This window comes from Primulina tabacum, chromosome 3 (assembly GCF_025594145.1).
Source record: "Primulina tabacum isolate GXHZ01 chromosome 3, ASM2559414v2, whole genome shotgun sequence".
NCBI lineage: Eukaryota > Viridiplantae > Streptophyta > Magnoliopsida > Lamiales > Gesneriaceae > Primulina > Primulina tabacum.
The window spans coordinates 42,890,873-42,962,961 of NC_134552.1; the positions used below are offsets into that span (position 1 = coordinate 42,890,873).

The 72,089-nt window shown below is 37.2% G+C and overlaps 2 protein-coding genes and 1 long non-coding RNA gene across 4 annotated transcripts; all 3 read left to right on the top strand.

The window, feature by feature from the left end:
* Window positions 1–8,282: 8,282 nt before the first annotated feature.
* LOC142539139 (beta-glucuronosyltransferase GlcAT14A-like) lies at window positions 8,283–10,316 on the top strand. Of its 2 annotated transcripts, none has more exons than XM_075644418.1 (4): window positions 8,283–9,101; window positions 9,279–9,357; window positions 9,470–9,588; window positions 9,666–10,316. In XM_075644418.1, exons 1-4 carry the CDS (start codon window positions 8,561–8,563, stop codon window positions 10,151–10,153), a joined length of 1,227 nt encoding a protein of 408 aa, XP_075500533.1. In that variant the 5' UTR covers window positions 8,283–8,560; the 3' UTR covers window positions 10,154–10,316. The 2 variants fall into 2 exon arrangements, with proteins under 2 accessions (XP_075500533.1, XP_075500534.1); XM_075644419.1 differs by having other exon boundaries at window positions 8,285–9,101; window positions 9,473–9,588.
* Window positions 10,317–18,272: 7,956 nt separating this feature from the next.
* Window positions 18,273–19,193, top strand: LOC142538729 (uncharacterized). Its single transcript, XM_075644026.1, has one exon. The coding sequence runs from the start codon at window positions 18,273–18,275 to the stop codon at window positions 19,191–19,193; it is 921 nt and encodes a 306-aa protein (XP_075500141.1).
* A 3,054-nt stretch (window positions 19,194–22,247) lies between these two features.
* Window positions 22,248–23,551, top strand: LOC142539140 (uncharacterized). Its single transcript, XR_012818835.1, has 3 exons — window positions 22,248–22,308; window positions 22,388–22,856; window positions 22,957–23,551. It is a non-coding gene; the product is annotated as an uncharacterized LOC142539140 (long non-coding RNA).
* The last annotated feature ends 48,538 nt before the right edge of the window (window positions 23,552–72,089 follow it).

Sequence of the window (72,089 nt, forward strand, 5' to 3'; positions counted from 1 at the left end):
TCACCTTTACCGATGACTGTTGCGTGTTTTCTTGATTGCTCGCAAGCGCACGACGTCAAGTTATAGTAAAATGTATTTTCGAGTACAAGTGTCGATCTCACGAGGATTGTGTATATAAATGTATATTAGTACTTGTGATTAAAATAGTCTCGACTTTATTTAGAATAATCAATTAAAAGATTTGTTTGCAAGAATAACTAAATTGAAAATGGATTTAAATGTAACATCAATTTATAACAATTAACAATGGAATAAAAGATCTAGAGATCCGATTTCACGCAACTGTCCACCATGTGTAATTTCTTATAACTACGTTATGAAAATCCTTCTTATTCATTAGACAAGAATCCTATACTTATCTACTCCCTCTCCCGAGTGTTAAGTAGATATTAGTTATCTAAAAATAGATTGAAACGTTCCCATCAACAGTCTACAATTAAATAACACATCAAGTACTAGATTCTCTATGGGTTTCGATAGCATTATAGGAACTCCCGAACTCTATAAATACCATTGATGTATTTTTCCACTTTCTTGTTTATAATTTCTTCTTCCGAGTGATAAATTGTAAACATATAAATCATTCAAATTATGGCCAATAAATTGAAAGCAGTAAGATTAGAAAAATACAAATGAACAATATGAAGAACTTAAATAGATTAACTCATAAATTCTAACACATGGTTTCTAGTTTTGTTCTATCTTTCCTCTAGAAATAAAAATTAGTTCATAATAACACAAGTAAAACAACAAAACATACTTCTAAAACAAAACATATCAAATGAAAAATAAAAGAATGAAGAACTTAGAACAAGAGTTTGAAGTGCTGATTCCGTCCCCGGAGTTGTGCAGCAGATTTCCCAAAAGAACTTGATGAACTTGAGTCTTCAATCTTCTAGCAGCAGCCTGCACTCTTCCCTTGACTCCCCAATACCCTAGATGGTAAGTAAATGATGTCTTTTTATAGTCCAGACAAGCCTCAATTCGTAGCACACCAATGTCTTGTATTTTCATGCGCAACACACAAAAATACAGATTTTCCGGATCCTGTTTTTGCAAGGAGCGCGGGTGCGGTCAAGAGGACACCGCGGGTGCAGTGTTGGTTCTGGTGTGCCAGCGCATGTGCGGTATGGATTTTAGCGCGGGTGCATTGCTTCACCGCGGGTGCGGTGTATGTATAAGCGCGGGTGCGCTGCAGCTTCTGTAATTTTGATCTTTTGCACTTTACAATTCAACACTTTACTACTTCAAACTCTTATTCTAAGCTAACCAAACTACAACAACAAAAACAATAACAAATCACATAAAACCTGCTCAAGAATCATAAAATTCTAAGTTAAAAACAAGTAATAAAAATGCAATAAATTGCACTTATCAATGACCATTCGAGGTTTGGATATGTGTATTTAATGAAATACAAGTCTGAAGCCTTTGAAAAGTTTAAAGAATTCAGAGAAAAAGTAGAGAAACAGTTAGGAAAGAATATTAAAATACTACGATTAGATCGAGGTGGATATTACTTGAGTACTGAGTTTCAATACAACCTTAAAGATAATAGGATTCTCTCACAGTGGACTCCGCCTGCCACACCGCAGTTGAATGGTGTATCAGAATGTCGTAATCGGACATTGATGGATATGGTCCGATCTATGATGGGATTCACTGAGTTGCAGCCATCCCGTTGGGGATATGCGCTTGAAACAACGGCAAGGTTGTTGAATCAAGTCCATACAAAGACAGTGGATAAAACTTCATATGAGATATGGATGAGAAAGCCGCCCAAATATTCTTGCTTAAGAATATGAGGATGCCCTGCTTACGTGAAACATGCAGTGGATACAAATAGGATAGTAGAGCCAATTTGTGCTACTTTGTTGAATATCCAAAGAGCTCTGTTGGATATTACTTCTATTATCCTAGTGAAACAAATGTGTTTGTTTCAAGGAATGCCAACTTCTCAGAGAAGGAGTTTCTATTGGATAGAAAAGACGGGATGATAGAACTCGATGAGATTCGAGAACCTCCTACTACACAACTAGTAGAACCCACACCCCAACATCCAATAAAAGAAACACAAGCTATTAGAAGATCCGAAAGGATCTTAAGGCCGCCTAATAGGTTGAGCCTGCTTCTTGAAGAGGGCCAAGGTGAGCCCATTCCTGGATGTGATCCAAGAAATTTCAAGGAAGTATTGTCTGATGTCGATTCATCTAGATGGCTTGAATCCATGCAGTCCGAGATGGACTCCATGTATTTGAACCAAGTATGGTCCTTATTAGATCCACCTGAGGGAATTGTTCCCATAGGATGCAAATGGATTTACAAAAAGAAACTTGGTGCGGATGGGAAGGTGGTGATCTTCAAAGCTAGACTGGTAGCAAGAGAATATACTCAAAGGCAAGATGTTGACTATGAGGAACTTTTTTTCCAGTCACAATGTTCAAGTCCATTAGGATACTGATAGCCATAGCAGCATGGTATGACTATGAGATATGGCAGATGGATGTGAAGATATCGTTCCTTAATGGGGAGATTAAGGAAGAGATTTACATTCCTCAACCTGAAGGATTGACATCAGTAGCAAGTGAGCATAAATTATGCAAACTTCAGATATCCATTTATGGACTCAAACAGGCATCAAGGAGCTGGAACCTCAGATTTGACAACACTATCAAAGAGTTTGATTTCGCCAAAAATCCTGATGAACCTTGTGTATACAAGAAGGTTAGTGGGAGTGCAGTGACATTCCTAGTACTTTATGTTGATGACATACTACTCATTGGGAATGATGTAGGGATGTTGCAGTCAACTAAAGTATGGCTAGCTAGTAAGTTCTCTGTTAAGGATATGGGTGAAGTATCATATGTATTAGGAATACAGATCTATAGGGATAGTTCAAAAAGGATGCTAGAGCTCACCCAATCTACATATATCGATACCATACTGAGGAGATTCTCTAAGGAGGAGTCAAGGAGAGGATATCTCCCAATGTCTCATGGTCCGAATCTATCCAAGTCTATGTGCCCTAAGACTGATGAAGAGATGGAAACCATGAGCCGCATTCAGTATTATGTATGGTATGATATCTACTCGACCTGATATTGCATATCCACTGAGTGTTGCAAGCCAATATCAGTAGAATCTCGATCCACTGCATTGGAAAGCAGTGAAGGACATTCTTAAGTACTTGAGAAGAACTAAGAATTTGTTCTTGGTATACGAGAGTAGAGAACTAAAATTAGAAGACTACACTAATTCTAGTTTCCAATCAGATGTGGATGATTCGAAATTAACCTCTGGATTTGTATTCAAGCTCAATGGTGATGTTGTCTCTTGGAAGAGTTCCAATCAAGACACCACATCGGATTCAACCAGTGAGACCGAATACATAGCTGCATCGGCTATAGCAAAGGAGGGTGTTTGAATTAGAAATTTCATCCAAGAGTTGAGTGTCATTCCTCAAACAGTTGATCAAGTCCCGATCTACTGTGACAACACCGGTGCTGTTGTGCAAGCAAAGGAATCGAGGTCTCATCAGCAATCTAAACATATACTGAGAAAGTTCCACATAATCCGGGAGATTGTGGGAAGAGGAGATTTTTTCGGTAGAGAGAGTTGCCTCCGCAGATAACGTTGCTGATCCACTGACGAAGCCCCTGCCAGAACCATTGTTTGAGAAGCATCGCGAAGCAATGGGCCTAAGATCTATGGGTAGTTGGCTATAGGGCAAGTGTGAGATTGTTAGAGTAGGTGCTCGGCAAGCCAACATGTGGCTAGTGCTTTTATTGACTCTAATGTAAAACAATCTTTATTTTAATATTATTTTACGATTTTATTAGATTATGTCATTATACTTGTATACCCATGCAAGCTGCATAGATACAGTCCTTGAATATACATTAGGTACCATGAGGTATGCGTCACAACGTAAGATAATGAAACTCATTAGGAAGTGTACCGTATATTCTAAACAGGTTTCTAGTCAAATCAGCCGCCTAAAACAAGGATAAAGGTTGCTCGAGCTTGAGACTAGCATCTGTGGTGTAAACGCCATGTTTCATTGGCAAGGGCATAGAGATGTCCATTCACACAGATGGGTGATCATGTGATGATGCACTGAACAACCCTTCATCGGACTATCCAAGTGGTTCCCAATTATCGAGTGGAATAGTCCGCAGTTATGGTTGTACACCATTAGTCATTTGACCCGGGACAATGTAGGGGCTATACGTACTAGCATGCACTTTGATCCGTTTACCGACTTCATCGAGGGTCATCAACTGACGAGGTTGGGTGTAGTTTCAAAATACGTAGGAGCAAATGCATTGTAGTCGGAGATTCACCGTTTGCTTACGGGTGAAGATATCCTATGTGATCTGATAAGTTAATAGTGCAAGGAGTCTCTGGCCATAGCAAGAAATGTGCTTTAGGGAAAGTTGTTTTCCTAGTTGCACATGCCATGCGACTATTAGTACTCAAAGATAGATCACATCGTTATCGAATTCATATGCAACTCTCGATATACCAATGATTACAGATTCAATCGGGATATATGTATTGAAGGGACCGTACTATATGCTAACTATGACTAAAGGTTCTTGCAGGCACTATCAGTGATACCTAGGAGATCATGGGACGATGCTACTAGACGCTCTTACCATGATCCGATGGGTGCGATCAGAAATGAGTTCTGACATTCTTGATCAAAGAGTTGATTAAAAGAATGAGGTTAACTAGGGTAAACTCGAATAAGAATAAATGTTATTCTGAATCACATGAAGATGTGAATCCACGGCTAGCTGTATCCCTGAACCATTGAGGGTCACACAAGTATCGGATCTTGTGTTCCCATTGAGATAGTCAAATTTCAAGGAGTTGGAATTTGACGACTATAGTTTGATGGAGATCAAACAGGAAGCTTATAAAGGAGTTTACGTGCTGATTCGATAGGATGATAGAAATGGAAGTTGGCATGATTGCTAAATAAGGAAGGAGAGTGGTACTGCCTGTTTTGTGAAGGAGTTCACTAAAACTGGTAGCTGTCAAATATGGTAACTGCCATATATGGTAAGTTCTAAATTTGGTAAGTGAAAATTTTGATTTTCGAAATTTTTGATTTTCATTATATGAACAAAATTTGTATCCTTGATACATCGACGTTTTCGGATCGTCGATCTAGGTTATAATGAGTTCAGAATCATTTTTTTAGTGAATTTAGAATTTACTAATTAAATTATTGTGCTACTAGCGGTGACTACTAAAATACACAAATTCCCATAAATAGTCTAGATGAGTCTAGAATTTAAATTAATCAATGAGTTAGTTTATAAATTAAATAATTGTTATTTAATTTAATTTACATATACATGTATATATTTTATATGGTGATATAAAATATGAGTATATAATATTATTATATCATGTATTATTAAAGGTTAATAAATACATTATATATTAAATATATGAGAGTTTAAATGTAATGAAATTATTAGAGTCCTTGTGAGAGAGGAACTCCTAATTAATTTAGGAGTCTCACTCTATAAATATATCATTAGGGCTCAATGTCAGATGATGAAAAAATAACACAAATACTCACTTTTCTCCTTCAAAACCCACGGCCACCTCTTGAAACATTGGAAGAAATTTGCAACAAAAAGCAAATTGTTTTTGCTTAATTATTTATTAACAATAATTAATATTTGTTAAAGATAGATTAAGAACCAATTAAGAAAAAATCTATGGTTATGAATCATGGAACTCACGGCCACTTTACAAATTGTTTGTGAAAGTTTCGGCCACTTCCCTTGTTCCATCGCCGCGCTACACAGTCTCCGGATTTTGAAAATTCGAAGGTTACAGTCTCAACGCATAAATTGTTTGGATTTTCTAGTGCAAACCAAGCGAGGAAGACAGTCTTCGATCGTGGACCTAATTAGACGATCAGAGAAAGGACGTTCGTATGGAATTACAAGAAGGGCTATATCCACCTCAAACCGGAATAGTTTGGAGTCTAGCGTCTAAAACACAAAGGTATATTCCTAAACGCCCTATGAATGTTAAACACATGACGCACAAGAACAAAATTTTTAAACTTCCGCTGCGTCTTGGGTGCGAGAATACGATGTCCCAACAGCCAAGACGTTTCTTTTCTTTATGACAATCGTGTACCGATAAAATTACGTCCCGACGTATAAAATCACCTCAGAACTCCTTATTTTAAAAAATAATAATACGCATCGCCCTTGTTTTAAATATATGAAAACAATAATTTAATAAAAACATTTTTTATTTTTCAACCCTCGGTTACCGTTCCTCGATCGCAACTCGAATAACCTTTTAAAAATATAGTTTAATGCAACTATGTAGAGAAGTATATTTTAAACTGTCAATATGCACAAATAATTAATTTATGCAATTAAAACAATTAATTGAAATACCCAAAGAATTTAATAACTTGCATGCATGTGGTTCCCGTGGATCTTCGAATTTTCATGATGTTACAAGTATATTAATTCAAAGAATCTAATTTGGATGATGTTATTAATGAAGAATAACAAGTATATTAGATGAGATTTTAACAAATTATGTGTTATCTCATAAATTTTGGGACCAAAACGATGTTACTATTGATGATTATTTTTCTCTCAATGCGTATTTTGCTATTATGCAAAATAATGAGTATTCAGAACTACAATTTGGAGTTATTGTCAATAAAAATAATTGAAAAATGATATGTGACATATGAGCACATTTTATCTCAAAGCTTCTAACCCAAAGTCGGTTATAAAAAATAATTTCATTTGTTGTTAATGTGTTGAATTGAATGTGATATATATAGATAATCTTCTAATGATTTGAAGTATCAAACAGAATTATATTGAACATTCAAAACTATCATTTCAATAGAATATGTAACTATACGAATTAAAATGATCATAGTACATGTGATATATTCCGCTTAACACTCTCGAAGAGTTTACTAAAATGATCAAGTATTTGAAATATAAATCTGGGATGAAATACTTGGAAAAGACAAAATTATATCTACGATTATGGATTGAACTTTTGTTCATAAGTCATAGTACAAAGAAAATATATGAAAATAATTTTGTAAGTTACAATCATTTGTGGTTGTTTGATCATTTGATGCTCAAAGTATACTTTTCCCCAACATGAAGATGAAGAAAAGACAGTGACAACCAGAAAGACACATGCTTCGTTTTCTTCGCAATCTCAAACAGATTATCGATTTACATAAAAAGATAAGTAACAACTGAAGATAATATTACCGATATTTTTATAAAGTTATCACCTGCATCAACTTTTGGCAAATAAATGTACAAGATATGAATACGAAGTTAATAATTTCAAGTGATGCTTACAATAAGGAGAGCAGTCAAAGTTGTACTCTTTTTTTCTTGTTTATGATTTTTTCATATTTTTTTCATAATAAGGTTTTTAATGAGATAATTAACAAGCAACGAGAGATTTCATGCTCTTTTTCCTTCACAAGGATTTTGTCACATTGGATTTTTCTGTTAAAGTTTTAATGAGACACATCATCGTTGGGAGGACATCAAAAGTGTATTTATCGTTGTGCTGTTTGTATTTCTCTCAAATTTTTCCCACGTGATTTTTTCTCTTATGGTTTTAACGAGCCAACATTTGAGTCTCGATGAATTTACCAAGCATCACCTTGACAAATGGAGATTTTGACGATTCGATTGTGGTGCAAAAAATCATCTATGAGGGAGTGTTGTAAAATAATTTTTTTGTAATATATGATTATAGATTTGTAATCAAGATAAGTATGACAAAATAATATCTGTAAAGATTTGTATTCTCCTATTTTTTTTATAAATAGGGTGATTGAGTTCAATGAAATTACACTCAAGCATTAAATTATTCTCTCCACCCATATCTCTATTCTTTTATTATTCTCGTTTATAACAAATTTTAGTATTTTTATTCATGAAGAAACTACTGTATATTATAAGTGCATGTGTGTTACGATATCATGAAGTCAATACGTTTATACTATCCAAAATGTTTTACAAAAATATTACTTAAGGAAATAATATCAAAAATATATTAAATTCTTTATATTACATTTTAAAGCAATATTCTAGAAAATATGTTTTCCAAAAAAATTGTTAACCAATTAAGTACATAGTACTCTTGTATGACTATAAAACAAGGGTGAGATGCATTGGTGGTTTGCTACATAGCAAAACATACGATTGATGACAAAAAGATGCCCGCAAAGTGAATTAGAAGGCGACACACCATGTTTCGTTCCCATCTAAACATTATAGTCTTCTTTAATTTTAAATAATACAAGGGCGGCCGTCACAATGGATTTTCTTGGTCTTTCTTTGAATGGAACATACTCTCTTTCAATTCTATGATTGCTCTAATGTCAAGTTTAGATTTCTTCAAACCATTAGCTTCAGTTAGGTAGTCTAACAATCTACTTTGATATGATCTTTCGCATTTATGATCAAACATCAAATTCTTGAGCTTTATCTTAGCACATAGTGTATTAGGTATATGTTATCCAATGAACCTTGTCCCGCGACCTCGTGATCGTCTATGGCTTCTGAGCATTGCGGTTGCTCTGATGCTTCTCCTTCTCCTACTACTATTGTCTCAACGCTCGAATACACCCAACTTTTCAGACACTACAGATTATGATCATCGTCCACTTGCGAGGAGGAGGACGAGTATGGCTTCGAAAGGGTCGACTAAGTCCCCACCAATCTTGGCTTATTTGATTCTAGGCACCCGAGGGAAAGAGAACAAGAGGATGTTGAGGCTGCTACAATCAATATATCATCCGAGAAATCAGTACCTTTTGTATTTTGACTCGTCTTCATCGCGCAAGGAAAGGATGGAGTTGGCCCTTCTGATCCATTCTCAGGCCATTTTTCAAGAGTTCGATAATGTCGATGTTGTTGGTAAAACTTATGCTGTCAACCAAATGGGAGCCTCAGGGCTTGCTGCTGTGCTCCACGCCGCCGCGGTGCTTCTCAAAATCAGTACAGATTGGGATTGGTTCATTCCATTAAGCATTTCGGATTATCCGCTTCTTACACAGGATGGTACCCAATATTTTTGCATCTTTCAGGTTTTCAAGTAAAAATAATAGTAATTGTATTGGCAGTTATTCGTACACATTTTTACAAGATTCTGAAAATTCCAGCATCTTAATAAAAAATTCGACACCTAAATATACGTATACTAGGTGATTATAGTCCTGTTTGTACATCTTTGTGCAGATATCCTCTATGCTTTTACATCGCTGCCTAGGGATATAAATTTTGTTGGTTATACAAATGACACCTTCCAGCTCAAGAAGTAAGCACAACCCACCATTTCTTGAATCATTTTCTCGATTTTTCATGGTACGATAGATGCAACAATTGAATTAGAATCCAGTCTGCTAAGAAGAACCCAATTGTGGATGTAGCAGGAAGCAAAATTTGAGTGAGATTGCCATCGACCCTAGTCTGTACCTCGCAAGAAAGGAGCCCCTTTTCTATGCCGCAGAAAGTAGAGAAAAACCGGATGCTTTCCGCGTATTTGGAGGTTGGTTAAACGGATCACTTACACAATTTGAGTAAGATTCATATGCATGTATGTATGTTGAATGGTGGGTGGTGCAGGTTCAAGGTGGATGATTCTAAGCAGAAGTTTGATGGAGCATTGTGTGAATGGATGGGACAATCTTCCAAGAAAGTTGCTTATGTACTTCAACAATGTGGCATATCCACTTGAATCATACTTCCACACTATACTCTGCAACACACCCGAGTTTCGAAACACAACCGTGATCGTGAAGAAGGATGATGATGACTACAACAAGCACAACACCTATCATGATACAAACATAGCAATGTTCGGTGGTGCATTCGAAGAAAATGATCGTCTGCTGCGAGAAATAGACGAGCAAGTCCTGAATCGAGGTACGGACAGAGTCGTGGCCGGAAAATGGTGCAAGAAAACGAATGATACACAAGATTTCTGTTCGGTGGTAGAAGATATCGATGGAGTGGAGGAAGGGCATAGAGGAATTGAGCTCCAAAAATCGTTGTCAAGAGCCATTCAAGCTAGCAAATCAGGGGCTTGTGGCAACATACTTATGCATACATAGTTCAGCCGATGATGATAAAATTTTCGAACATATTTTTAAGCACCTATCTAGCTATACACGTAGTTGTGAAGAAAGACCCAACTACACAATTACTCATAAGTAATTAAAATCGCATTAATTAATTTATTTAATGTAATAAATGTTGTCTTGGACCATTTGAGATTTTTTTATCCTTAAGTTCCACGAAATTGTACTATCTGGCGAGGCATTAACTCAAAATTAATAAAGATCACTAACTAATCTTGTAAAGTCCCGAAAATTTAAAGGTCCACGTGAACCACATGCATGCAATTATTAAATTCTTTGTGTATTTTAATTAATTGTTTTAATTGCATTAATTAATTATATTGTGCATATTGACATGTTTAAAATATATTTTTCTACATGGTTTCATTAAAATATATTTTTAAAAGTTATTCGAGTTGCGATCGAGGAACGGAGACCGAGGGCTGAAAAATAGAAAATATTTTTATTAAATAATTATTTTTAATCGTTTAAAATATGATTGATGGTTTTTCATATTTTTGAAAATAAGGAATTTTGAGGTGATTTTATACACATGGACGTAATTTTTATCAGGGTCGATTTTTCTACAAAAATACGAACTTTTTGGCAACCCGGCTAATAAAATCACAAATTTATTTAAACAAAAATATTATAATATTTTAATTAATTCCTAATCAAGCACTAGTGAGCCTAATTTGGGGGCTTAATGGGCTTAAACTTAATTAAGAAATTAATTAGTATATAATATGCAATTAACCCACCCACCCCAAACCCTCACTTTTACACGTCACTTTCAGCAATTCTCTCCCCATGATTCACGACACACACACACCAAGTTTTAAGAGGAGAAAGTCGAAGCATCAAGGAAATTTCAGCCTATTCTCCGCATCGTCGTTCTTCGCATCGCCATCGAATATTCGTGCGTTAATAACGCAAAGGCACGCCATATTCTCCTTTTACTCATCATCGCACCATATTACATAATTGTTTATGAAATTGCATGAAAATAAGTCACACAATTCACAATTTTCGTAACTATGCATATGCTTGTGTTTAACCCTTGATATTGGATTCAAAAACATGTTTATATGGCTGCTAAAAGGGCTGTCATGGCTAGGATATGATTAAGGATGATTTACACAAGTTTTAAAGTCATAAAAATCAACCAAAAACGTTGTGCAATGGAATAACAGAAGCTGAAACAGAAAGTGGGTTGTGTGTGTGTCAAGGGCTCAATTTCATGGGTTATGGGACTTGGCTTTCTTAGGGCTGGGACTAGGGCTAGCTATGGTTCGTTAGGGGTCAAGGAAAGAGTTTTAGCCACGCTAGGACTCGAGATAAAAGGCTGGGGAGGATGATGAAACTTAAAATTAATAATTTATTATATGTTAAAACCTGTATTTTAAAATTTAAGTTTCATTAAAATTATAAAATTATGTTATTTTAGTATTATTTGTTTATATTTAATTGTCTTACTAAATATGTTTTATTTTCAGGTTTTCTACGTGTTGGTAAAATAATGATAACTCAAGCTAGAAAATTCAAATGGAGTTGACTCAAACATGTTTGGAATCTTTGAGAAATTATCTACAACTTTGCAGAAGACATGATTGCCTAAAAAGTTCATTAAGATGATCAAATTGTGCAAATATCAAAAGAAGGACAAATTTACTTTTACTCTGACCAGCATATAGTAAAAAAATCATAACTATTTCAATATTTAACCAAATGAGGTGAACCAAGTGGCCAAATTCATCTACAGACAATTCCCCACATGTTTACCGTTTTGAGCAGAGTCAAATTCGATGATTAAAGTCGTGGAACAAAACATTGAAAGAAGGGACATGGAATTGAACTTGGAGGAGACAAAGAATACTATTGCAACTACATGGCATTAATAAAAATTTTGACCCTTTCTCTCATTTGGCCAATAAATAGAGGCCTTGTGCTAGCTTGAGAATCATTCTATCTCATTGTAAAATATAGTGTGAGTGTGTATCAAAGTTCTAAGTTCCAATATATTTTCTTTCATGTTCTCAACTATGAGTGATATTTTAGTGTTGATCAAAAGTAAGCTTATAGCAAGCTAAATCTATTATGTCAAGGTGAAGATGATGCATTCTTGGTGAAGTAAGATTGTTTATATTTTGTATATTCTTTCTTTATTTCTTTTCATTTAGCTAACTTATTTTTATTGTAGATATAAAAATGAATTATTTGTTGTTATCAATTTACATCAAATGCTTGATACCATTAAAGTGGTTATCTTGATTTGTTGTTTAATTTTGATACAATAAATATTTCATCACTTATTATTATATATATATATATATATTTATATATAATAATATCATAATATTTCATTTAGACGATAGCGTGGCTCTGCCGGTTGTTCTAAATGAAATATGATGATTTAATACTAACATCTAACAATCTAACATTTACTTTATCGCAACTAACTTTTACTTTTCCGCAACTAACATTTACTTTATCGCAACTAACTTTTACTTTACCGCAACTAACTTATTAAATCAATATATTTCATTTAGGCAATAGCGTGGCTCTGCCGGTTGTTCTAAATGAAATATAATGATTTAATTTAACATTTACTTTTTGCAATTATTTATTTATATAGTTATAATTATAATCATAGGTACCATATATAAAATATCGGTTAATTCGGTATTTTCTATAGTGGGAACTATATTATATTATGTGTGTGTTTAATTTTCTTGGAACCATTATTTATGGTGGTTTCTTTTGTTTTACTTTTAGTTAAACAATATTACATAAACCAAGAATAAATCCTCAAGCCTTGACAAAATTTATAATTTGTAAACTTCATTCTTGCATTTGGTAATCTATAAATTAAGAAATTTAAACTCAAAATAACATCTCTGAGGATCGATCTCGTACTTACGAAATATATTACTTGCAGACAACCTACACTTGGGTGAATTATTATTTAAGTAGTAGCAGAGGAGTCCTAGCAAGCTAGGACTACACCCGAGAGCATGCCTAGGAAGCCGCGCAGATGTGCAGCAACTTGTGTAGGGTCTGTGACTCGGCCAGGGGCTTTGGGGCTGGGCTAGGTTAGGTCCTTAGGGTCCTAAGAGGGTGCACAAGGGTTTGGGCAGGGGCTGGTGCGGCCTGGTTGGTTGCTGGTCGAGTAGGAACACGATGAAGCATGGATAGCATGTACGCGCGAGGATGCTGCCACTGGTTCAGTGGTTTGCTGCTCACGTCCAGGGGCTTGGGTTGGTCTGGGTATGGTCTGGCGTGGTCCAGGGAAGGTTAGGGTCAGGTGGGCTCGGTGGTGGCTCGGCTGTCCTAGTTGGGTTAGGAGTCCTAGATATACAAGGAAGCAAACACACACACATGCAGAAACATGGGACGAGTCCCAGCAAGTTTTTGAGCGGTCCAGGGCTGGGTTTTTGGACTGAGCTTGGTCAGTAGGGTCTTTAGGTGGGTTTGCTAAGTTTTGGATCGAAATGGCTCGGGCGTGGCTCGTGTAAACTGGAAGATGGCTCGGTGGGTTCGTTAGTGTGTCAAAAACAAGAATTAAAGAACAAAAATTGAATCCATGGGTCCGCGGGTGTGACTCATGACTTGGAGGGGTAGAATAAATCATAAAAATGTTATGTTTAAAGTTTGGGGATCAAAATAACGAGTTTTGGAATTATCCGGGATTTAATCGCCGCATGAAACGTTAATTAACGAATTAATTGAAATGCCTATTTTTATGCGGAATAAAACTATGGAAAATTATATTTAAGCTTAAATAATTATTATAAGTCTAAGTTTTTAATTTGGAAATTTTATATTAAGGTTTGGTTTAATTCGGGATTAAAACGCAGTAATACGTCTTATTTAAAGATTAAATTAAAATTTCTCGATTTAAGCTAAATAAAATTATGAAATAATTATTTGGGACATGTTAGAGTCAATGAAATTAATAAAATGTCAAAAACGTGAAATTTTACGTCCAAGGGTAAAACGATCATTTTACACCTAGAAATTAGTAAACGTGGTGGCAGTGCCCAGAATGCTGTTTTATGTACTGATATGATTATTTTCAATGGTTATGGATGTTTATGAATTTTTATATGATAAAATATGTATTTTTAATGTTTATGAATTTAATATGTCAAAATGTTTATTTTAAATGTTTATGATGTTCAAATGTTGATTTTAAAACGTTTATGACTTTTTATATCTTAAAACGTTTATTTTAAAGGTTTATGGATTTTTATGATCTAATATGGACATTTAAAAGACATGTTGCATGCTTGGTTTAAAAGAAAAACGTTATGTGCATGTTTAAATTTTATAAAGTGATGAGAATATGAAACATTGAAGGAAGTGAAGTAATTGTGACAATACGATGATATGTTGGAGATATCGTGAGGGTTATGGTCCCAGTGGTAGCCCGACGATCGTGTTTCCTTGGATACAGATATGTAGATGCATATGATGACATGTACGTAAGGCCAGGGCCCAGTTGATCGGTGAGAGTGTTGCTGGTGTCTCCCGCCGCCCAGTACTGTGGTTACATGTAGATGGATCCATCGTCCAACACGTAGACGTAGACGTAGATGAACACGAAATTCACAATTAACGATCTGAATTCAACGAAAGAAAAAAAGAAATACGTATATGTTGATGATAATATGAATACGAATATGTTGAGGATGACATGAATATGTTTATGAAAATGTTTATGAAAAAAGATTATGAAAATGTTTTTAAAGTTTATGCATCATGAAAATGTTTACAAAAAGGTTCATGTTTGAAATTTATGCATCTTCATGAAACGGTATTTTAAGTACAAGTATTCTTACTGTTGTATGTGATTTTTATACGTATTATTTGGTAGCTAGAATATGATGTGTTGAGTCTTTAGACTCACTAGGTGTGATTGATGCAGGTGATTATGATAATAATGTTAATGAAGGTCTTGATGTTTGACTTTGCTGGACTGAAGGTGCACATGCATAACCCGAGGACCGACGCTAGTTTTCCACACTAGTTATGATTTATGATTTTAAGTTATGTTAAAGATATTTTTACGACGATTTATTTATGAGTGCTTTTTGAGATGTTATAGTATGGGCTATACTTTTCAAATAATGTTTTTCGGTTGATAAAATAGTTAGTTGTTTTACTTTTAAAATGGTTCCAAAATATTTTATGATTCGGCCGAACGCTATGTGAGGTTTGAAAAAAAAATTTAGCACGTTTTAAGAAAACGATTAGCAGACGTCTCAAATGTCGTCACTACTACCCTAAGAACCAGTTTAGTAATAATCTTATGCAACACTCAGAGAAACAATCACTATAAAAGAAACGTAGATTTGTAACCGACTTAGAGATCGACAGTAATTTCGGTCTCTAATTTGAGACCGCAATTAATAATAACGGTCGCTACAATTATTTTCAAATTTAATATTATTTTTATTGCTCGATTTTTTATTCTACGCACAAATTGGAGACCGAATTTATATTTAGGTCTCAAAGTTGAGACCGATTATTATGTCGGTCGCTAATTTGAGACAGAAATATGAAAGTGGTCTCTAATTTGAGACCGAAATTACTAATATCGGTCGCTAAATTTATTTTCAGATTTAATATTAATTTTGTAGCTAGATTTTTTATTCTACTCACAAATTGGAGACCGAATTTATATTTGTGAGAACCCGGATTTTTCGAAGCAAAGCACCTCAAAAAGCTCGGAAAGTAGCTCAAAAAAAAGCCGAGGCAATGCAAAACCTTGAGAATTGAGGGTACGTTCCTCGGAAGAGGAAACCCTCAGCTCACAAGCTAAAACCCTCAGCTCAAGGAAGCTCGAAGATTCTTGGAAAAGAAACTCTCAGCTCAAAAGCTAAAACCCTCAGCTTAAGGAAGTTCATTCATTCTTGGGGAGAAAACCCCTAGCTTATGAGCTCGATCTTTCAGCTCAAAGAAGCTCAATCATGCTTGTCCTAAAAAGGCCAAAAAAAAAAAAAGAGATAAAAGAGGAGCTAAAGGTTTGGACAAACTTAGTATGCAAGAAATGACCATTGAGATAACCAATGAAGGAGCTAAGAGAGGAGCTAAGAGGCTAGGACTTATTGATGATGCAGAAAATGACCCTTTAGAAAATCAAGATGACATTTAAGGAATGCATGAGATTTTGAGCCACATTCATGACTAATCTAGAACTTGAAGAATGCATGGGATTTTGGATTTTCATGCATGAAACTTTGTACCTACATTATGAGCACCATTACTCAAATCTTGAGGACCAAGAAATCGGCCATGAGGAGAATGAAAGGACCAAAAATCACCTATAAATAGGACATTATGGTTGATAGAAAAACACACTCAAAAAGCCTTAAAATTCGGCTCCCTCTCCCCCACCATAAAACCTCTCGGCCAATTCAACAAGAAGGAAGTGCTACTCGTGCGGTTCAGGTGCTAAAGAACGATGTCGAAGTGCTGCTGAAATAAAGACGTCATCTGTAAAAGTTCCGTCGAAGTGCTGTCAAATTTTCGAGAGACAAGTTCGGGCCAAAAGTTTGCAATTTCGAACCTACCTTCAAAATTACTGTAAGTTGGCTTTTGTTACGTATACTTTTTGCATTTTAAAACTTGAATATATAAGTTATGACATGCGTTTATGTGTGTCCTTTTTTCGAAAATTCAGTATGTTCTGTTTTAAAATTTCGATCGATTATGTGCTCTGTTTGTTGTTCGAAATTCTTTGGTTCCACTGAATCCGTCTGAAACTCTGATATCTGAAAACTCTGATACGTTCTGTCTGGTAAACTATGAATATGTGTTGCACTGTTACGATTCGAATTTGAAATGGGATGAGAATTGTGATTCTGTCTGGCCCCCAATGGTGGGTATAAAACCATTTCTGTTTGGCCCCCAATGGTGGGAATAAAACCATTTCTTTCTGGCCCCCATCGGTGGGTATAAAACCGTGTTCTGGCCTCACCCCTTATAGGACTAACATATTGGGGACAATTTGACCATGTAAATGAGATGAGTAACAGTGTTTTGTCTGTTCTGATATATTCTGTTCTGAATTGAGTAATCGGTTTCCGAATTGTTCTGAATCATCTGATGAATTCTGTCATTTATTCGATTTGTCTCTGTCCTGATAAGCTAAGAATATTAAGTTTTGAAAGTCTGTTAAAAGAACGTTTTAAGAAAACTAAGTTCTATATGTATCTTTGGAATCGATCGACCCCCACTTGCTGAGTGTTTCCCAAAACACTCACCCCTTACAAATTTCAGATAAAAATGAGGAGCAACTGGATGAGGAAGAGCAAGATGCTTTCTGGGGTTGGTGAACCGGAGATCAAGATCAGAACTCAAGATTTTACTTTTCTTTCGTTTCCGCTATTTGAAACTCTGATGTATTTTATTCCATTGTCATTGTAAGACAATACTTTATTTATGAAAAAGATGTGTTTGATTTGATACGAGGATTTATTGTTTTCAATTTAATTGTTAAACAATGCCGGATGTCACCGATGCTTCGGACTCGGGGCGTGACAATATTTAGGTCTCTAATTGGAGACCGATATATTATATCGGCCGCTAATTTTGATACAATATTTTGTTAGTTTTCCATTTGAGATGTAGTTACAATATTTCCACATCTTCCTGTTGTAGCATAGTCTTGAACCAAACGACTTCATCTTCAATTATGCAATTCCATGTTTCCATGTACGATTATATAAGACAACTTTTACATTAAGTTATTTTTTCTCTCAAAACTCAAATCATATTTGATTTATTATTGAATTAAAACTGACAAGTGGATTTCAAGTTAGAATTATTTGATTTACTAATTAAAAAGACCTACATTATTGTATGATTTCATTATATAATTTAATATAACATGTAGAAATATATAATATTTATTCCAAATGGAGTCCTATAAATTATATAATATAATATAACATTAGCTTGTTGTATGATCTCAGTATATAATATAATATAAGATATAGAAATATAAAATAGCTTGATTTTTTAGAATGCCTCATTCCATTCTTATTTTTCAATAAATTTATTTTTTGAATTTTAATTTATATGTTAGGTTACAGTGGTTGTTTCAACAATGAATACAAATAAAGTTTGGATGTATGCTAGGTTAGATAATGGATTTATAACAGAAGAATATATGAATGGGGTTGAGGATTTTGTGAACTTTGCTAAAAGTCATCCTGAATGTATGAGTGGTGACAAGTTATGTTGTCCTTGTACTCAACGTAAATGCAGAAATACTACTTTTCACGATGAGGATACTGTTAAAGTACATCTAGGAAAGTATGGTTTTATTCCAAATTATTACAATTGGTATGTTCATGGGGAGCCTTATTTTACCGATCCGATTGGACATTCCATTCTCCCCTCTTCAGTTCCCATTGCTCAAGAAGACCCACCAAATGACAATGCAATGCAGTCAATGATTCACGATGCGATGAATGCCCTTCATCATTCAGATGTTGATGAGATACCAACACCCACTGCAAAAAAATTATATGAAATGCTAAAGGCCTTTGAAAGAGAAGTTTGGAAGGGTATTCCTTCTGGTCATTCCCAATTTTCATCTGTTGCGAGACTATTGAACATCAAGGCAGAGCACCATTTCTTGGAACGATGTTATGATGATTTATGTCAGTTGATATCAGAGTTTCTACCAACCGATAACATAATGACCGACAGTTTTTACAATACAAAGAAATTAGTTAAGGTTTTAGGTTTTCCAGTGGAAAAGATGGATTGTTGCATTAACAATTGCATGATTTTTTGGAAAGATGATATTGAACTAACTGAATGTAAGATGTGCGGTCACCCTCATTATATACAGCAAAAGCGTGGAATAGGGAAGAATAAAAAAGATATATCTTTGAAAATTATGTATTACTTTCCATTAACTCCAAGACTGCAGCGGTTGTATGCATCTACTGCAACAGCCAAACACATGAGGTGGCATCATGAACATGTGCATGGAGGAGATGCAGTGTCATCCATCTGACTCTGTTGCATGGAACCACTTATATGAGAAATATCCTTCTTTTGCAATGGAATCACGTAATGTGAGGTTGGGACTTTCAGCCGATGGATTCCAACCATTTGGTCAATCAGGAAAGCAATATTCTTCATGGCCAGTCATATTAATGCCATATAACTTACCCCCTTGGATGTGCATGAAAGACCAATATATGTTTCTTACTGTGCTTGTACCAGGTCCAAAAAACCCGAAAGAGAAGATAGATGTCTTTTTGCAACCTTTGATTGCTGAGCTTAAGGACCTATGGAGTATAGGGGTAGAGACTTATGATATTGCAAGTAAAACCAATTTTAGATTGCACGCGGCCTTATGGACAATTAGTGATTTTCCCGCATACTCAATGTTGTCAGGATGGAGCACGGCTGGAAAGTTGGCATGTCCACATTGCATGGACGAGTGTGATGCATTTACATCACCTCGAAGTGGAAAGACATCTTGGTTTGATAACCATCGTAAGTTTTTATCTCATGACCATCCTTTTAGAAGAAATAAAAATCTTTCACAAAGAATCAGGAGATGACAAAACATCAACCACAAATTAAGTTAGGAGAGAAAATCATTGAGGAAATCGAAAGCTATGGTTGGTATTAGTAACTGAAATTGGTTCTGATGAATTAAATAAAGAAATTGTCAAGATGTGCAAATGTGGTTGGAGAAAAAGGAGCATATTCTAGGAATTGCCATATTGGAAGGATCTGCTCATTAGACATAATTTGAACATGATGCATATTGAAAAGAATTTTTTCGATAATATTTTCAATACTGTGATGAATGTTTCGGGAAGAACGAAAGACACATCAAAGTCCCGTGAGAAATTGAAATAATTGTGTTGCAGACCAGAGTTGCACCAGGATGAAACATCCAAAAAATTTCCAAAGGCAACAGGATGAAACATCCAAAAAATTTCCAAAGGCATGTGACACATTGGAAAAAGAAAGTAAGCAGGCATTGTGTAGTTGGTTGAAAGACATCAAATTCCCTGATGGATATGCCTCAAATATGGCTCGTTGTGTGGATATGAACAAATTGAAAATATTTGGAATGAAGAGTCATGATTGTCATGTATTCATGCAAAGACTTATTCCAATAGTCTTCCATGACCTACTTCCCAATAATGTTTGGCAGGCACTTACTGAATTGAGTATGTTCTTCAGAGATTTGACGTCGAGGGTCATTACAACAGCTGACATGGTTCGCTTAGAGACAATCATTCCTCTTATACTTTGTAAACTTGAGCGCATATTTCCACCGAGCTTTTTTGATTCAATGGAGCATCTCCCAATTCATTTATCTTATGAGGCGCGACTAGCTGGTCCTGTTCAGTATAGATGGATGTACCCATTTGAACTTTTTTTGAGGAGGCTAAAAAATAATATTCGCAATAAAGCAAAGGTTGAGGGGTCAATATCTAATGATTATTTGGTTGAAGAAGCATCTTATTTCTGTGCATATTATTTTGCTGATATTGTGAAGACTAGACATCGTAAGTGTCCCCGAAATTCTGATGATGCTCGACCGATAGACTCAAACATGTTTTCTATTTTCAAATTCCCTGGTAGACCGATTGGTGCATATATTTTTAGATGGTTAGATGACAAAGAGTACCATGTAGCAAGAACATACATTCTCCTCAACTGTGATGAGGTGAAACCTTTCATAAAGTAAGTTAGATTCTACTTCATAAAATATTTATTTTTCTGATTTTTTTTATGTATCATTGTTGCTTAAAATTTTCATTTTTAGTATGTACGAACAAGAATTGCGAAAAGAAAATCCAGCACTTCGACCTGATGAAGTGGACAAAAAGTTGGATACCAATTTTGCATCGTGGTTTGAAATCTATGTAAGTGTTGATGTAATACAATTTTGTTGGTTTATGTTAAGCTTATTTACTTTATGTGAGATCTTACTTTTCAGGTGAAGGAACCAAAATCAAATGTATATGATGAAATGATGAAGGATTTTGTGAGAGTGTACTCAAATTACTACATTAATGGTTTCAAACTCCATGTGGCACGGCGTAATTCAACCACATTTACTAGTAATTTAGGTGTTTGTGTGAAAGGATCTAGCAACTTAACTGCTGAACTTGATTACTATGGTATGCTTGGTGAAATCATCGCGGTGGAATATCCAGCTTTACTATAAAGAGGATAGTATTATTAAAATGTTCATGGTATGATCCGACGCCCAGGATTGGTACGAGAGTACATTCAAACTACAAGTTAGTTGAAGTCAATGCGAATAGAAGATTCAATAAAGTTGAACCTTTCATTTTTGCGGTACAAGCGGGTCAAGTGTTCTATGCTAAATATCCAACAATAAGAAGAGGACCTAGTGAATGGATAGCAATTTGTAAAATGAAGGCTCGATCAACCATAGAAATGCCAACTTCCCTCACGCCTGCGGACCACGATGCCTTCCAGAATGAGGAAGCGGAAGGACATTCACTTGATTAACAAATTCAAACTACATCACAGTTACTTGTAGATGTAAACATTACTTATGAGGAATTAGATGATGAAGAGATGTCTACCGATGATGAGATTGATGTAGTAATAGAGTTAGACCATGATAACTTGGAAATTAATGATGATTATGATACATATTATGATGAAGATTGAATTGTATGATTGAGAACTATGATATTTTTATTTTTCATTTATTTCTTGTCTAACAACTTTCATATTAAAAGGCCATGATGTATTTTTTTTTACGTAATTGAGTAATATTTCAAAATTGTTTGTGTTACTATTTGATTTTGCAGTCATCATAATGGTTGACATTGCAGAAGAAGAAGTTGGAGATCAGATTGAGCTCAGAGTAGTGGGTAATAAGTAAGTATTTTTTTTGAAGAAGTAATAAGTATTTTATTATCTTTAAATGTTATAATATTCAATCCATTTTAATTTTTTCCTGTTTTAAATATTGATGAATTTTTCATTGCAGTTTTGTTACTCATGGACATAGGGTTTCTGCATATATCACTTCTCAGTTCAAACTACGACATTATGCATCTGGCCATACATGGGGACATTTAGATGAAGATGGAAAAGATTTTTACTACAAAGAGTTTTTGGTAAGAAGTTGAATACTAATAATAATAGTAGAAACAATAACTGTTTTTTTTTTTGTTTCGGTTGGTCTAAACATTGCAGAAGAAATATACATGGCAACCTAGCAAAGAGGAACAATTTAAGTCAACATGGAATTTGTATTGTCAAGAACTATATAAAAAAAATGTTGCACAAATGGAGAAAAATTATTCATCCGCCAACACAAGTTCCTATTAATGTATGGGCTGCATGGCAGATGGTTTGGAGCGGGGTAAAATGGAAAAAAAAAAAATCAGAGATAGCTAAAAATAACAGAAATAGTGAGGTGGCTGGCACAGGCACTGGAGTTACTAAGCACACGACTGGATCACGCTCTATTATTGAACATACTTTGAAATTGGTGAGTTTCAAAAAATATATTTCATTTGTTAATATTACAAACTTATCATATTTGAAATTGTTTGTGCATGAATCGGATTTAAAGCGAAAAACTGATTGTTGGGAGGTGTTTCGAATTACACATCGTCACAAGGATGGAACATTTGTCGATGCTCGATCTCAGACTATAGATGTAAGTATTAAAAAGTTACTAGTAAATAATATTGTGCTAAAAACTCATCTTTTTATGTTAGATTTAATTTTATTTGCTGAAATTTTTTTCTTTGACATAGGATAATATGACCACAAGAATTTTCGAGATATCTCAAGCTACTACAGAGGGGGAGGAGCCACATACCCCATCACAGGATGCCATAAAAGACATATATTATGAGGTTGTTGGAGGGATGAAGAAAAGATGCATTTATGGACTTGGCTCCCAAGCAAAAGTTGTCTTTCCTCGTGCGACGTCTGCTTCTACAGGAAGGGTTCGTCCAAGTAGCTCATGTGTTGAGATACAAGAGTTGAGGGCAGAGAATGCAGATTTGAAGACTCGAGTTACTGAATTGGAGGAGAAGATGCGTGAATTTATGGCTCGTATGGTGTTTTATCAAACACTAGACCCTCCTTCTGCTTTTCCAGACTTTTCTTCACCCATTATAGATTCTGATGAGACTCAAGCTCCTTAGACATCGTCCCAGTAGTTAAAGTTTGAGTTTTGATTGGATTGACTTGGAAATGTTTGGAAGTGGTTGAACATTTTGTAGAATGAATTGACATTTATTTTGGATCTTTTGACACTTGAATAGTTGGTATAAATATTTGTACTGATTTTGGTGTTGATAAGTTGTGGCTTGGAATAGTTGTATTGATGTTAATACTGTGTTGTGCTTTTTGGATGGTTATATTGATTGATTATGTATATTGTGTTGTGTTTGGATTGGTGTAAATAACAGAGGTTGAAGGTGGAAAAACAATATCTAATTTAGAGATGGATTTCATAAATTCGGTATCTAACTTAGAGACTGATTGTGCGACATCGGTCTCTCATATAGCGACCGAATTATGTATCGGTGTCTATATTAGAGACCGGCTGTAATTTGTCGTTATCTAAAGTAGAAACCGCACATAAAATATCGCTCTCTTATTTAGAGACCGATGTCGTAAATGTGGTTGCTAATTTAGAGACCGATTAATCGTATCGATCTCTCACAATTAGCGACCAAGGTTATTGATACCAACCAAATCGGTCTCCGATCGGTCTCTATTTTATGTAGAGATCGAATAGAGACCGATTTGTCGGTCTCTACTCCGTGTTATTCTTCTTGTGAATAGGTGCATCATCGATAAATATAAAGATTTAACATGTGAATTAATTATGGGAAATCAGAAGAATTTACAACTTGTTAAATTTGATACACGACCAAGGGATTTTTCTCGGAAAGATCAAAATCTTCGATCTGTAATTGCTAGATTAATGATACAAACTATACGTAATTAAGAATGTTGAAAAAAATGTGATAGCAGATTTGGAAACTCAAAACGAAATTGTCCCTTGTCTGTATATGATTTTTCCCAGTTTGTTCTTCAGAAAGAATATAGTGGGACAGAGATAACGAGACGATGAACTCAGCCCAGCAGTGTATATGTTCCAAATGCGACATTAAACTCCACTCAAAATAAAATATTGATAATGATAATGTTATAGATATAATTTTATCCTTAAATGCATCATCAGAAACACATAAGGATATATGTCACTTGATCTAGAAACTAGCATCTGTGATGTAAAATTCATGTTTCATTAATAAAGAAATGGAGATATTCATTCATATAGATGAATTATCATTTTATAATTCATTGAACAACCCTCCCTCGGAGTGTCCAGGTGGCTATCACTTATCGAGAGTAATAGTCTGTGATTATGGTTGTAGTATTTTTAATAAATATGTTTGAGATGTCTACTAGAATTTTTTTTATTTATTTAGCTCATTTTCGAAAATTATATCTTTATGCATGCATGCGATAAAAGCTGAAAATTTCATATTTTAAAAATAAAATTACTTAACTGTCAGTGAAAACACTGCATTTTAAAAATATGACGAACGTCAAACCCTAGACCTGTCGAGCAAAATATGCGGGGCCTCGTGTCCGACATTAATACTAATAATTATAAATGTAACAAACCAAACGATTGAGTAAACACATAATCTGTGGTTCACAAACCGACATAAACTTCATCAAAATAATTTAAAGATCTCGAATATTTGAAATATAAGTTTTAACATTCCAAAATAAACTAGTGAGCCAAAGTAACCAAAACATAATCAAATAGCTCCTAAGACCTGAAAATAACTCGTATCTTCTCGCCTGGAGCTGGACTCTGGCATCCCAAACCTGCCTCGCCTCAGCTACCGTCAAGCACATGAAAACAAGAGGTAGACGACATGCCGGTGAATGTAAACCCAGTATGATACAATCAATAACATATGAGAATTAAAATGACAAATAGTGCCTATGAATTTCATAAAGATGCAATATAATGCAATGCATGATCAGAAGCTGTGGGCTATCAATAAATATTAAGATCAAATGAATCATCTTATTATAGGGTACCCATGGGAAGAGAATCCCCCAGCAACATCCACCGACTGATCCGCTCGGGGTGGGGTGCTGTTCTAAAATCCTAGGACTATGGTGCGCCTATAGAGAGTGTTCAGGCCATAGCAGCGACCTCCGCGTGCACTATGCCAATTCAACTATAGCCCCATACGTCAAATAAATCAATAAATCAAGACGAAATCCGCCATATCAAATCTTGATCGACAAGTGGCTCAATATGCAAGGTAATTATGCAAATCATTATCATCATCTCGATATCATAATAAACTCATGTCTAGACAACAATCATCATCAAATCACAAGTATTTCATCGAGACATAGAATTTTCAATTAAAAATAAAAATGATACTTCTACATCATATGTTACTGACCGTAACATACCTTTCAAATATTACCAAAAGGAGATCGAAAGGTGTAGTTGAGAAGTCTTGAATCCCTGAAATCTACAATAAGTTAAGAACTCAGATCATTTATCAAAACAGACCAGTTTCTGTACAAAATTCATAATTATTTCAATACTGCTTCGAATCAAGACCCGCAAATTGGATATGCAAGAAATATAAAGCCCAACAATTGTTCTTAAAAAAGTTTTTTCGACTAAAGTCATTTACAAGTCGTTCATAATCTGAAACCTACAATATAATTCTCACGAATTCTGCGTCAATGCATTTCTGGCATATTTTAGTATTTTGAGCATTACGTCCTCAATATCCAATGGAATGAAGTCAATTTTATATCATATCGAATACAAGCCAATGTTCTATAACTTTTATTGGAAGATCAAATTCAGACTCGCAACCGATAAATTCCAGATTCGAATTCGAATAAACAGAAGGCATGTACACAAATCTGCAATAACTCGGAGTTCCAGACCAGTTTTAGTAAAATCACATATCTCTTTTATTTCTTCCTGGAATTGACTCAAGAACCAAATCAAATCTAACTTGATGATCTACAAGTTTGATGAAGACTCTAACTCAAAAATCCAAACATAACTATCCCATATACATGAAATACAGAAGGTGTAAAAACTGTTCTTTGCACATAAACAAGAAAACATTCTCATATCCTTTGTAAATTCAAACCAACTTAAATACAACGTCTTCAACATCTTAATATCTACAATATAAACTCAAATATCAATTCTAAATTTTAACTCATTTTCAAACTTGAATAAAATTGAGAAATAATTACGTCATCTTGAAGCCCGTGATGAAAGGATCACAAATCTACCTTCATTTCATATTTTCTTGAGCGAATCACTCATAAAATGAGGAAGAAGTTCAAAAATGGAGAGGAGATGGATGAGGGTTTGCGTGAAGGAGGAGGAAAATGATTGGTAGAGGTGAAGGTGGGCTTACATATTGATTTTTCCCGTTTGTAGCGCCTCAGCACCACTTTTCAGCGCCGCAGCGGCCAAAATTTCCGCAGCTCTAGCGCCTAAGACCCGAAAATCTCATTCTAACTCATACTTTCCCAAGCCTTTGCTCACCTACCGTCATACACATGAAAACAAGAGGTAACCGACATGCCGGTGAATATAAACCCAATATGATACAATCAATAACATATGAGAATTAAAATGACAAATAGTTCATATGAATTTTATAAACATACAATATAATACAATGCATAATTAGAAGATGTGGGCTATCAATAACTATCAAGATAAAATGAATAATCTGGTTCTAGGGGTACCCAAGGCAAGAAAATCCCCAACAACATCCACCGACTCATCCGCTCGGGGTGGGGTGCTGTGTTCTACAATCCTAGAACTATGGTGCGCTTATAGAGAGTGTTCAGGCAGAGCAGCGACCTCCACGTACACTATGCAAACTCAACTATAGCCCCATACGTCAAATAAATTAATGAATCAAGGAGACCTCCGCCATATCAAATCTGAATCTACGAGTGGCTTAATATGCAATGAAATGATGCAAATCATTATCATCATCTCGATATCATAATAAACACATCTCAAGACAACAATCATCGTCAAATCACAAGTATTTCATCGAGGCATATAATTTTCAATTTAAAATAAAAATGATACTTCTACCTAATATGTTACGGACCGTAACATAGCTTTCAAATATTACCAAAAGGAGATCAAAAGGTGTAGTGAATAAGTCTTGAACCCCTGAAATCTACTATAATTTAAGAACTCATATCATTTATCAAAACAGGACAGTTTCTATACAAAATTCAAAATTAATTCAATACTGCTTCGAATCAAGACCCGCAAATTGGATATGCAAGAAAACTCAAAGCCCAACAATTGTTCTTCACAAAATTTTGTCGACTAAAGTCATTTGCCAGTCGTTCATAATTTGAAACTTACAACATAATTCCCACGAATTCTGCGTCAATGCATTTCTGGCACATTTTAGTATTTCGAGCATAACGTCCTCGATATCCAATGGAATCAAGCCAATTTGGTATCATTTCGAATAGAAGCCAATGTTGTATAACTTTTATTTGAAGATCAAATTCAGACACCCAACCGATAAATTTCAGAATTCGAATAAACCGAAGGCTTGTACAAAAATCTACACTAACTCGCTTGTACAAAAATCTACACTAACTCGGAGTTCCAGACCAGTTTTAGAAAAAATCACATATCTCTTTTATTTCTTCCTGGAGTTGAGTGATTCAAGAACCAGATCGTAAGCTAACATGATGATCTACAAGTTTAATGAAGACTCTAACTCCAAAATCGAAACACAAATATCTCATATACATGAAATACAGAAGGTGTAAAAATTGTTCTTTGCACATAAACAAGAAAACATTCTCATATCCATTTTAAATTCAAACCAACTCAAATACAACATCTTCAACATCTTAATATCTCAAAAATAAACTCAAATATCAATTCTAAATTTTAACCCATTTTCAAACTTGAATAAAATTGAGAAATAATTACGTCATCTTGAAGCCCGTGATGAAAGGATCACAAATCTACCTTCATTTCATATTTTCTTGAGCGAATCACTCATAAAATGAGGAAGAAGTTCAAAAATGGAGAGGAGATGGATGAGGGTTTGCGTGAAGGAGGAGGAAAATGATTGGTAGAGGTGAAGGTGGGCTTACATATTGATTTTTCCCGTTTGTAGCGCCTCAGCACCACTTTTCAGCGCCGCTAGCGCCAAAATTTCCGCAGCTCTAGCGCCTAGGCATTACTATTCTTGAACTGTGGCGCTTGAATATTGACCTCATGAACATTATTTTTTTTATAATTTTTTTTTAAATTCTGGCATTAAAATATTTCACCTCTAAAAATAGATTTCGTCCTCGAAATCAAATCATCAATTTCAAGTCTAAGATATAATGATCAATACTGAAAGTAAGACCGAGAATAGAAGCATACTTCATTTGAATAACTATGAATATTTATGTCTCATATTGTTTTCTAATACCCCAAGTTGCCTCCTCGACACCTTGTCTATTCCACTGTATTTTAATTAACGGTATCAATTTATTTCTGAGTTGCTTATTTTTTCTGTTTAGAATCTGAACTCTCAATATAGCTCAAAGTTTGATCTAACTCAACCTCGTCGTGTGGATATACATTAGAAGGATCTGGATGATATTTTCTCAACAGAGACACATGAACAAAATCATGAACACCTGATAATGGGGTAGGAAGAGCTAATCTATAAGGCAAATCAACAACACATTCAAAAATCTCATAGGACCTATGAATCTCGGTTATAATTTACCCTTCTTTCCAAATCTATTTGTACCACAGAAAGGAGATACTTTCATAAAAACTTTGTCACCTTTCTCCAAAATCAATGGTCGTCTCCTGATGTTTGCATACTTAGCCTGCCTATATGAGCAGCTCACATACGACTCTGAATCAATTTCACCTTCTCTGTCATATCTCTTATCATATCAGGTCCTACAATTGGTGGCTTCAGATAATCATCCCAATACAAAGGAGATCGACACTTTCTGTTATATAGTGCTTCAAATGGTTACATTCCAATGCTCACTTGATAACTGTTGTTATAAGTAAATTCGACTAGTGGTAACGAATCTTTCCAACCAATGCCAAAATCCATCACGATAGCTTTCAACATATCCTCTAATGTCTGAATATTACGTTCTGACTGTCTGTTCGTCTGAGGATGATATGTTGTATTCAAATGCAAACGAGTACCAAGGGCCTCTTGTAAACTATACCAAAAATGAGAAGAAAACCTGGGATCACGATCTGATACAATGGACTTAGGCACACCATGCAATCTCAAAACTTCTCTTATATACAATTGTTCATCTGATCATGCCTATATGTCATCTAATAAAGAATGAAACACGAAGACTTGGTTAATCTGTCAACTATAACCCTATTGTATCTCAACCCCTCGACGACCTCGGCAATTTCGTGACAAAGTCCATGGTGATATGGTCTCACTTCCATTCTGGAACCTTAAGGCTATGCAAAAGACCTCCTGGTCGATTAATTTTGCTTTCACTTGTTGACAATTAAAACAATGAGATACAAATTCTGCTATGTCAGATTTCATTCTTTTCCACCAAAATTGTTTCTTCAAGTCATTGTACATCTTTTTACTTCCAGGGTGTACATGACTGAACTTACTGCAATGAACATCATGCAAAATCTATATCATCAACTCTGAAATATTAAGAACTACAATACAATCAATCACAAACAAAATATACTCATTATTGACCTGAAATTCTGATCAATGTCCTGATCTGACGAGTTCAACTGATTTCTAAATGCTTTGATCTAACCTTTGGGCCTATCTAATTTTGACATACAACTCTGGCTCTGCCTGGATCATAAATACTCGTACATATTGAGTATCTACCACAAAATCCAAACCAGAAAGACAACATTCTTCTACTAGATCAGATATACTGCTAGTGATCAAGGATATATTGCATACATTTATGCTCAAAGCATCGGCTCCTGCATTAGACTTGCCTGGATAATATTTTATTTCGCAATCGTAGTCTTTCAACAAGTCTAACCAACGCTTCTGTCTCATGTTCAGCTCCGCTTGTGAAAAGAGGTATTTCAAACTCTTATCATCAGTGAATATCTCAAATATCTCCCCATACAAGTAGTGATGCCAAATCTTCATCGCAAAAACTATTGCTGCTAGTTCCAAGTTATGCACGGGTATCTAGACTCATGTGGCTTCAACAGTCGTGAAGCATAGGCAAGCACATGGCCATACTGCATTAATATACAACCCAGTCCTCGATGTGAAGCATCAGTGTGCAATGTAAATCCTCCTACACCTGATGGGATAGTCAGAACTGGAGCACTAGTCATGAAGCGTCTCCTATTCGTTTTCTTAAAAAGTACTATAATTTTTTATTTTAAACTCTCATAAATTCGGCCCACTCCATATACATATACATAAATACTTTTGCACCATTTTAAAATAAAACATCCAACTAGTATTTGAAAATCCAAGAGAAATAGTCAAAACATGAAATCGTTAAACGTTTTACCAAACCTAATAAGCAATAAATTTGAAAAGTGTAGCCCATACTAAACCTCTCAAAAATATCTCAAAATCATAAGTAAATAGTCTGAAAATCTTTAACGTAAATCATAAACTTGAATGCGGAAAGTAGAAGCGCTGGTCCTCGGGTTATGTGCACCTTCAGCCCAGTCAGGTCAACCATCAAGACCTCCATCAAACTCACCTGCATCAAACACACCTAGTGAGTCTAAAGACTCAACACATCATACCCTTGATAACAAGTAATACGTAATACAGTTTACATACAACAGTGAAAAATACTTGTACTTAAAATAACATTTTCATAACAATGCGTAACTTTAAAGTAAAACATTTTCATAAACATTTTCATATCAACATATTTGTATTCATATTAACATATTCATATTCATGTTCATGTTTATTGAATTCAGATCGTGATTGTGACTCGTATTCTTAATTGTATTGAGCGATTGATCCATCTAGAGAAAACCACAATACTTGGCGGCGGGGACACCAGCGACACTCTCACCGGTCAACTGGGCCTTGGACAATGTATTAAAATATTCGTATTTGTATTCGTATTCGTATCCATATCCAAGGAAACACGATCGTCGGGCTCCCACTGAGACCATAACCATCACGATAATTCCAACATATCACGTATTTAGTCACAATCCTTCATGTCCTTCAACATGTCGTATTTCCATCACTTAATAAAAACATATATAATAATATCGGTTTATTTTGAAACCAAGCATGCACATGTCTTTTAAATGCTCATTTTTAAATCATAAAAATCATAGACATTTAAAAAATCATACTTTAACATATAAAATTTCATAAACATCCATAACCATTGAAAATAATCATATTAACATATATAACAGCATTTAGGACACTGACATGACGTTTAATAATTTTAGGTGTAAAATGACCATTTTAACCCTAGACATAAAATTTCACGTTCTTGACTTTTTCTTAATTCCATTGACTATAACATGTCCCAAATAATTATTTAAGTCTAAATTAAATTTCTCAAAATTTTATTTATTTTAAATACTAGGCTTTTTAATTAATTCGTAATTAGTTGTTTTGAAGGCTTTTTAATCCCGAAAAATCATAAACTTTAATATAAAGTTTCTAAATTTAAAACTTAGTCTTTTTATATTATTTTCGCCCTTGTGAACCACGACTCGACCCCTAATCCGTGTTTCAATTTATTTTTAGCTTAAAAAACCCTACCTTGACCCATAATTTTTCACCCCGAGCCATCTTTCAATTTTCTCGAGCCACCCTTGAGCCATGTTGGACCAGACCCTGACCAACCCCTTAGGACACCCTCCTGGAACCCTAGGAACCCACAGACAAGCCCACAGCCACAGAACCGAACCTAACCACTTCAAGTTGCTGCAGCCGAGAACTCCCAAAAAGCATGTACTCTTCTTTTTGTAACGAGGACTCTACCAGCGAGCCCAGCCCCTGAACCAACCACTCACGCACCTTCCTAGGACCCTTTAGACTCACCCTATCCCAGCCCCTGAACCCCAGACTGAGCCATGATCCCTACACACATCCCTGAACCCTACGCATGCTGCGCGCTGCACAAGGGCTCTCGGGTAGGAGTCCTCCTTGTTGGCAAGGACTCTTCCAAGCCCACTTACTCGAGTCCTAGCATGGCTAGGACTCCACCCTGGACTAACCCACGGCCCTGGCTAGCCCTTGGTCCCAGCCAAACCAAGCCCAGCCCTATCACTCAAAAGCCGTGAGCCTTAAGACACCCCTTAACCAGTTTCGATTCCAGCTTTCGTGGATCATGTTTAGGTGATTTTTGGTGATAATCTAGGACTCTAAATTCATGAAAAACAATACTTGATTATGTCCTAATCATGGCAGCTCCTTACACAATACAAAAAGATGATTTTGGCAATCAAAAACTCATGTTTAGAATCCATGTGCATGTAGTTTCGAAAATTCACTTTGAGTTCCATGTTTTTCCTTTAAAAATATGCTTAAACAATTATTATGGTGTGATGATGTTTTAAGGAAAGGAATATGCGTGCCTTTGCGTTTTAAATGCACGAATTATTGTTGACGATTGCGAAGAACGCAGCAAGACCTTGGCTTGACCTTTTTCCCTTGAGCTTTCGAATTTCTCCTTGAGTTGATGTGTGTGGTTTCGTGTATTTGGAGAAAGCTTTGGGAGGAAAAATTCAGAAAGTGGCGTGTGATTGTGTGAGGTTAAGGGTAGGTTTTAATATATTATAAACTAATTAATATACTAATCAAGGCTTAGGCCTAATAAGCCTACCAATTAGGCCCAATAGTCTTAATTAGAATTTAATTAAAATTTTAAAATTGTTTTGTTAAAATAAGTTTCTGAATTTAATAGCCGGATTGCCAAAAAGTTCGTATTTTTGTTGAAAAACAAACACCGATAAAATTTATGTCCCGACATATAAAATCAACTCAAAACTCCTTATTTTCAAAAATATGAAAAACCTTCGCCATATTTTAAAAAATTAAAAATAATTATAAAAACATTTTACGTTTTTCAGCCATCGGTCTCCGTTATTCGATCGCAACTTGAATGTCCCTTAAAAAAACAATTTTATGCATAATGACCATGAAATCAGATTTAACATATAATCATGCATGTCACATAATCAATCAAACAATTAAAATCAATTAATTAGCCATTTTTTATATTTCCTAGATTTGCATGCAGTTGAATTACGTCGTCTTAATTTTGGACCTTACAATTCCTCCCCCCCTTAAATAAAATTTCGTCATAGAAATTAGAAGTTACCAAATAGCTCTGGATAGCGACTCCTCAAGTCCCTCTCGGTTTCCCAAGCAGCTTCTTCTTCCGAGTGATTCAGCCACTTGACCTTGACCATTGGAATGACTTTGTTTCGGAGTCTTCTTTCTTGCCTTCTCAAGATTTGGACAGGTCTTTCCTCATAAGTCATATTTAATTGAAGTGGTTCATAATTTAGTACATGTAATGGATTCGACATGTACTTCCGCAGCATCGAAATATGAAACACATTGTGAACTCCAGAAAGCATTGGTGGCAACGCCACTCTATAAGCTAGTCTCCCAATCCTCTCCAATATATCAAATGAACCAATAAATTTCGGACTAAGCTTGCCTTTCTTGCCAAAGCGCATAATACCTTTCATAGGTGCTATTTTCACAAATACATGGTCGCCCACTACAAACTCTAAGTCCCTTCGTCTCTTGTCAGCATAACTTTTCTGTCAACTTTGTGCAGTTCTCACACTCTCACGGATTTTGGCTACATGCTCGGTAGTCTCTTCAATCACATCCTGACCAATTTCTCTTCTTTCCCCAACCTCGTCCCAATGAATAGGAGATCTATATTTCCTTCCATAAAGTGCCTCAAAAGGAGCCATTTCAATTGATGATTGGTAGCTATTATTGTAGGTGAACTCCACTAGAGGTAATTTTGGTTCCCAACTGCCTTGGAAATCAATAACACAAGCTCGAAGTAGATCTTCCAAAATTTAACTCTTTCGCACTGACCATCGGTTTGAGGATGAAATGCTGTACTGAATAATAACTTGGTCCCCATCGCCGCATGCAGACTCTTCCAAAAATATGACGTAAATCTTGGATCTCTGTCAGAAACAATAGATACAGGAATCTCATGCAGACGAACTATCTCTCAAATATATAACTCTGCATACTGAATCATGGTGAAGGTCGTCTTAATAGGTAGAAAATGCGCTGATTTCGTAAGATGATCCACTATCACCCATATGACATTGAATCCCTTAATATTCTTCGGCAATCCCACAACAAAGTCCATAGTAATATTTTCCCATTTCCACTCGGGAATAGGAAATGGCTTAAGTTTCCCCGCTGGTCTTTGATGCTCTGCCTTAACTTGTTGACAAGTCAAAATCTCGGATACAAATCTCAAAATTTCTCTCTTCATGTTTGGCCACCAATATAACAATAGCAAATATTTATACATTTTCGTGCTTCCCGGATGAATGGAATAAGGTGTGTCATTAGCTTCCTTCATAATGAGAACTCTCAAAGAATCGTCAATAGGAACCCATAAACGATCTCGATACCATCCACCTCAGAATATAACTTCCGGCCCTTGGCTTCATTTCTTGCTCTCCACTTTTGCAAATGTTCATCAGTGGACTGTCCCTCACGGATTTTATCTTTCAAAGTCGTCTGTACTGATAATGTGGCAAGATTAGGGGCCTCGTCCCTAGCATAAAATGTAAGCTCAAACCGCTGTATCTTGGACTGAAACGGTCTTTGAAGTGATAGATGAGTGATAACTGCTGCCTTTCTACTCAATGCGTCTGCCACTACATTAGCTTTCCCCGGATGATAGCTAATCTCACAGTCGTAGTCCTTTACTAACTCAAGCCATCTTTGCTGTCTCATATTCAAATATTTTTGGGTGAAGAAGTATTTCAAACTTTTATGATCGGTGAATATTTTGCACTTCTCCCCATAAAGGTAATGTCTCCAAATTTTTAATGCAAAAACTACTGCTGCAAGCTCAAGATCATGAGTAGGGTAGTTTTTCTCGTGAGTTTTCAACTGTCGCGACTCATAGGCTATAACTCGGTCATTTTGCATCAGAACTGCGTCCAAACCAAGTTTAGAAGTGTTGGTATACAAAACTTACTCTCCTTGCCCAGACGACATAGATAACACTGGCGCTGAAATCAATGATTGCTTAAACTTATCAAAACTGTCTTGACACTCGGTCCCCAAATAAACTTTGCATTCTTCTTAGTCAAGGATGTCAAAGGTACTGCAATAGATGAGAATCCCTTGATGAATTTGCGATAATAGCCTGCTAGTCCCAAGAAACTGCGAATCTCGGTAACACTCTTCCGTACTGGCCACTCTTTCACTGCCTCAACTTTACTTGGATCAACTTCAACGCCATCACTAGAAATGATGTGGCCTAAGAATGCCACTTATCAAGCCAAAACTCGCACTTGCTGAATTTTGCATATAACTTCCTATCTTGCAGAACTTGCAGTGCTGTCCTCAAATGACGACTATGCTCCTCCTTGCTCTTAGAATAGATCAAAATATCTTCAATGAAGACTATGATGAATTGATCTAAATATGGCTGAAATACGCGATTCATGAAATCCATGAAGATCGCTGGCGCATTGGTCAGCCCGAATGGCATGACCATAAACTCATAGTGCCATATCTCGTACGAAATGCTGTCTTGTGAACATCCGACTCTTTAACTTTAAACTGATGGTATCCAGAACGAAGATCAATCTTAGAAAATACCGATGCTCCTTGCAACTGATCAAATAAATCTTCAATTCTTGGGAGTGGATACTTATCCTTGATAGTGACCTTATTAAGATCTCGATAATCAATACAAAGATGCATACTACCATCTTTCTTCTTCACAAATAATACCGGTGCGCCCCATGGAGAATAACTAAGGCGAATAAAACCCTTGTCTAGCAATTCTTGGATTTGGTCCTTTAGTTCTTTCATTTCGGCAGGTGTTAGACGATAAGGCGCTTTAGATATATGGACAGTGCCTGACATTAGATCAATGGAGAATTCCACTTCACGATCGGGTGGAATACCAAAAACGTCTTCGGGAAAGACGCTAGGAAAATCTCTGACAATATCAACATCCTCCAACTTCTAACTGATAGCTGCATGTGCGGTAGTGACACATGCTAGGAAAGCTTGGCATCCACGTTTAATAAGCTTCCTTGCACGAAGACAAGAGATAACTGCTCGCTGATGAAAATCAAAGGATTTACCACTAGGTGGTCGGATAGACACTGATCGCTGATGAAAATCAATCGAAGCTCCATTCGCTGATAACCAATCCATCCCAAGTATAATATAAAATTCATGCATATGAAGCACAATAAGATCTGCCCGAACCACATCTTTGAATAAACGAAGATTCAGATTTTTCATAATTTTAGACGTGAGCATTAGATCACTGGAAGGAATAGAAAGTTTGAAACCCAAACCCATATCTCGAGGAGTAATATTCAGTCTTTTGATGAAGGTTTCAGATATGAAAGAATGTGTAGCTCCTGAATCTAGCAAAGCATAGGTAGCTACCCCTTGAATGATAATCCTCATTGCGGCGAAAACGTCTTTTAAATCTTTTCGTGTTGAATCTTAAAGAATTTATATCATTAATTTCCCAAAGTTATGTGAAGATTGCGTGTTGATCTTAAGCATTTCTTGAAAAATTGCCTTTAAGCCCTTCAATTTTTCGAAATTTACATTTTTGTCCCAAATTTTCGGATATTTGCAATTTAATCCTTGTATTTTTCGAAATTTTTCATTTTAGCCCCTTAAATTTCAAAATTTACGTTTTTGACCCTTAAGAATTCGGATATTGCAATCAGGTCCCTTAATTTTTGGTTAATTGCATTTTGGTCCTTATAATTATCGAAAATCGCACTAAGACCCCTCAATGATTTCGAACCCTTAACATACCGTTAATTTATGATTTTTCTTTAATTTTGCTAAAACTTTTATTAGAAATATTACATCCTTCATATAAATCTAAGGCACAAAATTTCAATACCAATTTCTATGGTTTCTAAAATCATATCTTAAATTCCAACTAAGGTAGAACATGCAACCTTATTTTCACTATGTTAAATCTTGTTCCCAATTCCATTCTAATAACCAATTTAACATTTCATGCAATATTATGCAATATAAAAATGTTAAATGACTAGGTTACTCGTGATAAGCGTAGTGTCTGCCTCCTCCTCAGCTTCTTCAGCATTCATCACATATGCTCGTCCCATATTGGGTGCATTCTTCTTCCGGCAATCCACAGCCTTGTGACTTTCATCCTTGCATATGAAGCACTTAGTAGTACCCCACAAGCATGGTCCATAGTGTAATCGATTGCACTTCTTACATGGTTGTCCTTCTGCAGGTTTCGGTGCTGCAGGTGGTTGCTTTTGTGGTGCTTGCTTCTTGACTTGACCTTGGGGCTTTTGAGGCCCTTGAGGTCTAGGAGGACCCGCATATGGCTTCTTGTTTGGCAAATTATTATTTTGATGTTGCTGCCTTTTGCTCTGTAACTCAAACTCGATGTCCTTCAAGGATTGCTCAGACTGGAATGCATAAGTAACGGCAGTAGCATAATCCAAAGGATACATCATCATAACATTATTCCGTATGGTGGGTTGTAGACCATCCATGAAGTGTCTAAGCTTCTCCTCAGCATCCATGGCAATAAGGGGTACAAAGTGACAACCCCTATCAAATCTCTTCACAAATTCAGCAACAGTAGCGTCTCCCTGACGGAGAGTCATAAATTACCTATTTAAATGCCCTCTGACATCAGCAGTAAAATATTTCTCGTAGAATATCGTTATGAATTGAGCCCGAGTAAGTGTAGCAAGGTTAACACCATGCTCGGCTGCTTCCCACCATAAAGAAGCGTCATCCCTAAGTAGATAAGTGGTACACCCAGCATCCGCCATATCCAGATAGCAAAAGTGTACCTCGAGTGAACAGATCCAACCCTCAGCAGCAAAAGGATCGGTAGTGCCAGAAAATGCCTTCGGCCCTAGCCTCCGGAACTGATCATAAATATCATGCTATGGCCTAGATGCCTGCTGCATCTGCTGTAATTGCTGCCGCTGTAACTGTTGCTCGAAAGAGACGAGCCATCCCCTCTAACGCACGAGTAGCAGCATCCCCCGGAGGAGGTGGTGGGGGTGCATTCCCTTGACGGTTCACACTGTTCTCTTCTTGGTTTTCATTAACAGGGGCACGTTTAGGAGGCATTTTATCTGATCGTTTTTCAAATTCTAACGTAATCAACATGCATTTAAATCTAAATTTTCTAATCATGTGACATATCCTAATTAATTTAGCAATTTAAGCATCCACAACATAAGTACTCAAAAAGCTAGTAAACATGTTACGTAAACATATTATTCATGCCATCATGCATGTAACATCATATTAACTAATATAAAGCACGTAAAACTTAAAAATTGAGGGTTGACGACCGAGCTTCCCGGCACTGATGGTGGCACAACCCTTTACAGAACCATTGCTCTGATATCAACTGAAATGTCTCCTATTCGTTTTCTTAAAAAGTAATAGAAGTTTTTTTTTACTCTCATAAATTCGGCCCACTCCATATAGATATACATAAAATACTTTTGCACCATTTTAAAATAAAATATCCAAACAGTATTAGAAAATCCAAGGGAAATAGTCAAAACATGAAATCGTAAACGTTTTACCAAACCTAATAAGCAAAAAATTTGAAAAGTGTAGCCCATACTAACCTCTCAAAAATCTCTCAAAATCGTAAGTAAATAGTCTTAAAATCTTTAACGTAAATCATAAACTTAAATGCGGAAAGTAGAAGCGCTGGTCCTCGGGTTATGTGCACCTTCAGCCCAGTCAGATCAACCATCAAGACCTCCATCAAACCCACATGCATCAAATACACCTAGTGAGTCTAAAGAGTCACCACATCATACCCTTGATAACAAGTATTACGTAATACAGTTTACATAAAACAGTGAAAAATACTTGTACAAAATAACATTTTCATAACAATGCGTAACTTTAAACTTAAACATTTTCATAAACAATTTCATATCAACATATTCGTATTCATATTAACATATTCATATTCATGTTAATGTTTGTTGAATTCAGATCGTGATTGTGACTCGTATTCTTAATTGTATTGGGCGATGGATCAATCTACAGAAAACCACAGTACTGGACCGTGGGGACACCAGTGACACTCTCACCGGTCAACTAGGGCCTTGGCCAACGTATTAACATATTCGTATTCATATTTGTATCCATATTCAAGGAAACACGATCGTCGGGCTCCCACTAGGACCATAACCCTCACGATATTTCCAACATATCACGTATTTAGTCACAATCCCTTCACGTCCTTCAACATGTCGTATTTCCATCACTTAATAAAAACATGTATATCAATATCGTTTTATTTTGAAACCAAGCATGCAACATTACTTTTAAATGCCTAATTTTAAATCATAAAAATCATAGACATTTAAAAAAGCGTACTTTAACATATAAAATTTCATAAACATCCATAATCATTGAAAATAATCATATTAGCATATAAAACAGCATTTAGGACACTGCCATGACGTTTACTAATTTTTAGGTGTAAAATGACCGTTTTATCCCTAGACATAAAATTCCACGTTCTTGACTTTTTCTTAATTCGATTGACTATAACATGTCCCAAATAATCATTTAAATCTAAATTAAATTTCTCAAAATTTTATTTATCTTAAATACTATGATTTTTAATTAATTCGTAATTAGTCGTTTTGAAGGCTTTTTAATCCCGAAAAATCCCAAAATTTAATATAAAATTTCTAAATTTAAAACTTAGTCTTTTTATATTATTTTAACCCTTGTGAACCACGACTCGACCCCCCGTGAGCCGTGTTTCAATTTATTTTTAGCATTAAAAACCCTAACTTACCCATAATTGTTCACCCCGAGCCATCTTTCGATTTTCCCGAGCCACCCTTGAGCCATGTTGGACCAGACCCTGACCAACCCCTTAGAACACCCTCTTGGAACCCTAGGAACCCACGGACCAGCCCCCAGCCACAGAACTGGAGCTAACCACTCCAAGTTGCTGCAGCCGAGAACTCCCACAAAGGATGGACTCTTGTTTTTGTAACGAGGACTCTATCAGCGAGACCAGCCCCTGAACCAACCACTCACGCACCTTCATAGGACCCTTAAGACTTACCCTAATTCAGCCACTAAACCCCAGACCGAGCCATTATCCCTACACATGTCCCTGAACCCTGCGCATGCTGCGTGCTGCACAAGGGCTCTCGGGTAGGAGTCCTTGTTGGCAAGGACTCCTACCAGGCCACTTACTCGAGTCCTAGCATGGTTAGGACTCCACTCTAGACTCACCCACGGCCCTGGCTACCCGCTGGTCCCAGCCAAACCATGCCCAGCCCCTATCACTCAAAAGCCGTGAGCCTTAAGACACCCCTTAACCAGTTTCGATTCCAGCTTTCGTGGTTCATGTTTAGGTGATGTTTTGATGATAATCTAGAACTCTAAATTCATGAAAAACAATACTTGATTGAGTCCTAATCATGGCAGCTCCTTACACAATACAAAAACATGATTTTGGCAATCAAAAACTCAAGTTTAGAATCCATGTGCATGTACTTTCGAAAATTCACTTTGAGTGCCATTTTTTTCCTTTAAAAATATGCTTAAACAATTATTATGGTGTAATGATGTTTGAAGGAAAGGAATATGCGTGCCTTTCCATTTTAAACGCACGAATTCTCGTTGACGATTGCCAAGAACGGGGCAAGATCTTGGCTTTAACTTTTTCCCTTGAGCTTTCGAATTTCTCCTTGAGTTGATGTGTGTGGTTTCGTGTATTTGGAGGAAGCTTTGGGAGGAAAAATTCAGAAAGTGGCGTGTGATTGTGTGAGGTTAAGGGTAGGTTTTAATATATTATAAACTAATTAATTTACTAATCAAGGCTTAGGCATAATAAACCTACTAATTAGGCCCAATAGTCTTAATTAGAATTTAATTAAAATTTTAAAATTTTTTTTTAAAATAAGTTTGTGAATTTTATAGTCGGGTTGCCAAAAAGTTCGTACTTTTGCGGAAAAACCAGCACCGATAAAATTTATGTCCCCACGTATAAAATCACCTCAAAAATCCTTATTTTAAAAAATATGAAAAACCATCGACCATATTTTAAACAATTAAAAATAATTATAAAAACATTTTACGTTTTTCAGCCATCGGTCTCCATTCTTCGATCGCAACTTGAATGTCCCTTAAAAAAACAATTTTATGCATAATGACCATGAAATCCGATTTAACATATAATCATGCATGTCACATAATCAATCAAGCAATTAAAATCAATTAATTAGCCATTTTTTATATTTCCTAGATTTGCATGCAGTTGAATTACGTCGTCTTAATTTTGGACTTTACAAGTCAATCTCTGCTTAAGTTAAACAAAACTAGCCTTACATGCCTACGACCAAATAAATGTTGCATTCTTTTGTGTCAACTTGGTAATTGGCCTCGCAATCTGTGAGAATCCTTCAATAAATCTGTGATAATAGCCTGCCAAACCCATAAAACTACGCACCTCAGGTACTGATGTCGATCTAGACCAATTGATGACTGCCTCAACTTTAGTCAGATCAACTGATATATCAGCACTTGAAATCACATGTCCAAGGAAAACCACTATATCCAACCAAAACTCGCATTTGGATAATTTAGCATACAATTTTTCAGTTCTCAAAATTTTCAAAACAACTCTCAAGTGCTCGGCATGCTCAAATTCAGATTTTGATTAAATAAGAATATCATCAATGAAGATCACAACAAATTGATCTATATACCTTTGAAACACACGGTTCATAAAATCCATAAATACCGGAGGTGCATTGGTCAACCCAAAAGGCATAACAAAAAATTCAAAATGCCCATACCTGGTACGAAAAGAAGTCTTAGGCACATCTGCCTATCTAACTCTTAACTGATGATATGCGGATCTTAAATCAATCCTAGAATATACTGAAGAACCCTGCAACTGGTCAAAGAGATCATTAATCCTTGGCAAAAGATACTTATTCTTTATTGTGGCTTTATTCAACTCTCTATAATCGAGACAAAGCCTCATAGACTCGTCTTTCTTCTTCACGAATAAAACTGGAGCACCCCAAGGTGAAACACTTGGTCTTGTATATCTTTTAGCCAATAGATCCTCAAGTTGTTCCCTTAGTTCCTTAAGTTCAATTGGTGTCATCCTATAAGGAGCTCTAGAAATAGGCTGTGTACCTGGCTTTAACTCAATATTGAATTCAATCTCTCGGAACGGAGGAAATCCTGGAATCTCATCTGGAAATACATCTGAAAATTCACTAATGATGGATCAGTTCGGGCACCTTTGAAGGTGCTTCAAATACAATATTCTCAATGAGCTGCAATAGCTCATGTTCTAAGAATTTAAACGCCGAAACCAAGCGGAAAATGCTCGAAATAATTCTTTGTTAAGTAAGCCAATAAGTTTAAAGCTTTTAACTTGTGTTAACTGAATAAATAAAATAAAAGGGGATCAATTCTTGCGTATATCAGTACAGTTATGGTGAGAGCTGAACTGATAACTGCTTAAATTGATCAAATCAGTTCTAAAACAAAATTTAAGCAGTTAAAAGCACAAGATATGTTTACGAATGTTTAGAGACTTCAACTGCTCCTACCTCTCCCCTTCTACCAACTCGGGTAGGTTCTACTAGAAGACTTTGATTTATGCAAAGATTTGTATAAACCCACTAAGCTTAAGACTTATTTTACTGCCTAACTGAACTCTTAGTTAAACGGCAGCACCTTTCAGCCAATAATTATTTAACATCTATGTGTCAAAGACTACATACAAAAGTTTATTGTCTTTGTGCAAGACTCATTTAGCTATTCAATAAGCTCTACTTTCTGCATATGTGAGTGATTGTGTATATGCGTGTATGAGAACTGATCTATGAATACAACACGAAAGTCTTCTCACACACTGAGAGTTTTGCTTCTTGACTAAGCAGTTGACATGCCATATTTTTCTCTTCTTTTCTGATCTTCACACACTTGTGTGTTTTCCACACACTTATATATTGATGATCTTGATCTGGTATTTATAGAGACAATGCGACCATACACCAAGACTCATCAAATATGAACTTTGCAGTTTGAATTTGTTCCTCGAAATGTGTGTACTTTCCGACAACCATTCTAGAATGTTTTAGCTTAAGCACTGCTGCTATGTCTATTATTGTCCTCTGACTGGACAAAAGTTTTTCCTCAGTGCGCACAGCTGGATTCCATTTGAATAAGCTTGTTGTGTTCTGCAAACTAATTGTTTCCTAACTGATGTTCTGAACTGGTCAGTGGAACTGAACTTGAACTGGTTTGGTAAAATCAGTTGGCTCGTCAGCTGAACTGATTTTGCTGCTTTAGTTGAACTGATCAGCTGGAATCTTCATCAGTTGAGCTCTTCATCAGCTGACCGAGATTCTGAAGGTCTTCTGCTGAACTGCCTACAAGCTGGACAATCAGTTGAACTGGTCTTTTGATATTTCATGTTGAAATGGTTCAGTTTATGCAATCAGTTGAAATGGTTCAGTTTGCGTCTCGATAGCTTCAGTTTTGGCTCGATAACTGATCAGTTCAAATTCTGATCAGTTTCAGTTTTTGCGCACTTATGTAAATTCATTAGTTAAAAAAAACAAGTTTTGTTAACATCAAAATCAAGATTGCGAACATGAAATGTTTCAACAACTAACAATTGGAATATCTGCCAATTTAGGTGATGACCTTGAAATATCAATTGCGTAAACCAAGAAAAATTCCGCTCCTTTCTGCAACAAACGAGTCATGGACAAAAGAGATATCAATGAAATCTTAGCTCGAGAGAACCCTTACCATACAACGTCCAGTGATCTGTCATATCAGGCCTAAACTTAACAATCTTTTAAAAACAGTCTACAGTAGCCCTGTATCTTGTCAACATGTCAATGCCAACTATTCAGTAAAAATCAGACATCTCCAATACTATAAAGTCAATTTCAATGACATTATACTCATAACAAAATTCACAATCACTTATCGTTTAAGCTGACCTCATCACTTTGCCCAGTGGAGTAGAAATAGATAATGTAGATGATAATGGCATAGAATGCTAGGAGACAAAGTGCTCAGATATGAAAGTGTGTGATGCACCAGTATCCATCAAAACATAAGAATGATAACTTGACTGAAAAAAATTACCTGCAATAACATTATCTGGAGCATTATGCGCCTCATCCTCAGTGAGTGCAAAAACTTGGGCCTGCTGTCTAGGTAGCTGTCCAACCCTGTGGCTACCACTCTGTTTGTTCTGATCTGACCAGTTTGACTGTTGATAGAAATGAACTGTAGGGGTCTGATGGTTCTGGTGAGGTGTCTGTCTCGATGATCCCTCGCTCTGAGATATATCACTGTGACTGTTAGGACACACTCGACCATAGTGTCCCACATGATTACACAAGTGGCAAGCTCTCGAGACTCCTCTACACTGATCGGTATAATGTCTACCACCACACTGACCACAAGTCGGGTTTGAATAACCAGTGCTATGAACTGAACCAGACTGTATCGATCCACTAGAACTCTAAAAATTATTGTCATGTCTCTTAAATTGCTTGCCTCTAGCCCTAAAATGCTATCTTATGTTACCACTATTACTGCCACTATTATCCTACCTAAACTACTGTCGATACTGTGGTTTTTGGGGTCGTTGCATATAATGAGAACCCCTCTGCCTAATGATTTCGGTTTCAACTCCCTTGGCTCGATCAAGAGCCTCAGTAAAAGTGTTAGGCCTTCTGGTATTAACCAAAGTCAAGATATCAGGGTCAAGACCATTTATAAAGTGATCGGCCTTAGCCTCTTGATCGGATGCTACATGAGGCGCACATCTCAGTAAATTCGAGAACTTAGCAACATAGTCCTAAACATTCAGATTTCCCAGCTTAAATTTGCAAACTCGACCCTATCTTTCCTATAAGAGGTAGGAAATAAACGCTGATGAAATTCAGATTTAAAGATATCCCAGGTAATAATTGTACCTCGACCCTCTAAAGCTTTCTTTGTCATGATCCACCTACTCATAGCAACATCCAATAACTGATGAACAAATAACTTGATTCTACGATCATCTGGATACTCAAGAGATTCAAATAACTGATCCATATTTTCCAACATGCTCTCACACTCTAATGCATTCTCGGTATCCTTCAACATCGGTGGGTAAATCTGGCTAAGGGTATCTCCATTGGAGTTGGAGATATATCCATCTGAGTATGAGTAGCACTGCCCTGATCTTGTGCCACCGATATGTTCTGTCTAGGTATACCACAACCTCTACCTCGAGTAGCCATGTCTGATATACTATAGATCAAAAACATATAAAATCACAAGATCTTAATCATCTCAATCTTGTATCAACCATCTCTGGCTCTCGAGACTCAATAAATCTCAAAAATCTCTAATAAAACTCAATAATATAATATATCAATTATAATCATATATTTCAAATTATAGCGCAGTGAAAATGCTAGCAAATATATCACATGACCAAGCAATTCGAACTGACTCGATCTACCCTGTTCCCAAATATCTTACGCTCTGATACCACCTGATGTGGGGCCCCGGGTCTGACATTAATACTAATAATTATAAATGTAACAAACAAAACGATTGAGTAAAAACACATAATCTGTGGTTCACAAACCGACATAAACATCGTCAAAATAATTTAAAGTTCTCAAATATTTGAAATATAAGTTTTAACATGCCAAAATAAAATTGTGAGCCAAAGTAATCCAAACATCATCAAATAGCTCCTAAGACCCGAGAATCCCACTCTAACTAGTATCTTTTCGCCTGGAGCTAGACTTTGGCATCCCAAGCCTCACCTCACCACCGTCAAGCACATGAAAACAAGAGGTAGCCGACATGACTGTGAGTATAAACCCAGTATGATACAATCAATAACATATGAGAATTAAAATGACAAATATTTCATATGAATTGCATAAAGATGCAATATAATGCAATGCATGATCAGAAACTTTGGGCTATCAATAAATCCCAAGATCAAATGAATGGTCTGATCATAGGGTACCCAAGGGAAGAGAATCCCCCAGTAACATCCACTGACTCATCCGCTCGGGGTGGGGTGCTGTGTTCTATAATCCCAGGAATATGGTGCGCCTATAGAGAGTGTTCAAGCAATAGCAGCGACCTCCACATACACTATTCCAACTCAACTATAGCCCCATGCGTCAAATAAATCAATAAATCAAGACCCATATCAAATCTGAATCGACAAGTGACTCAATATGAAATGTAATATGATGCAAATAAATATCATCATATCGATATCATAATAAACTCATCTCAAGACAACAATCATCATCAAATCACAAGTAATCCATCGAGCCATAAAATTTTCAATTTTAAATAAAAATGATATTTTTACCTCGTATGTTACCGAACGTAAAATACTTTTCAAATATTACAAAAACGAGATCGATAGGTGTAGTCGAGAAGTCTTGTACCCCTGAAATCTACTATAAGTCAAGAACTCAGACCATTTATCAAAACTGAGCAGTTTCTTTATAAAATTCGTAAATAATTCAATACTGCTTCGAATCAAGACCCACAAATTGGATATGCAAGAAAACTCGAAGCCCAACAATTATTATTCACAAAGTTTTGTCAAATGAAGTCATTTACCCAGTTTTTCATAATCTGAAACATATAACATAATTCTCACGAATTCTGCGTTAATGCATTTCTGGTGCATTTTAGTATTTTCAGCATAACTTTCTCAATATCCAATGGAATCAAGCCAATTTGATATCATTTTGAAGACAAGCCAATGTTCTATAACTTTCATTTGAACATCAAATTCAGAATCCCAACTGATAAACATCAGAATTCGAATAAACAGAAAGAATGTACACAAATCTGCACTAACTCAGAGTTCCAGACCAGTTTTAGTAAAAATCACATATCTCTTCTATTTCAATTGAGTGATTCAAGAACCGAATCAAAGCTAACTTGATGCTCTACAAGTTTGATGAAGACTCTAACTCCAAAATCCAAACACAACTATCCCATATACATGAAATACAGAAGGTGTAAAAACTGTTCTTTGCACATAAACAAGAAAACATTCTCATATCTTTTTTTAAATTCAAACCAACTCAAATACAGCATCTTCAACATCTTAATATCTACAATATAAACTCAAATATAAATTCTAAATTTTAACTCATTTCCAAACTTGAATAAAATTGGGAAATACTTACGTCATCTTGAAGCCCGTGATGAGAGGATCACAAATCTACCTTCATTTCATATTTTCTTGAGAGAATCACTCATAAAATGAGGAAGAAGTTCGAAAATGGAGATGAGATGGATGAGGGTTTGCGTGAAGGAGGAGGAAAATGATTGGTGGAGGTGGAGGTGAAAGTGGGCTTACATATTGATTTTTTGCATTTGTAGCGCCTCAGCACCAGCCAAATTGCCGCAACTCTAGCGCCTAGACACTACTATTCTAGCGCCGCAGCGCTTGAATAGTAAACTCATGAACATTGTGGCGCTAGAATAGTAAACTCATGAACATTTTTTTTACAAATATTTTTTTTTAGTTCGGGCATTACAAAATAATTCAAAAGCGAAGCATGAAAAATCTTAACAACCATCAACATATAAAACGAAAGCGTTTGAGAAAAATATCCAATGCAATCCTATCTCATAAACATGATGTGCAAAAAATACGATCCTCGGGTTCGCGCACTAGACTGCACGAAAATATTTCCTCCTTCTTCCTTGCCTTCGGTCGAGACTTGAGGGGTGAGGAGAGGGCCGAAAATTTGGGAGAGTTTTTGAGGGATTTTTGAAGTGCATTCTTGTATGTGACTTTAGGTGGTATTTATAGAAAATTCTTGCCCCTTCACCTTGCCTTGGTCGACCACTTGGAGCACAAGAAATGCCATAATGGTGTGATTAATTGTAGACCAAAATTCCACGTGTTCTCCAAGTTCAAGACCAGTTATAATGGCGGGTTCAAAAGTTCATGCATCCTTAAATGTCACCTTGATTTTCTAAAGGTCATTTCCTGCATCATCAATATGTCCTAGCTCTTAGCTCGTCCCGCAGCTCCTTCATGGGTTAACGTGAAGGTCATTTCTTGCACATTTAATTTGTCTGAACTCTTGGCTCAACTTATAACTCCCTTTTTGGTTTTGTTACGACAAACATGGTTGAGCTGCTTCAAGCTGACAGATCGTGTCCTTGAGCTGGGGTTTTACTCCTTCCGTGACAATTCTCCGATGGATGCGGTTATTTGCAGCTCGGCCTTCTGTTGAGCTAATCCCCGAGCTTTGAAGTTACTTCCACGAGTTACTAGCTGAAAATCTAAGTTCATAATTAAGTTTATAATTAGAATGAAAGTATTCTGATCTTAGATTAAGCTAAGTTAAAAGCTCGTGTATTTCTTACCTTATTTACTTGGGATCGTAAAATCTCAGGTTCTCACATCCCTCCCTCCTTATTAAAAGTTTCGTCCCCGAAACTTGCATTAGCTTGATCATTCAAATAGGTGAGGGTATTGTGACCGCATCTTCTCCTGGAGTTCCCAAGTTGCCTCTCTTTCAGTATGATTTGACCACTGTACCTTGACATAAGGTATTGTCCTGTGCCTCAATACTTGGTCTTTTGTGTCCACTATTCGAATAGGGACTTCTTCGTATTTGAGTTCTTCGTTGAGGTTTCCTTCAATCATCAGTGGTGCAACTTTGAGTACATGACTCGGGTCTGGGACATACTTCCTCAGTTGTGAGATGTATTCTGGCCATGTCTGGTGGTAACGCTAATCGGTAGGCTAAGGTTCCTAACTTTTCTAGTATCTCGAACGGTCCCACATATCTCGGATTCAACTTTCCGGATTTATTGAATCGAACTACTCCTTTCATAGGGGAGACCTTGACATAAGCTTTCTCACAAATTTTCAACTGGAAAGGTCTTCTATTTAGGTTGGCCCAGCTCTTTTGCCTATCCTGGGCTGCCTTGAATCTTTCCTTGATTATTACTACTTTATCAACGGTTAATTGAATGAGTTCTGGTCCGGTAACAGCTTTTTCTCCGACCTCGTCCCAATATAGGGGCGACCTACACTTTCTTCCATACAAAGCCTCATACGGAGCCATCTCAATGCTACTATGATAGCTGTTGTTATAAGCGAATTCGATTAGGAGTAACTGTTAACACCAATTTCCAGAAAAGTCCAGTGCACATGCCCTCAGCATGTCTTCGAGGGTTTGAATTGTCCTTTCGGTTTGGCCATCAGTCTGGGGATGATAGGCCGTGCTGAGAGTAACCTTGGTTCCCATAGCTTTCTGGAAACTTTTCCAAAATCTTGATACAAATCTTGGATCTCTGTCAGGAAGAATACTCGCTGGAACTCCATGTAACCTCACTATGTTGTCCATATACAAACTGGCTAATTTATCCAAATTATAATTCATCCGTACTGGCAAGAAATGGGCAGACTTGGTCATTCTGTCAATGATCACCCAAATCCCATCGTGACCCTGCCTTGATCGTGGTAGTCCTACTACGAAATCTATGGAGATGTTATCCCACTTCCACTCTGGTATTTCCAATGGTTGTAAAAGTCCTCCAGGCCTTTGATGTTCTGCCTTGACTTGTTGACAGACCAAACACTTTGCAACAAAGACAGCTACGTCTTTCTTCATACCGTTCCACAAGTAATTATTTTTTAAGTCTCTGTACATTTTGGTACTACCTGGATGTACTGAAAATCCCGATTTATGTGCCTCGGCCATTACTTCTTCTCAAATTCCATCGACGTTTGGCTTCATACAATCGTCCTTTCATCCAGAGTATTCCATTTTCATCGATTTGAAATTCTGGAACTTTTCCTTCTTGGATTTGTTCTTGAATTTTAAGGATGGATGTGTCTTGACTCTGCTTCAACTTGATGGTCTTTCGGAGGTTTGGTTGCACTGATAGGGAATTTAAGTTCACCTTCCCAGGGTTCCTTCGACTCAACGCATTTGCCACCTTATTTGCCTTACCCGGATGGTAATTGATTGATAGGTCATAGTCCTTGAGAAGTTCCATCCATCTTCTTTGTCTCATGTTTAATTCCTTTTGAGTGAAAATGTACTTGAGGCTCTGGTGATCAGTAAAAACTTCGCATTTTACTCCATAAAGGTAGTGCCTCCTGATTTTAGGCGCAAATACTACTGCGGCTAACTTCAAGTCATGAGTGGGGTAATTCTGCTCATATGGTTTCAATTGCCGTGAGGCATAAGCGATTACCTTACCCTCTTGCATAAGCACACACCTCAATCCTTCCTTTGATGCGTCACTGTATACAGTGAAATTCTTACCATCCTCGGGAAGAATGAGTACTGGTGTGGATGTGAGTTTTGTCTTCAGGGTTTCAAAACTCTTTTCACAAGATTTATTCCAAATGAATTTCGAATTTTTCTGAGTAAGTTTGGTGAGTGGAATGGCTATTGAAGAAAATCCTTCCACAAATTTTCTATAGTAGCATGCTAATCCCAGAAAACTTCTTACTTCAGTAATTGTCTTTGGTTATGGCCAATCCTTGATTGCCTCTACCTTCTTAGGTTCTACTGACACTCCTAATTCAGAAATTATATGCCCTAAGAACGCCACACTTTTTAACCAAAATTCACTTTTCTTGAATTTGGCGTATAGCTCCTTTTCTCGAAGTGTCTGCAAAGTGAGACGCATATGCTCTTTGTGTTCTTCTTCACTTGGTGAGTACACAAGGATATCATCTATGAAGATAACTACAAACTTATCGAGATATGGATTGAATACCCGATTCATAAGGTCCATGAATGCTGCAGGAGCATTTGTTAGACCAAAAGGCATTACCGTGAATTCATAATGTCCATATCTTGTCCTAAAAGGAGTTTTAGGAATGTCTTCCACTTTGACCTTCAACTGATGGTAACCAAATCTCAGATCTAGTTTTGAGAAGACCTTGGCTCCCTTTAACTGTAAGGCTCGAGATTATTAGTCTTCATTGATGTGATATTCGAAGATATGAGAATGCATGATATGTCATGAGAAGCACTAAGTGAGATGGGAGTAGCGAAGACATGGAAAAAGATGAGAAAATATTTAGAATAGTTGTGAAGGACAGAACTGATGGCGCACATACGCGAAGAAATGTGCGCATATGCGCGACACGTCCAGAGACATTGGCGCACATGCGCGAGATAAGGCGCGCATCTGCGCGACACCTCCAAAATCTTTGGCGCACATGCGCGAGATGAAGCGCACATACGCGCGAGGTGTTGAATTTGCCTTGGCCGAGACCAGTAGGTCTCGCGCATATGCGCGGGTAATGTCGCGCATATGCGCGAGACGTGTACTCCAAAGGATGAGCCGTGTGTTCTTAGCCATGCAATATATATATTGATTTGCTTCATTCTTCCTAAATTCATCAGCAAGAACCGAACGACTCCAGAGAAAAAGCTTCACTTTTCTTATGCACTTAAATTGTGATTTTGAAAGATTCATACATCCAAACTTTAATCCGATTTCGGTTTTGAGCTCCTCTCTTCAAGGGCTACAAGAGGATGTAAGTATCTTTAAATTTCAACATGTTCTGAAATGTAAAAGTTGAGGAAAGATTGATATGATTGAAATTATATGTTCTTGAGATTATTGACATCGTAGAAACGCAACCGGATCGAAGAACGGACGTTGTATGCTATTGTAACTATTTACCAGCATGTTTAGAGTTAAGTTATGCAGATTTTGAGTACTATCATATGCTTATGATGATTATTAAGAGTTGAGGCATATGAATTGTTGATATATGTGAGAGTTGGATTGACCGGTATTGAGAAATTACGTCGTTATGCCGTCAAATGATACCGAGATCAAGTATTGAATTGGATATGTGTTGATTGAGATTAGAGATTGATAGAATATGTATCAACATTTCCATTTCAGATTTGATATTGACAGATTCGTCTTCGAGACTTCGACTACGACAGAAATTGTGTGACGAAAGGTATAATTCATGTTTTGTTTGGGGAAGACACAACTCAAATGAGATTCAATTTGAGTTTCCCAACCAAATCACATACTAGAATTGTTGTTTATCTTTTGATATGAACTTTATTTGTTTATAGATTTATATTCAAATCTCTTGATATGATGATGTCTTTTTTATAGATTTATATTCAAGCCTTTGAGATAGGAGAGTCATTGGCAGACTTGCCAAACTAGACGTTCGGTGGTATCGACGCTTCGGATCAGATTCAATCCGATTGTAGACATTCGATACAGACAGGGCCAAAGTCTAGGAATAAGACGTACAGTTACCCCGATTGGGAGGGTAGGTAACAGACAGTGACGTCTTATTCACACCGGGATCCCTAGAGTAGAGTCGAGTCGAGTCAAGACATGATTTGATTTGAATTGCATGTTGATATATATTGGTTTCATAGACTATGGAGCCCATTGTTATTGCTTTTACGCATGATTTATGATTATGTATTAGCATGCATACATGTTTTATACTGGGATGTATTCTCACCGGAGTTTCCGGCTGTTGTTATGTCTGTATGTGTGCATAAAAAAGGTGGGGCAAGATCTGGGTCACGACAGAGATGAGATCGAGATAGCGTGGTGACTACAGGCGTAGAAGATCACTAGTAGTTTGTACATTTGATATGTAATGTATTTAATTACTGGTTGGTAGAATATGGATAAAACAAGACATGTATATTATGTTTGTGTAATAAATTAAATACAGACCTTGTGCTTGTTTATAGACATTCGAATTAATGTTAAAAAGCAAAATTTTGACCCACATTTTTTACTAAAGATCCGATTAATCCCGAAAAGAATTGAGTTAGAGCCCGGGTCCCCACAACAGGTGGTATCAGAGCCGTAGGTTCTGTAGACTGAGATAGAATAGAATGAGCGGGGTAGATCAGGTCTTCTTCCTTGCTATTGATGTGTTAGCATGATTTATTGCTTTCCCTATTACATGTTGTATTGTTATCTGAATTGATTTATAGCATGTACTTGTAAAGACTGAATCAGAACCGATTCTGGATCAGGGGTATATGATTAGAGGAGGGTTGAGACAGATTGTATATAGATTGTGTACTAATCTGTTTGATAATCAGATATGCCGCCTAGAAGAATACCACAGCCAGTTGCAGGTCAAATGCCGGAACAGGGTAGTACGTCAGGTACTCAGATGGACGTTACTGCGACACCGATGGAGGCTTTGTTGAAGAGGTTTCAATCATTCCATCGACCTACCTTGAAGGGCACGGAGAATGCAGTGGATTGTGAGAGCTGGCTAGACGATATAGAGATGTTGTTTGAATCTCTTGCTTATACCGACGAATGGAGAGTGAAGTTGATTGGGCATCAATTAAAAGAAGTGGCAAAAAGTTGGTGGCTTACAACGAAACGACCCCTGGAGCATAGAGGTATCGATATTACTTGGAAAGTATTTAAAGATGAGTTTTATCAACGTTTCTTTCCAGTGTCGTATCGAAAAGACAAAGGGGCCGAATTTGCCAACTTGAGACAGGGGCAGTGGAACATAGAAGAGTATGTTGTCAAGTTTTCTTCTTTGCTCCGATTTGCGCCACACGTGGCAGGAAATGACGAAGCAGTCGCGGACCAGTTCATCAATGGTTTAAACCCTGATATTTTTACTTTGGTGAACACGGGACGACCCAATACCTTTTTTGATGCACTGAACAGAGCAAAAGGAGCAGAGGCTGGCTTGATCAGGCATCGAGGAGCTTCCTATATTGCTCAGAGTCAGAGACCGCCACAGCCCGCCGTCCAGTTTCCACCACCTCCTCCTCGATTTGATAGTGGAAGCAGTAGTAGTGGCAAGAAGGATTTTTTGAAAGCTAAGGGTAAGCAGTTCAAGAGAGCAGGGAGCAGTTCGTCGAGCTCCAGCGGGCCACGACAGAGAGGCCCTGGCCAGAGTACAGATGTGACAGGCGTGTATTTCACTACTTGTGGAGGCGCCGACATGCCACAGAGCAGTGTCAGGGAGTGATGGGCAGATGTAACATATGTAAGCAACATGGACATTTCGCCTGAGTCTGTCCCCAGAGAGGTGCACAGAGATTTCAGAGTGCAGGGTCATCAGCATCAGTGACTCAGCCCGAGAGGCAAGCTTCGTCTGTCCATTCCTTCCAGCCCACGCCTACACAGTCCCAACCTAGAGCCAGAGGTGGCCAGACAGTGAGCCAACCTCCCAAACAACAGGCTCAGGTGTTTGCATTGACGGAGGAGGAAGCCCAAGATGCACCAGACGATGTGATTGCAGGTAACTGTTTTTTTGCGGGTATCCTGCATATGTATTGATAGATACAAGTGCATCACGTACATTCATATCAGAACGTTTTGCATTGACACATGCATTGCTTGTCGAGTCATTGTCTACTGTAGTGTCTATTTCTTCTCCGTTGGGGAGTGGTTTGATATCTGTGACTTCAGTTAGACATTGTATACTACAGTTTGAAGGGCATGAGATCAATTTAGACTGTGTTGTACTTGGCTTATCTGATTTTGATTGTATTGTCGGGATTGACATGTTAACTAAGTACAGATCCACCGTAGACTGTTTTCACAAGATTGTCAGATTCAGACCTGAAATGACAGAAGAGTGGAAATTCTACGGTAAGGGTTCCAGATCTCGGATTCCCTTAGTATCTGCTTTGACTATGAGTAGATTGTTGCAAAAAGGAGCAGAGGGGTTCCTTATTTATTCTGTAGATCTACAGAAATAGAGCCCGGCATTGGCAGATTTGCCAGTAGTACGGGAGTTTGCAGATGTATTTCATGACGAGATTCCAGGTACCGTTCCTATTTCGAGAGCTCCGTATAGGATGGCGCCGATAGAATTGAAAGCACAGTTGGAAGATCTTCTAGCCAAGGGATATATCAGACCCAGTGTATCTCCTTGGGGCGCTCCAGTGCTATTCGTGCGCAAGAAAGATGGTTCGATGAGATTGTGTATAGATTACCGGCAATTGAATAAAGCAACGGTAAAGAATAAATATCCATTGCCGCGTATCGACGATTTATTTGATCAGTTACAGGGATCATCTGTCTATTCCAAGATTGATTTGCGATCGGGATATCATCAACTCAGAGTTCGAGATGTTGATATACCGAAGAAAACATTCCGAACCAGGTATGGACACTACGAATTTATTGTCATGCCTTTTAGTTTAACGAATGCTCCGGCGGTGTTTATGAGACTAATGAACCGTGTCTTTCAGAGGTACTTGGATGAGTTTGTGATTGTTTTTATTGATGATATTCTGGTGTATTCTAAGAATCTGACTGAGCATGCCAATCATTTGAGAATTGTGTTGCAAACATTGAGAAATGAAAGATTATATGCTAAACTGTCAAAGTGTGAGTTTTGGCTGAGACAAGTTGTCTTCTTGGGTCATATCATATCTGGAGACTGTATTTCTGTAGATCCGAGTAAAGTTGAAGCTGTGATCGGTTGGCCAAGACCGACTTCTGTGCCAGAGATACGCAGTTTCATGGGTTTAGCAGGGTATTATCGATGATTCATTAAAGATTTCTCCAGTATTGCGAAGCCGATTACCCAGTTGACATAGAAGAATGCGCCATTTGTGTGGTCTGAGGATTGTGAGTCTAGCTTCCTCGAGTTGAAGAAGAGGCTGACCAGTGCACCTGTCTTGATGATTCCTTCAGGTACTGGCGATTTCGTTGTATATTGTGATGCATCCCACAGAGGGCTAGGATGTGTTCTTATGCAGCGAGGTCATGTGATTGCTTATGCCTCTAGACAGCTGAAGCCACACGAGATTCGATACCCCATTCATGATCTTGAATTAGCGGCTATCGTATTTGCATTGAAGATTTGGAATCACTATCTCTATGGCGAGAAATTTGAGATCTACTCTGATCATAAAAGCCTAAAATATTTGTTTTCTCAGTCAGAATTGAACATGAGACAGCGCAGATGGCTCGATTTGTTGAAAGACTTTGATTTCGAGATCAAATACTATCCAGGGAAGTACAAATGCAGCAGCGGATGCCTTGAGTCGAAGGGTTTGTGCTCTATCCTTGTCGACAATAGGTGTTACGAATATGATTGAAGACTGTTGTTTGTCTGGATTAGCATTTGATACAGGTAGTAGACCATTGCTACTTTCTTCAATTCAAATTGAGCCAGATTTGATTATGAAAATCAAGGAAGCCCAAAGAACCGATTCGAATATTCAGAAATCGATTGATATGGTCAGATCAGGACATCAGTCTCAATAACGGGTACATGATTATGTTCTGTATGTGAATAACCATCTGGTAGGTGCCAGATGTTGAAGAGTTGAAGCAACAGATTTTGTCAGAAGCGCACTGTAGTCGGTTTAGCATTCATCCTGGTGGCAGGAAAATGTACAACGATTTGAAGACACAATTCTGGTCGAAACAGATGAAGTCAGATATTGTAGAATTCATGTCTAAGTGCTTGAATTGCCAACAGGTAAAGGCCGAGAGAAAGAAGCCCGGAGGTTTACTTCAGAGTTTATCTATTCCTGAGTGGAAATGGGATCACATTTCCATGGATTTCGTGACGAAATTACCTCGATTATCCCGGGGCTGTGATGCGATTTGGGTCATTATTGACAGATTGACCAAATCAGCGTGTTTTATTCCATACAGAATGACATATCGACATGATCAGATGGCCGAGATATATGTCCGAGAAGTAGTCAGATTGCATGGTGTGCCAAAGTCTATCGTATCAGATCGTGATCCCCGATTCACTTCACATTTTTGGCACAGTTTGCAGCAGGCTTTAGGTACGACATTGCACCTGAGTACTGCCTATCATCCCCAGATAGATGGACAGTCAGAGCGGACTATCCAGACTTTAGAGGACATGTTGAGAGCTGTAGTGCTAGACTTTCACACTAGTTGGCAGGATTCACTACCGTTGTGTGAATTCTCGTACAGCAACAGCTATCAAACGAGCATCGAGATGGCTCCGTTTGAAGCATTATATGGCAAGAAGTGCAGATCTCCTCTATATTCGGATGATATATCTAAGGTACCGGAACTTGGGCCTAATATGATCCGTGAGATGACAGAGAAAGTAAAGATAATTCAGAAGAGGATGAAGACGGCACAGGATAGGCAAGCCAAGTATGCCAATATCAGACGTAGACCACTAGTATTTGAACATGGAGACAGAGTATTCTTAAAGATTTCTCCTTTCAGAGGCATTGTCAGATTTGGCAAGCGTGGAAAGTTGTCTCCTAGATACATCGGTCCTTACGAGATTCTTGAAAAGATTGGCGATCGAGCATATCGATTGGCTCTTCCTCCTTCTCTATCCGGGATACATGACGTTTTTCATGTATCGATGTTGCGGAAATATATGCCTGATGATTCTCATGTCATTCAGCCTGACGAAGTTGAGCTTGATCAGACTTTGAGTTATCTTGAACAACCGATACAGATTCTTGATCGGAAAGAAAAGCAGCTCAGGACGAAGACTATTCCGCTAGTGAAAGTCCAGTGGAGTCGTCATGGCATCGAGGAAGCGACTTGGGAGACAGAAGCAGATATGAGACAGAAACATCCCGAGTTATTTCGATAATGTAAGTATTTATTCAGTTTTGATTATATTGCCTCTTATACTTGCATTGATAGAATTACCCTCGATTTCGAGGACGAAATCATTTCTTAGAGGGGGAGAAATGTAAGGCTCGAGATTATTAGTCTTCATTGATGTGATATTCGAAGATATGAGAATGCATGATATGTCATGAGAAGCACTAAGTGAGATGGGAGTAGGGAAGACATGGAAAAAGATGAGAAAATATTCAGAATAGTTGTGAAGGACAGAACTGATGGAGCACATACGCGAAGAAATGCGCGCATATGCGCGACACGTCCGGAGACATTGGCGCACATGCGCGAGATAAGGCGCGCATCTGCACGACACCTCCAAAATCTTTGGCGCACATGCGCGAGATGAAGCGCGCATATGCGCGAGGTGTTGAATTTGCCTTGGCCGAGACCAGTAGGTCTCGCGCATATGCGCGAGACGTGTACTCCAAAGGATGAGCCATGTGTTCTTAGCCATGCAATATATATATTGATTTGCTTCATTCTTCCTAAATTCATCAGCAAGAATCGAACGATTCCAGAGAAAAAGCTTCACTTTTCTTATGCTCTTAAATTGTGATTTTGAAAGATTCATACATCCAAACTTTAATCCGATTTCGGTTTTGAGCTCCTCTCTTCAAGGGCTACAAGAGGATGTAAGTATCTTTAAATTTCAACATGTTCTGAAATGTAAAAGTTGAGGAAAGATTGATATGATTGAAATTATATGTTCTTGAGATTATTGACATCGTAGAAACGCAACCGGATCGAAGAACGGATGTTGTATGCTATTGTAACTATTTTCCAGCATGTTTAGAGTTAAGTTATGCAGATTTTGAGTACTATCATATGCTTATGATGATGATTATGAGTTGAGACTTATGAATTGTTGATATATGTGAGAGTTGGATTGACCGGTATTGAGAAATTACGTCGTTATGCCGTCAAATGGTACCGAGATCAAGTATTGAATTGGATATGTGTTGATTGAGATTAGAGATTGATAGAATATGTATCAACATTTCCATTTCAGATTTGATATTGACAGATTCGTCTTCGAGACTTCGACTACGACAGAAATTGTGTGACGAAAGGTATAATTCATGTTTTGTTTGGGGAATACACAACTCAAATGAGATTCAATTTGAGTTTTCCAACCAAATCACATACTAGAATTGTTGTTTATCTTTTGATATGAACTTGATTTGTTTATAGATTTATATTCAAATCTCTTGATATGATGATGTCTTTTTTATAGATTTATATTCAAGCCTTTGAGATAGGAGAGTCATTGGCAGACTTGCCAAACTAGACGTTCGGTGGTATCGAAGCTTCGGATCAGATTCAAATCGATTGTAGACATTCGATACAGACAGGGCCGAAGTCTAGGAATAAGACGTACAGTTACCCCGATTGGGAGGGTAGGTAACAGACAGTGATGTCTTATTCACACCGGGATCCGTAGAGTAGAGTCGAGTCGAGTCAAGACATGATTTGATTTGAATTGCATGTTGATATAGATTGGTTTCATAGACTATGGAGCCCATTGTTATTGCTTTCACGCATGATTTATGATTATGTATTAGCATGCATACATGTTTTATACTGGGATGTATTCTCACCGGAGTTTCCGGGTGTTGTTATGTCTGTATGTGTGCATAAAAACAGGTGGGGCAGGATCACTAGTAGTTTGTACATTTGATATGTAATGTATTTAATTACTGGTTGGTAGAATATGGATAAAACAAGACATGTATATTATGTTTGTGTAATAAAATAAATACAGACCTTGTGCTTGTTTATAGACATTCGAATTAATGTTAAAAAGCAAAATTTTGACCCACATTTTTAATAAAGATCCGATTAATCCCAAAAAGAATTGAGTTAGAGCCCGGGTCCCCACATTAACTGATCGAAAAGAACATCTATTCTTGGAAGTGGGTACTTATTCTTTATGGTGATCTTGTTCAACTCCCGGTAGTCGATGCATAACCTCATGCTTCCGTCCTTTTTCTTTACAAAAAGCACTGGGGCTCCCCACGGGGAAGCACTGGGGCGAATCTGCTTCTTGTCTAGTAATTCCTGCAGTTGCTCCTTTAGCTCTTTTAATTCGGCTGGAGCCATTCGGTATGGTGCCTTTGATATTGGCGCAGCATCAGGGACCAAATTGATTTCAAAACGTCTGGAAATTCTTGAACAATTGGAATATCCTCCAACCTTGGGACTTCTTCTTCTTTGATTTCATTGATCACTGCCAGATAAATTTCTTCTCCTCCTCTTATGGCTTTCCAGGCTTGTGAGGCAGATAACAGAGATTTTCTTTCTTTTGATTTTCCATGGAATAAAATCTCTTCTTCATGAGGAGTCTGGAGTATAACATTTTTCTTTTGGCAGTCCACAATGGCATGGTATTTAGCTAACCAGTCCATTCCAAGAATGATGTCAAACTCAACCATATTGAGTTGAATCAATTCTGCTTCAAAAATTTGTTTGCTTATACAAATTTTATAGTTTCGATACACTTTTTGGGTCTCAATTATTTTACTTGCCGGTGTTGCTACTCTTAATGGTTCACTAAGAGTATCATGTTCGAGTTTAAGCTTCTTAGCAAACCTTCTAGACATGAATGAGTGTGTAGCACCACAATCAAATAAGGTATAAGCAGGCATTTCATTGCAGTAAGATAGTACCTCCTACCACTTCATTGGTATCATCAGCTTCCTCTTGGGTTATTGCATATACCCGTGCATTGGTCTTTTTTTCATTTTTCTTGTTGGGTCCCGCCGCTTTGTCCTTGTTGTCTAGACAATCTTTTATCCTATGACCCACTTGTCTACACTTGAAACACGCACCTATCTTCCGATAGCATTCTCCGGTATGATACTGTTTACAGGTGTCGCACCACTTCCCTTCCCTATTGCCAGTACTGTTAAAATTTCCTCTTGGAGGCCCACTCGAATAATTTGGTTTCCTAAACTTGGGACCATTCTGAGTAAATTGACTGCTCATCGGTCTTTTGTTCTTGTTTTCCTCCTCACGACGCTTGATATCAGTTTCTGCGCTCATTGCCGTGCCCATCAAATCTGCAAAGCTGTTTGGCTTGAACACTGCCAATGCTGACTGAATTCGACTGTTGAGTCCCTTCTTGAAACGATGCATTTTTAACGTTTCATCCGACATGATTGTTGGGACATAGGTTCCCAGATCGTTGAATCGGGAAGTGTATTCCATTACTGACATGTCCGGAGCCTGTTTGAAATTTTCAAATTCACTTAACTTCTGTAGTCGAAATTCAGCGGGATAGTATTGTTTCAAAAATTCTCTCTTAAAAATCTGCCTTGTGATCTCTTCCACTTCTGCAAAAGATGGCGACACAGTTTCCCACCATTTCCTAGCTCGGTCTTCCAAAAACGGTGTTACAACCTCCACTCTCAGCTCTTCAGGTATCTCCAGTAAATGTAGTTGTGTTTCGATGTTCTTGAGCCAGTTGTGGCTGACCTCTGGGTCTGGGTTCTTATCAAAAGTTGGAACTCGATTCCTTCTGAGAGATTCGTAATGGTACTTAATCCCACGCGGTTGCGGTTCAGGTGGTGGTTGGATGGCGTTAGCCAATGAGTTCACGAATCCTTGCAACGTCGCAGCTACGATAGTGGCTATTGCCATCATATCCTCTTGACTGAGATTCACTCTTGGTGGTGGTGGTGGTGGTGGGTTTTCATCTTGGTTGGCGCCACGAGGGTTACGGATGTTTCGGGGTGGTCTACCTGCCATTTCCTATAAACAGGTATTTTATTAATTTGTTTGCCACAATATTTAATCAAAGAGATAATTTCATTAAATTATAAAATTTTTCATACAACCAAATATTTTTCAAAACAAATGATTAATCAAATATTTCTAGTTACAATCGAAGCCTATTCTAGAACTCTCTCTCCCTATTCGTCTATAACTTCTCTGTCCCCTACTGCTTCATTAATTTCTTCCTCCACAGGGTTCTCTTCCAGTTGTTCCATGAGTTCTTCCATATTGACCATCTCATTTTGTAGGTTCTCAATGTAATTCTGCAGTTGTGTGTTGTGGTGATCAAGATTGTTTACTTGATCCTGTAGTTCTTGTATTGTTGATTGGCTTACTTTTTCATCGAATTCTTGCTCTTCAATCCGCTCCTGAAGACGACGTTCCCGAATTTCGAGCGTAAAAATCCTATCTTGCGCTTTCTTCAACTCTTGCTTGGTGATCTCGTGCTGACACTCTGACTCTAGATGATAAGCCGCGTAACGTCTAACGTCTTCGCGTAGTTTCTTCTCTTCCACTCGGGCCTCACGAAGATCCTCCATCATGCATACGTTATTTCCGTCCAACTGATAGTTATCTCTCTCAAGTTTATCATTCTTTTCTTTCAGCGTTTTAATTTCTGACTCCTTTTCGTGAAGTTGTTTCTGAAGTTCATTTATAATGCTTTGAAAGTCCATGTTGGTTTCCTATAAAATTATTTAAATAAGATACTCATCCATTCTTAAATATGCAATAAGGTAATAGAAAGTTTCAAAATAGTTTGGTACACATATTATTTTCTTAGTCACAAGTTTACTACAATCCAGATTCTTTAATATAATCTTCATCTCTAATCGAACATCTCTCCGCCGTCGCTGTCACTGGCACTGTCGTCTCCAGCCACCTCCATCGGTGCTACTTCCTCTTCTTCCATGTTCTCTATCACCAAATGTAGATAATTATTCTGATCTTGAAGTCTGTCCATGGTGCCGTGGAGCTTCGAAATGTACCGATCCTGCCTGGCGCTATACTCATCCTGACGCTGACGGGCCTGAGCAGCACGTCCTCTTTCTGTTTCTACTCTCTCTAGCAATTCTCTGTTCACCGAAGCCAGACGCGCAATGCGAGCTGAATCGGTGGGTATCTGAAGAAGTTGTCTCTCAGCCAAGTCCAGATGATGAGCAAGTCGATGTACGTCGGTCTCCAATATGTGCCTAATCTCACTAAGCTCCTGTTTTTCCTAGCTTCTCCCTAGCCAGTTGCGCCCTCAAGGTTGCAATCTCCCTAGCTTGATTATCTATGGTAAGCTGATGCATACGAAGAGCAGCCTGAGCGCGAGTACGTGGAGCAGCCATTTCCTAGGATAAAATGGAAGTAAAGCATCAGAATCGTATAAAGGATAGAAATGGCACAAATAAAGGGCACAATTAAAGTGGTCGTGGAAAATTTTTTGATTCTAAGAATTGCGAAGCGATTGAAGGGATAGATTTTTGAAATCTGTTCTAAATTTAGGAAACAGATGGAAGTTGAATTTGAAGAACAGATGAATGGTGGACTCAAATTGGGATGCACTAGGCTTTTGCCAAAATTTGACTTTGTCAAATTTTGTCTGTCAAAATCACAGCGGGATTATGAACCTGGTAGCTCTGATACCACTAAAATGTCACGCCTCGAGTCTGAAGCGTCGGTGACATCCGGCGTTGTTTAACAATTACATTGAAAAACAATAAAGCCTCGTATCAAATCAAACCAGTCTTTTTCATAAATAGAGTATTGTCTTACAATGACAAAAGAATAAACTTTTACATCAGAGTTGCAGAAGCTAAACAAAAGAAAAGGAGTACAATTCTCGATTTCCAGATCTCGAAATCTGATCACCATCCCCAGAACGCTTCTTGCTCCTCCTCGTTTACTTGCTCTTCATTTTTATCTGAAATTGTAAGGGGTGAGTGTTTTGGGAAAACACTCAGCAAGTGGGGGTCGATCGATTCCAAAGATACATATAGAACTTAATTCTTAAAAAACTTTTCTTTATCATACTTTCAAAATTAACATTCTTAACTTGACAAGACAGAAAAGAATCGAATAATAGACCGAACTTATCAAATGATTCAAAACAAAACAGAAACAATTCAGATCATTTCAGAACAGACAAAAACACTGTTACTCATCTCATTTCCATGGTCAAATTGTCCCCAATATGATAGTCCTCTAAGGGGTGAGGCCAGAACTCGGTTTTATACCCACCGGTGGGGGCCAGACAGAAATGGTTTTCTACCCACCATTGGGGGCCAAACAGAAATGGTTTTATACCCACCATTGGGGGCCAGACAGAATCACAATTCTTGTCCCATTTCAACTTCAAATCGTAACAGTGCAACAGAATTCAGAAGTAACAGACAGAACTTTTCAGATTTTCAGATTTCTGAGTTTTCATACGGACACAGCGGAATCAACGAATTTCGAAGCATAAAAGAGAACACATAATCGATCGAAATTATAAATAGAACAGATAGCAATTTTTGAAAATAAAGACACACATACATGCATGTCATGATATACATATTCATGTTTTAAAATACAAACGAATATATATCAAAAGCCCACTTACCGATTTCTTGTAAGAAGCTTTCTCTTGAAATTTCGGCAGCACTTCGGCGCAACTCTAACAAACACTGTCTTTGATCGGGCAACACTTCGGCGCAAGGTTTCCATACTAGACTGCACAAAAATATTTCCTCCTTCTTCCTTGCCTTCGGTCGAGACTTGAGGGGTGAGGAGAGGGCCGAAAATTTGGGAGAGTTTTTGAGGGATTTTTGAAGTGCATTCTTGTATGTGACTTACGTGGTATTTATAGAAAATTCTTGCCCCTTCACCTTGCCTTGGTCGACCACTTGGAGCACAAGAAATGCCATAATGGTGTGATTAATTGTAGACCAAAATTCCATGTGTTCTCCAAGTTCAAGACTAGTTATAATTGTGGGTTCAAAAGTTCATGCATCCTTAAATGTCACCTTGATTTTCTAAAGGTCATTTCCTGCATCATCAATATGTCCTAGCTCTTAGCTCCTCCCGCAGCTCCTTCATGGGTTAACACGAAGGTCATTTCTTGCACATTTAATTTGTCCGAACTCTTGGCTCAACTTATAGCTCCCTTTTTGGTTTTGTTAGGAAAAACTTGGTTGAGCTGCTTCAAGCTGACAGATCGTGTCCTTGAGCTGGGGTTTTACTCTTTCCGTGACAATTCTCCGATGGATGCAGTTATTTGCAGCTCGGCCATCTGTTGAGCTAATCCCCGAGCTTTGAAGTTACTTCCACGAGTTACTAGCTGAAAATCTAAGTTCATAATTAAGTTTATAATTAGAATGAAAGTATTCTGATCTTAGATTAAGCTAAGTTTTAAGCTCGTGTATTTCTTACCTTATTTACTTGGGATCGTAAAATCTCGGGTTCTCACATGCGGCATTCCCACTACAAGTTGCAGTCTGCTCTTGTACAAATTGTCGCTTGTTAGATACGCTCTGTAACTGATGACGTGTAAAACTGATTTATCAGCTGACTTTCATAGCCAATTGATGAACTGACTGTGTAACTTATCAGTCTTAAATGATCGTCCAGTTAACTACACAGTTTCAGTTAGCTTTTATTAGTTCAGTTGCCTTCGATTTTTAGCACATTAATATCAGTTCGGGCAACTTCAGTTACGTAATTTTAGTTACGATATGTTCAGTTGAGTTGATCAGTTCAAAAGTATTTAATCGCTCAATTTGTCAAACTCCAAAATTCCGATTCCAACAATTTCCTCCTTTTTGGTTATTGAAAAAACTTAGAATTTAGTAGCTGATGAACAACTGAACTTTGTAGATATAATAATCTTTCATTGAAAATAATCTTTCACTGTACAGATTCTTACAAAGAATGAATGAATGAACGAATGAAAGAATAGTCTTCTATATTCTAACTGATACTCTGTCAAATCAAATAATAACCAAAATAGAGACTGAATTCCAACTGATTTTCATTTCTTAGTTCTTTTATCAGCTGGTCCTTGATCACTTGGTTGACTAGATCTCTTCTTAGATATCTACTGCTGCTCTAGCTGTTGCTCCTCTTCCCCCTTTTTGTCAACACCACCAACACACTTGGATAAGATTCAGACTACCGAAGTGATTTGAGATATAACATGTAGTATTTGTTCTTATATCAGATCCATTCTCTTTGTCATGCTTGTTTGTATGAAATCCATTCGATTGATCAGCATCTCCTGAGTTTGGAAAAGTGCTGGAACTGTCACTCGGTCTTTCTTCAACTACTGCTGGAGGCTCTTCAAGGTATTCTCCTTCATAGAATCAATCTTCAATGTATACAGTAGTTGAGTTGACTTCATATCAAAAACATTTGAGATAAGCTTGTTCGAATCGAACTGAATTTCTTCAAACATAAAATCAGCATCCATAGGTATTTTAGGAGACATGGCTTCAGGTGTATTTGGATTTTCATCCTTGTCTTCTTTATTGAAAATAACCATGTCCAGCTGTGGTGCTTCAGTTTTTGGCTTGAGATAATTCTGTTATAATTTCTTCAATTGCTTCCTGAGAAGGTTCTTGAGCTGAGGAAGAGGGCTTATCAGTAGTGGAGCTAGGTTGCTCTTCAGTCGGCACTTGCACATCTTTAATTTGATTTGAGTGCAATTGAGGCATTTCAGCTTTATTTTGTTGTTCAGTCATGGCAGCCGACTTAACTAATTCTTCAACTTATGCTAATATAGACTCTGAGTCTATTTGTTCTGTTGTGCTCTTTTCTTCAGTTGATTTCTCAGTTGTAAGGTTCAGCTGGATGTCAGTGGAAACTGATTGTATAACTTCATCAATATTTTCCATTGATAACTCAGCTTCTGTATAAAGCTGAAGACTCACTGGAGGAGATTTTGGAGGAGCAAGAGGAAGATGATTGAGCATCCTGAGAGATAGGAACAGTTACTTGCTCATCAATTTGTTCAGTAACTAGTTCCTTAGATGGCTCTGATTGAGCTCCAGATGTCTGAGCTTGCTCCGTTGATATTGGGCTTTGGGAATCAACTGGAATATATAATTGTTGATCCAATTCTCAATATTTGATCTTCATCTATAAGGATAAGAGATCGAGTCCAGCTACTGAAAAACTGCTCCGTCATTGTAGGCAGTTGAACTGATCGGATCATAATTCTTTCTTAGCTGAGCTGTGACTTCATCTAGCTTCGTTACATGCATCAGATCAAAGAAATAATCTCTCCTTTCCAGTGTTTGAGCAATGGTGATAGCTTTGATTGTCCTTAGGACGATTTTCTCCAAGGCGATGAATTTATAAAAACTGAAGTTTTCTGCAAACGCCTGGCAAATATTTCGGTCCTGACTCTGACCCGTTCATTATAAACTTCCAACTTCGATTCAGAGAACTCAATGATCTCAATCTAGATGATTAGATCGATATGAGTCTGAATGGAGTTTGTTGGCCTCGGCTCTTCAATTAACTTGTCCTTGCCTTTAGGATCAGTTAGGACGTGAGAAATGCTAAGCCCTGGGGTGGTGGCATCCACCTTTTCTTGAATCACCACTCCCTTCGATCTAGCAACTGGTAGAACAGTTGGACGGGCAAAAGTGATGAGTAGTGCTTTCACTCCAAATAGTTTCAATTTCTCACCAGATTTGGTGATTATCTTCTTTGGAGGAGCATTTGGAGGAGGTTTCTGAGGTTCAGTTGAAGATTCTACTGGAACTGCCTTGATTAGTATAGCAATGACAGGCTGTTCAGCTCCAGTTGGCTTCAATCTTTTAGCTGAGACACTTCCCGCAGTAGCAATTGGTTTGGTCTTTTGGGACCTTGGCTTCTTCATGATTTTCGAAGAAGGGGTTTTCTTCGATTCAGTTTCATAGACAATCAATTTCCTCTTGATTGTCTTTTTCTTATTCAAGTCCTTGGACTTCGCCTTCTTAACTGATTTGGGAGCTGCCAGCATACCAATCTCTTATTTAACCTTGACAAACTGCTCAGGAGATATGTCTAGCTTAGTTTAGGCTGCTGAACGTTCTTGGCATTGAAGACTTTAAATTTGGATGACTTTTTAGCAGAGTCATCCACCAAACCTTTGTTCTTCAGAAGGTAGCGGAGTGGCACAACAAAATCTTTGGACTGTTTGGATGACTGAAGCATGTTCTTCAAGATGTTTAAAATGATAACTGACCATTCAGTTTCAGTCCATTTATAATAGCAATCATTAGTTTAAATTTCTCAAGGATGAGCGCAACAAACGAGCATGCCTCGGCGGGTACACCCTTGGCCAAAATGTCAGTTAGCAACTGAATTTATGGCTTCAACTCTTTCTTTAGATCAGATACCTTGATTTTCCGTCCATCAGCAGATAACAGCGTCTGAATCTCTTCAATATCAGAAAGTTTCACTTCGGAAAATTGAGCTAAGCAATCAAAAGGTAGTTGGAAGAGAGTGCTGAAGGAGTCTTCATATATTTTCAGCAACTTTCTGTTGATGGTTGTTGTGATTTTTCCATCAGCATAGATGAAGTTATTGGCATATAAATCTTGAATCTCCTTGGGATAAATCTCCTGATTTGATAACCCAAGAAATTTCTTCAGCCCAGTTGCTTCCAATTTGAGAAAGACACGAACAACTTCGTCCTTGACAAAGAGGACTGACTCGAAGTCAATAGCCATTGCATTAAGAATATATGTGAATGTTTGACTTGCCATTTTTCTGAATGTTTGAGTTTTTGCGAAGAAGAAAGCTCTGTGTCACACCCCAAGCCCGGGCCCGCGCCTGTGTGACTGCACAATGAGCCCTTATAGCAACTTCTTCGTATTCGTCCTCACTTTACAAAAATGATTAACCCAAGTTGCTATAGAAGTCCATTGTAAGCCCATTATAAACTAATTTTAAAAATTTAATTTTTAAGATATGGCACAAGGGTATCATAATCACTCCTTCTTCGGAACGCGATGTCCTCGTCGTGTCATGACCACTCGATCCACCAGCACCGAGAATCTAGAGGTGGCTCCTACAGCTTCAAGAGGTGGCTCCCATCATGTAACACTTTGCCCCGCAGGTTCAAGTGGTTTGTCCCATGCACGTAGCATTTTGCCCCGAATAACACTTATTTCCCTGTGTTCCTTACTGGTGACCGGCTCTGATACCATTCTGTCACACCCCAAGCCCGGGCCCGCCTGCGTGACTGCACAATAGGCTCATATATCAAATAATTCTTATTCGTCCTCGCTTTACAAAAATAATTAACCCAAGTTTATATAGAACTTCATTGTAATCCCATTATAAACTCATTTAAATATTTAATTTTTAAGACGTGGGACAAGGGTATCACACTTTTAGTGTACGAAACTGCTCTGAAAGTTTGAAATGCTCGTAAAAGAACTGAATATAAATGGCACAATTAATTATGTTGGTGACTGTTCAAATTTTTGGACACGTGTCAGTCCAAGATTAAGTTGAATTAAAAACTTGTGAACGTGCAGTGTAAAATTGCATAAAATTCGATTGGACTACGTGGTGCCATGTTACCAATAACAATTCAATGAATGACATAATTAAATATATAATTTTAACAGTCACATCTTTTAATGTGGAATTTTTATCGATAATCAGTTAAACTATATGATAATATCAGTTAAGTCAATAACTGAGTGATCAGCTGAAAACTGAATCAGTTCAGTTAAAGACCAATTGACAATTGTCTTATCAGTTAACCAAATTAAAATAGAAATTCCCCTAAATAAATGCATAAAATTAAAAAGAGTAAGGGAAACTCATTGTCGATTAAATAATTGTAGACAGTTGACTGATGTCTCTTCATCTTCTTCTGTTCAGTTGGTTGTATCTGTCTATAAATAGGATCAAACTCATCAAATAAAAACTATTTTAGTAGATAATATTAATCAAGAGTATATGGACAAGGGAAGTAGTTCCAGGCAATCCAATCGTGCGGAGAGGAATAGGCTAGCAGATGTAGCAGCGAAGAAAAAGGAGATTGAAGACATTGTCTTTGTAAGAACACTCTCCACCTGGACAAAATTTCAAGAGCTGTAGTCTATCCAACAGGAGAGACGAGTTGCCACAATAGAACAACTGGCAACTGAGATCAAGTATAAACGACGAGTCTCGTTATTCATACTTCACATCTCGCAACTGATGAAGGACTATACTACCTGATGCTCATCAAACAGCAAAGAGTTCTAGAGAGAATAGCCATCTCAGAGGACTTCAGGGGAACTTCCTTCAAAGAATTTTAAAGGGGATCGATTACGGTGTCCGGAAGCGCAACGAAAGTTTGAAAAATATGTTTTACCACAAGAAAACCGAGCACTTCACAATATTGTGTAGCAAATAACAAAAACACAAAAATGTCATACATGGAGTGTTTTTGAAATGTACCTATCAATTACAATGATTAATGTTTTGGCTCCAACTAAATTGTAACAACTTAGCTCTTGAGGGTAGACAATCTACAATCTTTCCAAGAGCACATCTTGCTCTTATGGATTCTTTCCTTCAAATTAGGTCAACCACCAACTAGGAAGATCCACTCTAATTTTGCACTAGAAAAATTAGAGTATTTTGCATTGAGAATTTTATGCAATCCTCAACAAAATGAAGAAGCAAAATGTGAGGGAAATTTTTCAAGAAAGTTTCGGCCATTGCATAAGGAGAGAAGGAGATGAAAAGTTTTCTTGGTGCTTGAAAAAGTTGAAAAGTCCATGGGCATTTCATGCAATTTATTTGGCCTTGTAACAATTACAAAGCCCATGGACTTTTATTTAAATATCTCAAACACATTTGAGACCATTTAAACTTTACTTGATTTTACTCAAGCCCACTTGTTGAATAACTATTTCCAATTGGGCTCTACAGGACCCAATGTTATTTAATTAATTCAACACTTGAATTAATTTAATTATTTGGACTCTACTAGGTCCACTAGGGATTAATTAATTCAACACTTGAATTAATTTAATTTAGTCCAAAATAATGTTTATGAAAATCACAATTTTCAAATATATTATTTATTTGAGCCATATTTTAATTTAGGAACACTTTCACAAATTAAAAATAGTATTCCTCATAATCCTCTTATAGAAGTCGTACATTTATTTTTCTTTGCGCTTATAAACTCTTTTATAAGCCGTTTAACACATTGAACTATTTTACTTCTCAACGGGATCTAGAAAGTTAGCATTTGTGTGACTCTCAATGGTTCAACTAGCCATGAGTTCATATCTCAATGTGATTCGGGACTAAACATGTCCTTATATGAGCATACTCCAGTTGCTCCATTATTACTTATCAACTCTTTGATAATAAGAACGTCAGAACTCAAGTCTGATAGTATCCAACCAATGATGTTAAACGCCTAGCAGCATCGCTTACATGATTACCTAGGTATAAAATGAAAGTGCCTGCAAGAACCATTCCATTATGGTTAGCGTACAATAATGTCCCTTCATCTCATATATCCCGACCGATTCGACAACTATTGGTATATCGAGAGTTGTCAAAGAATCGATACTATGTGTCATGTCGTAGTTGCATCGATGGTGTAATCTAAGAAACCCCTTTCTTAACTACCACCAACACTCTGATCAGAGATTTCAAACTATATACACATGAGATCACGTAGGATATCCATACCCGAAGGTAAGCGGTGAATCCCCGACTACAACGTATCGACTCCTATATGTTTCGACAAAACACCCTACCTTACCACCTGATGACCCCATAAGAGACGGTAAACAAGTCAAAGTGCAATGCTAGCTGTAACATCTACTGATTTAAAAGTGCGGAAATATTTTTTTTTTAAAAGCTCACATTTTTGAAATAACATTTAAATGTTTCGCATGTATGAGCTCTATAGAAAAATATAATATTTAAAAATCATCTTAAAGATTTGACAGTAAAAATAGTGTCGTTTAAAATAACCAAACTCATCCAAAATTATACGTAAACATAAACGAATAAAAATCGTAAAATCATCAACGTATAAAAATGTTCATATCCTCTCAAATCTCATAAATCATAATGCGCAAAACATGTGGTCGTCGGGTCATGTCGCCCCACCAAGCCTGTCAACTCAGAGTTCGGCACCTCCAGTCCCCAAGATATCATACTAACCTGCATCAGCACGC

Coding starts and splice junctions, on each gene's coding strand:
- LOC142538729 (XM_075644026.1), top strand. CDS start 18,273: ATGAATACAAATAAAGTTTGGATGTATGCTAGGTTAGATAATGGATTT.
- LOC142539139 (XM_075644418.1), top strand. CDS start 8,561: ATGAACCTTGTCCCGCGACCTCGTGATCGTCTATGGCTTCTGAGCATT. Junction 9,102..9,278: donor TCCGCTTCTTACACAGGATG/GTACCCAATATT, acceptor ATCTTTGTGCAG/ATATCCTCTATGCTTTTACA. Junction 9,589..9,665: donor TGCTTTCCGCGTATTTGGAG/GTTGGTTAAACG, acceptor TGGGTGGTGCAG/GTTCAAGGTGGATGATTCTA.